The following is a 70,185-nucleotide window of genomic DNA, read 5'->3' on the forward strand; positions in this document are numbered from 1 at the left end:
GTGAGATCCCCCTGCACCTCTCAGGCACACGCCTGCGCTGCACCCCCACTCCCCACCCTCACTGCGGTGCACGGTTGCGTGTCTGCGTTCTTCCCAACGGAACGCAGGTGGAGGTGAGGCGAGCCATTTCTCACCAGCCGGGCTCCTCAGGTTTCCCACGCGGTCCTTTCCCCTCCCTCTGTCCGAGTCCTCTGTCCACATCCTGTGTGTGCGTGGGAAGGGGTCTGCAGTCGTCCAGGAGGAGAAACCAAAGGACAGAAGCAGACGGGGCCCTGCGTGACCACGGGGCGGCCGCCCAGCCGGGAACACGCTCTGCTCCCTGCGTGTGAAGTAAACGCACCTCAGTCGAGCCCCTGGGGCTCTTCAGTTTACCTGTTTCAGCAACCGGCATTACATACCCCGACACGCTGAGAGCGAGCGCTTGCCCTGTGCTGGGCGCGCACAGGTCTTTACCCCTTCCACGCCCCAAGATCATAAACACGGAGAGCTTACTACGCAGCTTGTTCAAATTCTCGCAGCTGGATTCAGGGGGACCTACCCCCGCCCCCGTGGCATGAAGCAAGAGCCCCAGCGCCTAACCAGGGTACCCCACGGCCTCTCTCGGCATCGGAGCCACTACCGACCGAAGGGCCTGGCACAGAGCACGCTCCTGCGTCAGCAGTTCACGCACAGGCGGAAGGGAGCTCCGCATGGACAGCCAATAACCGAAAACAAAGAAACTTGATTCTCAGATTCCCCTGTCGACGAAAATCCTCACAACCGAAAAGCAAAAAAAAAAAAAACCAAAAAACTAAATAACTTTTTATTGTTGAGGACCACCTGGCAGTCACAAATTATAATGACCATAGAAATAATTGAACATGTTAAATTTATAACGCAAATTGTAGTTTATGTACCTATAGTTAATAACCCAAATGGGCATTTCTGATAAGTGTGTTTGCTATAATATTACAGAAAATATTTGATAAAGGCCCTATTTCTTGCCGGCAGAAGAGCGATGGGATTATACAGCCGTGAAGCATTATGGTTTCAAAGACTTTTTTAACGCAATGAATAAGATGCTGGTGATATATGATGCATTCAGTTACATAAAGATGTTCATCTACTGATTGATTCGATGTATTCACTCAAAAGACAATTGCTGAGCGCGCAGCACATGCCGGGGGCTCGGCTGGGGCCTGGCCCCCCCACCCACGGCCTCTGTCTCCACAGTGTCAGGTGCCCACGGCCCACCGCGGCCCAGCACGTCACAACCCTCAGTGGCCTGCCGTTCTGCTGGGCGTGATGGAACCTCGCGCTGTCGGTCCCACGGTGCCCCCGCCCAGGCCGTCACCGGCTCAGCCCTTCGTCCCCTGTCTCTGCTCTGCAGCCCCTGTCCGCCCGTCAGTCACTCTGCAGCCCCCGGGGCAATTGGGTGAACCGCCAGCCCCAGCGCCACAGTGCTCGCGTTATAAAGTCGCCCTGAGTTTACTTCGTAATGGCCCCCGAGTGCAAGCCCAGCATGACCGGCAAGTCGGACGTGCCAGAGGGAAGCCGGGAAGGGCTTCCTTTAGGAGAAAAAGTGAGTCCAGGACAGTAAGAGATTGACTGAGAGAGACCAACCACACTCACATCACTCTGACTACAGTGTATTGTTATAACTGTTCTACTGTATTATTAGTTTCTGCTGCTAACCATGTGCTGTGCCTGGTTTATAAAGCAAACTGCATCATACGTAGAATGCATAGGGAAACGCAGAGCATGTGTACAGGGTTCAATACGACCCGCGGTTCCAGGCATCTACTGAGGGAGGGGTCCTGAATCGTGTCCCCCGTGGGTAGGGGTGGGGGACTGCCAAGTCCAGCTCTCTGGTGAGGGCTCCCTCAGCACACGGCCAGGGCCCCTCTCTGGGGCTCAGTGCCCTTATCGGCAGAAGCAGGAGGTGGGACTGGGTGATGCCAAAGTCTCTGCGGCAGTTAAGCTCTGCGAGGTGGAAACGGGGCTGGGAGCCAGCCAGGCCGGAGGGCATCCTCCGGTGGGTGTGAGGCTGTAACTCAGCGACAGTCCCGTCAGTGCCATCGACCTCTTCGTGCGCGTGCCGTTTGGAGCCGCAGACCATCCTGCTGGGCCCGGGGGGGCTGCTGGAGACCCCAGGCTCTCAGCACAGAACCCCGGAGCCCCAGGCGCACCGGGTGGGCGGTCGGTCTCCTGACTTCCGTGTCAAATGACCGGACATCTATAAATGCTGAAATAATGTGAAGGACAGAATCCTCAGCCAAACCCTTTTTTGTGCCGGGACGATTCTGAATGCAGCACAGAACCAGAAGAACGGAACGTCTGTGTAAACGTACGTGTAAACTATGGAGCAAACGCACCCACGCGTCACGCACGCTCAGAAGGACACGTGCGGGGTGAGAGCGCCCACAGATCACCTGCAGCGTCACCCTCCCCTAAGAGCTCAGCGCCGGTTGCTTTGAAACCGTACCATGAATTCAAAGTCTGGGAGGAACACTGGCGGCCAGCACCCTCTTAATATTTCCGTTAGAGAGAGACATATGCCTTGCTTTTTTTAAACGTGGTTTTAAACGGCAATATTATAATTTTGTTCTCAAGGTGCAGCTGTTCCTGTAAAGACTGTTCTAACACGAGCGCCCTGAAAAGTTTCTGTTTTCTTTTCTCCCCTTCACTCGCCGCACAGGCGGTGCAAGTAGGCGAATACCAGCTCTGACGTTGCTTTAGACCGCGGCTGAAGAACCTCAAGGGGGTGGTGGCCACCAGGCGCTGGGGGGGACCACGGCGTCCCCGTGTGGCCAGCTCTGGGGCGAGAGTCTCCCTTGTCATCAGGGCACCCCACTTTCCTGGGACCCCTCGGACCCTCCTACCCGCTTCCACTCTCCTCCAAAGCCCCCACCGTCTCCCACGGGGACCAAAACAAACAACGGTGAACGTGAGGTCCTTCCCAGCGAGCACAGTCAGGACCCCGGCACCAGCTGGCTGAGCTCCCTGGGAGTGATCCGGAGAGACTTGAGGATTCTGAAACAGACACCAGGGAGTTTGGGTGAGTTCCGGGACCCTAGACTGACTGTTTCCCCTTCACTCATCCCAGTGACAAAGTGCTTCCGAAAGTGGCAGCTCACAGAATAATCCTGAAACGCCTTTGCAGAGGTACAACATGGCAGTCCCTGAAATCTGGGACCAATGTACCATTTAGGCAGCTCCTTCTGGTTCCAATACGGATTTTCAGACTCCTTGGTAAAGCCCAAGCGTGCGTGCGTGCGTGCATCCACCTGTGACCCATAGCAACCCTTCCAGGGCAGAGCCCCGCCCCTCCCACAAAGCCCCGCCCACCCATGACCACACCCACCTCTGCCGGCGGCCCTCTTTCTAATGACACGCTCCTCTATCCAGAGCCAGATAAACGCAGCGATGGCACAGAAACAGGCAGAGCTTCCGTTCTCACCCTCACCTTGTGGGGGGGAGAGAAATCAGTGTGAAGAGAAGGTAGGCTGGCTTCCCAGTAAAGGGACAGTGGGGGGACCGCCTGTGCCGCCCACGGGCGCTGCCGAGGCCTGTGAGGTATGACGTCACCCGCCCGTTCTGCGAAGTCACCGTCCCCCTGTCTGCCCTTCACGTCTCGCTCCAGCCTCTCCACCTGGCTAATGAGGGCAAGCGCTCGCATCTGTCAAGTGCTTCCTACACGCCAAGCAACACGACGTCTGGCCAGGGTGCGGCCACAGCTCTGTCCTAGCCGACCCCGCGGAGGACACACCACAGTGACTGAGGGCCGGAGCCCGTTAACGCGCCGGGAACCAAAGCGGGGGGAGCTGTGCAGACCGAGCAGTGAGCACGAGCCGGCTAGTGCGTGTCCCAAACACCCCGCCCGCCCGCGGGTGGTGACCGCGTGCATGCAGAGGGGTCCGGGTGCCGGTGAGAGACCCGCGTGGGGGCACACGGTACAGTCCGTGATGGACAGCCACGTGTGCCTGCTGGCGGGGGGGCGGGGTCCCTTCTTCTCTGGTTCTCTGCCTGGGCCTTACCCCCCCACCCCCCACCTTCCCACCTGGTGAGCAAAACAACACGAAACAAAAACTGCACTAAGTACTTTACTTGCTTCCTCTCATTAAGCGGTACAACCCCCCGGAACAGCTACTGCCGTGAACCCTACTTTATCGCCGAGGAAACAGGACCTGAAGTGGTAGGAGGACCTGCCCGGAGAGACACAGCTCACACGCCCCAGCGCTGGGGCGTACAGCAGGGCCGGCCCGGCGTCAGGGCTCAGAGACGCATCCGTTGGGAGGCCAGCTACCCCGACGGGCCAGCGCCGCTGACCCGGCTGCTGCGTCTCCGCTGGGCCTCATCCCGGTTTCCATGAAGTCTCTTCCCAAACCTGGAGACCTCACGGAGCCCGCCTCCTCCAAAGAGTAACTCCCCACCCCCATTACCTGCTCCAGCTGCCCCCCCCGACCCCCACTGCGGAGTGGGCGAGCAGGCGACACCCCGCTCCCCCAGAAAGATGGGCTGGAGAGTGTGAAGGAGACGCCCCGAGAAACCTGCCGTCCATCATTCCCCGATCAGCCGGGCTCTGGGTTTCGGCCCGGGGTCCGTCTACCTTCTCGCCAACAAGCCCAGGTGAACCCAGGTAACCAGCACTGGAGAAGGGGGCGAGGCACAGTTCTGGCCTCGACTTGCTCGGGAAGTCCTTCCATCTCATTTCTGGGCAGCCCCCCGCCCCCTCACTGCAAAGGTCGCGAAGGGCCTTCTGGGAGACAGGTCCTCCGCTCTGCCTCCCTTGCAGCCTGAAGCACGGCACCTTCCTTCCCGGGCAGGGGAGTCCAACCCTCTGGCACCTCTGGGCCACACTGGAAGAAGAGGTGTCTTGGGCCACACGTTATAAATATATTGGGACATGGAATCACACACACACACACACACACCCCAAAAAACTCATCGTGTTGTAAGTAAATTCACGATTTTGAGTTGGGCCACGTTCATAGCCAGTCCGGGCCGCAGTCCTGCCCTAGAGTCTTCCAGGACCCCCGGGGGGTCTCTCCGACAGTTTCAGGAGGATGTCAGCAGACAAACACACGGGAGCATCGAATGTGCATCAGTCACCTACGGAAGACACCAGGAAATGCCACAGGGATCCGAACACACGGTAATTGTTTGGTTGGGTGGAATTCACACTATGTCTTGAAGGAGCTCAGAGAGGACTGTGCAATGACATGTCCCTCCGAATCCCCCAGAAGTTCTACGCTGGGACACCGTGAAGAAGTGTCACCGCATTCTCTTGCCCGACGCTGTCCGGTGCTGAGAGGTCAACGGCGCTCCAGCTGGAAAGACTCTGCAGTGACAAGCCCCAGGCTCCTCTGGGGCCTGCCTCTCCGCCGGCCCCGGCCCCTTGGAAGCGGAGACTCGGGGTCCCGGGCAGTTTCCGCGGCCCGACCGTCCCCATCCCTCGCTCTCCACCCCCTCCCACTCCAAACAGAGCGCAGTCCCCACCCTCCGCTTCCCCCGAACACAACTTTCACACCCAACAAATCGGAAGCCGTAATTACAAAGTTTCAGAAAACGCATCTTAGAGCTTGGCCCTCCACGGAATCCTCCTTCCGGCGGCAAGGGCGCGGACCAGGTCCACGGCCACGCGTGTCGCGCCCAGGCACGTACACACAGCCCAGGGAGTCACCGCGCCTTTTAAAACAGGGCGGAGATGGCACGTTGCGCAGCGGTCTGGCCCCACTGTGCCTCGCGGGCCCCCCCGGCACGGGCCCTTTTTCCGGCTGCTCGCCCTTTGCCGGGAAACGGCGCAGCGCTTTGCCTCCTGGCCCAGCCACAGCCCGTGGTCCCCCAGACAAAAAGCGGCGGCCCGCTGCTCCCTGCGGGGGCGGCGCACGGGCCACGGAGCCCCGCGCAGCGCCTTTGTTGGGCCGGCCCCAGATGGTGCCCAGCACGCGGCGGAGCCGGGCGGGGGCGGGGGCCGCGGGGGCTCGGGGTGGGGGGAGGCGGCGGAGCAGCCAATCGGCGCGCGCCCGTCAGCTGACCGCCTTTGCTTACACCAGGTGCACGCCGGCTGCGCCGGGCACAAAGCGGGGCGCACCGAGGGTGCCGGCGGCGGCGGCGGCGGCGAGCGCGGAGCCAGCGAGGCCGTGCGCCCGCGCCTGGAGAGCGGCCGGCGGCCTCAGCCCGGGCGGCGGCGGCATCCCTCGGCGCCCCGGGCCCTTCCTCCCGATCCCGCTGCACGCCGCCCCGCCCTCTGCACCCCACTTCTCCTACCATCTTTGCCGATCCTGCCTGCCTCTGCCCGGTCCCCGGGCGCTGGATCGAGCCCAGGCCGGCGGCAGCTGTTGCTCGCGTGGCTGCCTCGCCTCCTGTCTTGGGGCTCTGCCGGGGCCCCGCAGGATCCGGGCGCGCTGCGAGCTGGGAGGGAGGCGCCGCTCAGCCCGACCTCCTCCGGCTCCTCCCGCCGCCGCCGCCGCTGGTCCGTGCGCGCCCCACACCCCGCCAGCCGCACCTCGGGTAAGTGCCCTCGCCCGGCCGGGCAGCGGCGGGAGGTGTGGGCTGCAGCGAGGGCAAGTCCGGGCGAACTTGGCCGCCTGGCGAGCCCAAGCGGGTCTGGGGAACCGCGCGGTGAGATCGCGGGCCTACGGGCGGCCAGGGGGCGCGGCTCCCCGAGCTGGGGAGCATGACTAAGTCGGGGAAACCGGAATCTAGTAACCCCTTTCCCACCCCCACACCCCATGGGCGTGGGGGGAGCCCCAGCTCGCGAGGAAGGCCAAGCAGAAATGGGCCAGCGGCAGCGAAAGGGGGAGAGCTGGACGCGGGGGAGGTGCCGCCTGGGGACCGGGGGCGGAGGGCTGCCAGCGGGGAGGAGGACTGGGAAGGCGCCCGGCGGGGCAGAGCGCGGCAAGGGGGCCCCCGGGGCGGTGGGAGAGAGGACCGGGAGGAGGGAAGGGGGCAAGGCCGTGGGGAGAGGAGAGAGGATGTGCTGGCGGAGGCCTTGTGGGTAAAGAAAGGACAAGGGGGGCAATTCACGGAGCACTGAGTGTGTCGGAGCCCCAGCGTCCGCACAGTCTGCCCCGCTGTGGGCGGTCCGAGTGGGGGCCAGCCCGCGCCCCACCGGTCCCCAGCTCGGCCGGCTGCCAGCGATGATGAAATGCCGGGGAAGCCGCGGTCCGCGCCCGGAGCGAGCCGTGCCGGGTTCCCCGCGCGGCCGGCCCGGCGGGGAGGGAGAAAAGTTTGCCAGCCCTCGCCCTTTGTGCTGCGTGGAGAGGGGTGTGGGCAGCAGCCACCGCCTCTGATCCCGGAGTCCCTGCCTGATGGACAGGGAAGATCCAGGGGCGTGGAAGGGGCGCCCTGCACCTGGGACAGGTGCGAAACCAGGTCCCAGGAACGTGGTGAGGGAGCTGGCCGGGGTGTGAGCCAGGAAGGGGCACGCGGCCCCCACCGGCCCCAGAGAGGACACCTTGCCTGCCGGTCGGCCGGGCGCACCGCTGCAGCCGGGCCCCAGCCAAGCACAGGACCTGGCCCTGGGCGCCCGAGTGAAGGGATGAGCCGGTGGGGGGCGGGGGAGGGGGGCGGTGGTTTGAGTAGTTGTGTTGAGGGGCTGGAACTGCTCAGGCAAAGGGCAGAAACCAGGGGAAGGGACCCGTCCCTAAACCTCAGCCACGCGAGCGTCTCCGTCCCCAGACCTGGACGGTGAAGGGAAAGTGGGATTCCGGCAGGAGTGAGCGGGTCTTGCTGACCTGGGTCTTTGCCTGCAGGGTCTTCCGAAAGACGGTGGGTTTTGTTCCTCGAGGTGCTTGGGTGGGACGCGGCCGTCCGAACCGCGAATCTGACTGGGATGTGCTGGTGACCTCCTTCTCCGGAGCGGGGACTCGGGGAGCGGGAAGTTCAGGAAGGTGCCGGGGTCAGGCTCAGTCTGGGGTGACGGTGGGGTGCTGGCTCTGGGGCCCTGTGGGTGTCCCCTGGCCTCTGATTTGCATGCAGATGTGAGCGGCTCCCGGCAGATGTGGGGCCCCTCCCTCCTCCGCGGGAGGGGCTGTGAGAGGGCGAGGAGGCGGCGCCCACAATAGACCTCCAGAAAAGGGGATAAAGACGCAGTGTGAGCGGCTCTGTCTGGGGGCACCGGGTTCCGGACACCTTCACTGGGGAGCCCGGGTCCCCGAGAGCTGCGGGCCTGAACCTCCCCGAGGCTGCGCCTGCGCCTGGCCGGGCGTCTCTGGCAACACGCGGGCGGGCCACTCAGAGCCGGTGAGGAAAGCAAGGTGGACGGTGACTTCCACCCCCTTCTGACAGTTGGAGGTGGCTTCTGAACCGACCCCTGGACTCTGAGAGTTGTTTTTCCCTTTTCCTAATGTCCCGTCCTGCTCCCATGCCCTGCCCACCCTCCGAGGCCCGCGGTGCGGGGAAGAGAGCTGTGGCTGAGCGACACGGATCGCACTGCCCAGCCGTCGGTCCGAGCGGTCTGCGCGGTTAAGGCCGCAGGGCTGTGGGCCCGCAGGGGAGCAGCCCACGGGCTCCCTAGGTGCCGGAGAGGTTCACCGGTCACGGGACAGAACAGCCAGCGATCGGGCGGGCTGCTGCAGCATGGACCCCAAGCAGGGAGACTTCTGCCCCGTCTGACCTTAGCGAGCAGACCGCGGTGTGGCTCGGCTCACCCCCTGGCGTCGTGGAGTTTCCAGACAGACAGGTGGCGGGGTGCGGGGCCCATGGGAGCCCCGGGATCACAGCCCCTGGCGAGCCCACCCAGGGGCCTCCCCTCCTGCCCGTCTCCAGCGGAAAGAACGTATTCACGGAACAGCGTTCGCCCCTGGATTCTGTATGTTCACTGAAAGGGACATTACAACACAACAACAACAACAAAAAGAGAGAATGCGTTGTTCGGAAGGCTCAGTGTCTGGGGGAGGGGTGGGCCACGGAGGGTCCTCGGCTCCCTTCCGCCCCAAGTTTCCCTGAGATCTTTCTGCCACTTCGGTGACTTTTACATGTAAAACAGCGTTTTCCCAGCAGAGGAAACACAAATCGAGTCACACTGAAGTAAGAGAGTGTCAAGGCCAAGGTTACCTCTCTGTCGGCACTGTTGAGAGATCAGAAAGTAACACACGATTACAATGAACTCCCGTGCGATGCAAGCCTAGGTTCTGGCGTCATGGAGACTTGAAGAATAACCATAAAACACGGTCGGTATCTCAAAACTAGGCTCAACGCCATTTTATTGTCAAGTTAGCACCTGGAGATTTTTTTTTAATTTAATAGGCTAATTTTTTAAGAGTTTTTATTTATTTATTTTTAGAGAGGAAGGGAGGGAGAAAGAGAGAGAGAGAGAAACATCAATGTGCAGTTGCTGGGGGCCGTGGCCTGCAACCCAGGCATGTGCCCTGACTGGGAATCGAACCTGCGATGCTTTGGTTCACAGCCCGAGCTCCATCCACTGAGCTACGCCAGCCAGGGCTTGCACCTAGAGATTTTTTTTAAACACACCTTATGACTTTTAAAATAACCCGTTTGTGAGAACAACTCTCTGGCCGAGACCCAGCCAGCGTGAAACCTTCCTTCTTTGGGGCTCGTGGGAGGGATGGGGGTGCTCAGTGCTCCGCGAACACCAGCGGTCGAGGGCGTGGTGGCCAAGGCTCACCCGGCTGACGGGAGTCTGACACCCGCTCCCGCCGCAGACTCTGGTTCCGAACAGTGACATGGGTCGTTCTGGGCCGTGTCTGGGGTCCCCCCAGAGCGAGGGGACAGCCCCCGTGGGTCCCTCGCTGGCGGGGCCTCGCGGAGGTTCTTGACCTGAACTACTGGGGAAACCGCCGTGTGCTCCACGGCTGTGACATCGGTGGGGACAGCCCGGTCGGGACTGGAGAAAACCTGCAGAATTAATGCTGCTGCTGCCCACGCCCGCTGGGTGGGGCTCCAGACCAACAGAACCCTGGGCTTGTTATCAAACCGCAAGTAAGCCGTCAGCCGTAAATAAAATGTGATGCCCTGTGGGACCTGGGTGCTGCTTTCGACCAGATTTTCATAATGTGTTTGTCATTTATTTTGAAGCGACAAAATGGTAATCCTCTGGATGACTCGCTGGAGCACCAATCTAAGGTTGCTCAAATATTGTATTTAATTTTTGAAATTGTGAATTGTTATGCCGAACATCTATTTTGGGTTAAGCCAATCTGGAGATAAAGCCTATTCCATTTTAGGAAGATATTTTGGTTTCTGGGAACAATGGAAATATCTTCAACTCATGAACAGAGCTTTGATTAATATTTTATTCAAGATGAAATTGTAATTATGTAGATGAATTCAGGAAAACATGTATTGTCTTTTTCTTTTTCTTTTTCTTTTTTTTTTTTTTTTGGCTCAAAGCGCAGAACAGAGAGGAAAGATAACCCTTTCTGTAAAACTCAGCGCTTTGGTGGCCAAGGGAGCCGTTCTCTCCACGAGTCTTCTTAACTGCAGTCGCTTTGTGAACGCTCTTGCTTTTACATGTATCCCTCACCCGCCCGGTGTGACGCGGGACAGGGCGTGGCCCCCGAGCCTCAACACACAGGCAAACGCACAACAGACGGTTCGCCATCGTAGCACAGAATACAGTCCCAGACTTCACGGCTGCCCGGTGGAGCCGCGCACTCTGTTTGCAGTGGACCTACAGTGTTTTTTGAAAGGACCAGGACACAGGCTTCCGCGTCCTACTTTCCACTTTCTGAGTATTTTTGCGTGGTCTACCAAAGGTGGGCGGTTATCAGCGCGTTCATCCGTCCCTGGGGGGGTGGGTACGCCGGCTGTCCCCGAGTCACAGCAAGGCGACCTTGGGTCACTCTCCTAACCCCGCCGGCGTCCTCACTCCTACCTCGACAGGGCTGGCGGCGTGGGCGGGGAGAACTCGCCACCGGAGTCGGGGAGGTTCCCTGGAGTGCGTGGCAGCTGCGCCCCCCAGACCACGGCCCACCCACACGGTGAACTTGAACGGAGCCCTCGCCCTTCAAACCCCAACAGTCACCCCCGAGAGGCAGAGAGACGGGGCCCCGACTAGCAGTGATGAGCACCAGAGGCCCGGGGCCTCCATCCAGGGCGAGTCCTGCGCGGACTGAGGACACTCGGTGCTGGTCCCCGAGGGCTAAACGCCGCTCCCCGGTCAGTCCTTGGCCCGCAGGGGTCGGGGCGTCACTGGAGAGCTCTGGGGGAGTTGGATGAGAGGTAGTCTTCCGGCCCGGGCCATCCCCACTGCTGTCCATTCTAACCCGGACAGACAGGCGGACTCCACAGCTGTCCCCTCGCTTGTGAACGAAACACACACATCGGGGACATTTGCGGGTTACCATGGTGACGTGAACACTGTACACGCGACTCCCCATCTTTCTGTGTGAAAGGTTTCGGTGGCAGATACCTTGTAGACCCAGCAGTAGAGGACAGGACAACTAGTTAAGGGGGAAACTGAAGTTCGTTAAGGACGACTAGTTACAGTTCGAAGGAAACATGAATTAATCAGCTGTTTTCTGGGTCCCCGCCCCCCGCGGCCCCTCACAGTCATGGGAGGAGGGGCGTCCCCCCAGTGGCGCCCGGGAAGGGGCGTCCCCGGCCTCTGGCGAACACGGGTTCCCGAGGGGGGCTGCCCCTGAACGTGCACTTCAGACTCGGTGCCCCTCCCCCTCTGCACGGCCGCCTGGGAGGGGCGACGGCACCGTCCCTCGGGGTGCGTGCGGGAAGGACGGGCGTGGCTCCGCGACCCGGGAGGTCAGCCGTGGGTTTGCCGGTGAGGCAGTGAGCACCCGGAGGGCGACTCTTCGTTCGGGGACACCTAGGAGCTCGACGAGGAGAGGGAGGGGGTTTCGTCGATTTCCTGCCCGTGATCTCCCCCCGCCCCCCAGAACTGTGAGTGTGGCTGCGAAGACGGCCGTGAGCCCGCACGGTCAGCGACCCAGCCACCGTGTCTTCATTGGCATGCGCCATCGTCCCTGTCACCAGGGGCCGTGCCCGGTGGGAGGCCGGGGGCGTGGGCTCGTCTCCCAGCCCTGCGCCGGCGGCCCGTGGGTGAGCTCCCCGAGGCCCCGCGGCCCCGCTGGGGCCGGGCCTGCCCGCCCGGGTGTGTGAGGGACCCAGGCACGCTGGCGGATGTTTCCGGCATCCCCACGGCAAAGAACTGGGCCTCGGCCCCCGAGGACCCCGCGGTGAGACGGACAACCCAAGGTCCGGGGCGCACGGCCACCGCGTCCTGCTCGGCGAGGTGCTTCCTCCGGCTCCCCGTCCCGCGGCCGAGAGACTCTCTTACTCGCTTCCTTCTCTAAAATCCCCCCCATAATCCGCACAGCACTGTCTCACCACCTCACCTGGACCCTCTGGAAGGAGAGAATCGGGGGAACCCGTGGCCACCCCCCGACACACGCACACGCCGAGCACCGAGTCCCGGGCGGGACCGGGACCCCGGGCAGGCAGCTCCGGGTTCCCGCAGCTTGTCCGTCCACGTCCCAGGCACACTCGCTTCCCGCCGGCCACGTGGTCCCCACAAACACTCCCTGAGCCCCCCCCCCATGCAGAAGCCACGCCCCTAACTCCAAGGACACGGAGGTGCACGGCCCCAGGGGGCTGACTTTGCACCCCCTGGGGGAACTCGGCAACATCTGGAGGCGTTTTTGTCAGCGATTGCCACAGCAGAGGGTGGGGTGGGGCGCGGCATGGGGGGTGGTGGGGAGGGTGGAAGCAGGGGTGCAGCTGAGCCCGCTGACGGGCACTGGAGAACTGCCGGCCCCCGCGGCGGCCGTGCCAGTGGAGGGGCCCTGGGCCGGCGGTCGCCAGCTCTGTCCTCAGTGAGGTCAAGGCCAGCAGGGTGACGGGAAGGAGCCGGGCGGGCGCAGCGAGGGAGCTGTGTGGCGGGAGTCCAGGGCAGCCTGCTGCAGAGCCCGGCTGCCCCCGGAGGCTGCAAGGAGCGTCCCGGTTGACTCAGAGACCGGCTGTCGCCTGGGGCATGGGTGCTCGGCAGGAGGTGACCCTGGAGGTCACCTCGCTCAGCACGGTGGGCTGGTCAGGGAGGGCAGGGTGGGCCTGCATGTGTCGGGACCTCTGCTGGGGGGCCTGGGTTGCCGACTCCTGGGGGGACGGGGTCAGAGCGCGGAGGCCAGAGAGGGGGCCGGGGAGGAACCCAAAGACACGGGGCGGCCGGGCCGCGTGAGGGGGAGATGGGGCTGGGCTGCCAAAGAGAAAGACGCCCCCGCCACGAGCTACAACCTCAGAGTGTGCGGGCTCTTTAAATATGCATCTCCTTGACCCGTAACTTTCTGAGACCCCAAGCTCCCTCGTTCCTGCTCCAGTTTGTCCATGACAAGCGGTCGGAGCCACGAGAGGTTCCGCGTGACCCTACACACGTCACCCAGCCCATTTCGAGGTCTGGTGGTGAAGGGAGCGGTCACAAGTTCCCTCTCCCCAGCGCGAGCAGCGCTGGTGCCGGTGCGGTCACACGCCCGGGGAGAGGCTGGAGCGGCCGCACACCCCCAGCCGCCTGCTGCCCTCGGACCCGCGCCAGCCCCACGCGCCCCAGGCTGCGGCCAGCACAGGGCGGTCAGACGGGCAGCGACAGGACAGAGGCTCCGCCCCGGGTGACCAGAGGGGACGCGGACCCGGGACGCAGCGAGTGAAATGGACCCCGAGGGGAGACTCAGACCCAGCTTCCAGGCTCCCCGGGCCTAACCAGACTTCCCTCCAGCATCTCCTCGTAAGCCGACCTTGGAAGGGACAAGCGTTCCTGGAACAGGCTCCTCGGACGGGGGGCGGTGACGCTAGACTAAGACAGTGGGACGCCCCGGAGCAGGTGGAAGCCACCGCGGGTGTCCTGCCCGGAAGAGACCGGGTGGCTCTCCAGTCGTGTTGGACGTCTCTCCCTTCTCGGACGCTCCGCCCGGAGGACAATGACCGGTGTCCCCGTGTGCACGCCCAGGGGCGTGTGACACGGGAGACACTGAGTCCCACAGGGGAGGCCTAGCCTCTCGGGTTTGACAGGGAGACCTGCACGTCACGACGGGTCTTGGTCGCTCGAGGTCTGGAAGACGCAGTGCCCGTCGCTCTCCGGACGGTGTCCCATCTCCCTCTCCGGAGGGGCTGTGTGCTGGCTCGAGGTTCCCCTCGTCTCCGTGATTCTGCGGTTTCCAAGGGAGTCCCCCGGCGCGTCAGCCCCGTCCCGAGAGAGTCCAGGACACTGATGGACACGCACTGGCCATCGGACCGCGGCAGACGCTGGCCAGCCCCTGCCTGGGTCCCCCCTCCTCCCCCTGGCGCCTCCAGCGGGTCGTGCTTGTGTGCCGGCGGGCGACGTGGAAGGTCCGGCCCCGGAGGACCGTGAGTCAGCCCTGCTGTGTGTGCCCCGCGGGACAGCCCTGCTCTGGGATCCCGGCCAGCCTGCTCCCGAATTCTCTGAGTCCTGTCCCACCTGGGAGGCCAGGTGGGCCACGTGGGTCTCCTCAGAGCCACCTGGAGGAAAAACACCAAGGGCGTGGGCCGGGCCGGTGGCACGTGCCTCCTCGGGCAGGAAGGGGAGCCCCATGGGGAAGTTTCCGGGTGGCGTCACCCTCCGGGGGAGCAGTGGGTGAGAGACTCGCTCCGTGCCAGTGAGCCGCTTTGGCGGCAGGAGAACCTCACCTGGGGCTCCCAGGCCGCGCCCCCGGGGCCCACCCTGTCCCCTGATACAGGGCGCGGCGGTGGCGGCGGCGGCGGGGGAAGGGTAACGATGCCAGGCAGCGTCACGGTGCCTTTCCAGCATGCTGGGGACTGACCCACCCCCCTCACGAACTCGCGGAATCTCTGCAGCGACTCTGACACCACCTCCCCCACCGAGGAAACTAGGACACAAAGCAACGAAGCCACTTGTCCAGGGCCACACAGCCAGGGCGTCCCCATCAGTCCTTGGCGAATGAATGAACGAATGAATGAATGAATGGAAAAACAGCCCGTCCAGGGGAGAGTCCTCAGCGCGCAGGGCACCGCTCAGCCCTGGCCCTGTGGCCGCGGATGACAGATGCGACTCAGAGCCACCGGGTGGCAGGGCGCGGCTACGCACCTGGGCCTTTCCGACTGGGCACCTGGGCCTTTCCGACTGGGCACCTGAACGGTCAGGGCCCCGGGCTCCGTTCCCGCCCTCTCCACTGTGGCCGAACAACCGAAGGGCCGCACCAGCCTGGCTCCCAAGGCCCACCCAGCTCCCCACAGTCTGTGATTCCGTCATACAGTGTGGCTGCGTCGAACAAAACGGGATGGATGTCTTTTCGTTATTTTAAATTTTGAAACATAGTGTTTTACTTTAACCAGTCATCACTGGGTTATCCCTCCAAGTTATTCTGGAATTATTAACAGGACGTCTTTAAAACTGTATTGAAGGTACGTGATTTTAAATAGAGGAACGTGCCTGCTTCCAGGTTTCGTTTGTATCATCATCGTCGAAGCTTAGATGGCTTCTAAACGTTTAAAAAAACATCTTTTGACGACACAGAGAGAAGGCCGAAGCAAAAAGAGTGATCATGAAAAGTGGCTGTCTTAGATATTTGCAGAGATCAGAAGATGGCTGAATCTTCTGCGAAGTCCTGAACGGTTCCGTGAGAGCTCAGAACGGCCAGCGATAATGAAAGCGCTGGAGACGGCTTCCAGCGACGGGGTGACGTGGCCCTCCGGACGTGAGGCCGCGGGCTGGCAGGGCGCGCAGCCAGGGGGGCAGGGCGGGGACTGGGTCCCTCGGCAGGGGGAGAGAATCAGGGAGGGCCCCCACCGCCTGGGCTCTGGAGGGCTGGGCTCTGGAGAGGTGGCCGCGAGCCTCAGTAGCCTCCTCTGTCCAGGGGGGGCAGGTGGGGGGAACAGAACCTGCCTTCTAGAACCCCCGGGCCGGTTCAGCGGGATCCTGCACATGAACCCCCGGCACGGTTGCCGGACCGCGGGCAGTGCTGGGTGAACAGCAGCCATGAGGAGAAGGAGCGTTTGTTCTCACGTTGACACCGGGCGTCTCTGCCTGCCCTGGGCCCCCCGTCACAGGATGCTCATCCCCAGGCGGGCAGAGATTTTGAGAGACGAGATTCAGACCAGATGCGTGTGCAGGCCGGTCATTTACTCAGAGGTTGTCGCCCTTTGAGGGAGACCTCAAAGAGAGCGTTCAACCTGCCCAGGCGTGCGGGGACGCTGGAGTCGGCTGACGCCCGCGGAAAGGACTGGCAAACGCCCAGCCTTTCTGAGTCTAGGGTCCGTCCTGTGCCCACCCCCTTCTCTCTCTCTCTGAAAACGTTCTGATACCCCCACGCTGGGGTTTGCAGACCCACGTTTTCTAGCCAGAGAGAACCGGTTCGGTGCAGATCCACCACTCCCTGAAGAGCGGCTGAGTTCGGGATGCCGGCGGGTGTAACAGCACCCTCACGTCCACCCTCTGGACCCGCTGGTCCGCGATGAGCCTGCCGGGCAGGCGGCGCTCTGCAGGCAACGGCCCGCCTCTCGGGGGCTCCACACGTCCCACACGTCCTGCCGCTGCCCTGGCCGCTGCTGATTCTGAGCAGCAGCATCTGCGTAGCACCGTCGCCTCGCTGCTTCCCCGAACGGCAAGGCCTCTGGTGGGACCGAGTGGAGCGTCGGGTGGTGAACGCAGGAAGGAGCTGGGCCAGACAGGAAGCAAGAGCTGGGGGACCTGTGCAGAGACCCCCAGTCTGCTGGACTGCCCCAGGGGCAGGTGCATGGGCCTTAGCCTCTGTACCAGTGGTCCCCAACGTTTTTGGCACCAGGGACCTGTTTCGTGGGAGACAGTTTTGCCAGGGACCGAGGCGCGCGGGGAGGGGGTGGCGCTCAGGCGGCAGTAAGAATGAAGCCAGTCCCCTGGCCTGCCGCTCACCTCCCGCCGTGCGGCCCCGGCTCCTAACAGGCCACAGACGGGAACCGGTCCCCAGCCTGGGGTGGGGGGCCCTGCCCTGCACCTTCCCCCCGTTTCAGCCAGCAGGTTCCCCTTTACACGGGAAAAGGAGAGTGGAGCATGCCGTTGGGTAACTGCCTCCTTGTCTGTGAATTCTTTGGGAGCTGAAACAGTTATTTACAGGGAACTTCATATTCATGTTCTTGTTTAATCCTCCTAATCAGAGCACCCTGATTGGTGGGCGGCGGCATCTGCAGGAAATTGGAGACCAATACTCTGGGGACAGCCAGCTAGTCACCTCTGCCCACCCTTGGAGGCCAACAAGTAACATTTGCTAAGCTCACTCGGGGGGCGGAGAGCAGCTCTGGCAGGCAAACATCACCCCCAGTTTGAATGAAGGAGGGGGACGCAGAGATAAGGAACCCTCGCCCTGTCTCCGGCTGCTCCCCGTGTGAGGCCGGGTCCTCGGCCGCTTCTCCTCTGGGCCGACGCAGTCTCTCCGCCCGATTCCCCCGCCTCCCCCGCCACCTCGCCCTCAGGTCCGGGCAGAGCATGTGTTTTCCTAGTTTGGGGTCATTTACTCACAGCTCAGCCATGCCACCAGCACCGCGCAGCTTCCAGAGGGACCGAGCGTGGTCACCCAGCCTGGGCCCCCTGGCTCCCGGAAGACCCCCCGGCACTCGGAAAAGACGCTCAGCAAACACTCAGTGACGCGGGGCCGAGAGGGCCCTCCGTGTCGAGTGTCCACTCCATTCGCCCTGTTGCTGCTTCCGAATCACCGTTGCAGAGTTATTCCCGGTCCAAGGCGGCAGAATGAGGAGGTCATAAACCTGAATTACTCGCAGATGCGCCAGCGCCTTATTTCGGAGAGGTTATTACAGGGCGGTGGGTGCTTTTCTGGTGTGAATGCCAAGGAAGCGTCGTTAGTCGGGAAGTATTCATTAAATGCATGCAGACTACCGCCTGCTGTTGGAGGGGCAGTGTGGGGGTGACGGAGAGGCTCCCTCTGTCCCAGATGAGCTGCCAGCCACCCTGGGGGGAGAGAACCAAGAGAGGCAAGAGAGGCAATGATCGAGTGGTTGTCCGTGGAAATTCCCAACAAAACAAAGTACGGGGGCTCAGGTGGTGCAGGGCTGGGTTTGAACTCTGCAGCCCTGTCCCACACGAGCTGCGGCATGATCTCCGTCGAGACGCAGGCGACTTGACCCCGAGCTCTCCCGTCCGTGGAGTGCAGGGGCGGCGGCAGCCCATGGGGCTGCCGTGAGGATGCGTGGGGAAGCCCCGGACGCAAGGCTCAGCTCACACACCGCGGTCACGGGCTTCGGTCCCCGGGCGGAGGCGGACCGCACCACGTCCGTGCAGGTCGGTCCCGGGGAGCTGGGGTGCAGTGGGGAGCAAGACAGACAGCGAGCCCACAAGGAAGTGTGAGGACACGGCTGCATCATGTCCAGGGCAAGGCGAGACGGTGCTGCGAGGAGACGCACCAGCCCTCGTGGGCCGGGCCGGTGCGAGCTCCCCGGGTGCCGGAGGAGGGCTCCCAGGGACCAAGAGAAGACCCGTGGGGCCGAGACTAGGATGGGGGCTCACTGATTGTGGGCCTCCCTCTGCCCTTCCCCCAACGTCCACGCGGGGTTCCGAGAAGGCAGCTCCGGAATGAGGTCCGCACAGGGAGAGTCTGCGTGACGGGCGGACAAGGCGGGTGCGTGGGCTCTGCTCCCAGAGGCCGGGAGACGGCAGGGGGCATGAACCCCTGGAGCGTGAGCAAGGGCTCGGGGGCCGAGTGGCAGGCCAGGGCCTGGGCGATCCGCTCAAGGGCACACGGGGTCCTTTCCACGGGATCTTGGGTGTATTGCTGCGCTCCTCGGACCCTCGGTGGAGGACACAGCTTAGGGGGAGTTGACGCCCACTAGTGCCGGGTTTAGTTCACCCTTTTTTATTCTCCACTTTCTAGCGTCTCCCCCCACCCCGCAGTACACCTTCCTTTCACTGTAGGTGAACCCCTGAATGAGACACAGGCGAGCTGGTAGCTCGCCACCCGTGTGGCCCGCAGATGTGAATTGGGGGTGCCCTAAAAATCACTCTTGTTTGGGGTGCAAGTGCTTCGGGGGCAGAAGGTGGTTCTGGCCCACCATCTCCGTTTGTAATCCCCGCATAGGCCACATCTGGCCGGTGTCACACGAGGGAGGTGACTGACGCCCAGTGCGCCAGGTCCGCGGAGAGATTTAGGTGGCGAGTAATTTGGTTAGGGCGCTAATGGCCACAGGACCTCATTGTCACCGACGGGTCAGCCCCGGAGAGCGCCGCCTGGCCGCCGGCTGTCTCAGAGGAGGGCTCGTCACGCAGACACGATTTCAGCGTGTGCCCCTCGCCGATCTGTCTGGGCTGCATCTTTGTATTGACGTGGAGCTGAGTTCACACACTGTCACCAGGTATCAGAGCAGACGGGGGAGATGGGCCCTACTTTCCTCAGCGAGACGCGGAGTGCTCCTTGCCCCCCCCACTGCAGTGCTCCATCGCTGGGCAGCTCGGGGTCCCCCAGCCCTCGAGTACCCCCCTGCCTCCTCTCGGGGCCTCTCAGGACCTGAGGCTTCTGTGCCAGACCTTCGTGAGAAAAACACCCGAGTTTCCCTCCAGCCGCAACCTCACTCCCCAACTCCGGTCTTCCATCTCCAAATGCCCGCTGGGTGTTTGCACCCTAAAAACCACGGCACGGAAGGGTCAAGAGGAGCTGTGGTCTCTGGGGTCCATGCCGAGCTCTGGCTGTGCGAGAGGGCCTGCAGCCCCCGCACACTGGGACCAGAGGGACAAGCTCTCCGACCTGTAAGCACACGGGCGGAAACCCATCGCCCTTCAGAAAGGGTTCCCGTTTCACTCGTGGGAGCGGTCACTGTCCCCAAAGCCGTGCGGGTTCACACCCTCGTGTCATTCCACACTCGTCCCCCTGCCCTGTCCCCGCATGGAACCGCGTCGGCGGCAGTGCCCATCCGGTCCCTCCCTCCTTGTCGTCCTCCGTCGCCTCCTGAGCACGGCCCTCGCTCCCCACTCCCGTCAGCACGAGCCCAGCTCCGCCTCTCTCACCCCCGATTTGGCTCATGGCACGGACTTCTCAGTGGGGCCCCCGTACCCACTGCCCCCTCCCCCAGCCTGCCTCAGTGTTTCTGCACTAAAGAAACGGTCCCACTTCCTTCTGTGAAGACGCTCAGTGTCCCCGCTGGCTACGGGATTGTGCTGGGCGTCCCGCACACCCCTCCCAGCCCCGTCCTGCCCGCCCTGCTTCGCTCCGTGTTCCGGAATCTGGCGGGTACGGTCTGTGTCGCTGGGTCCTTTGCCCCCAGGTTTCCGGTCGGCTTCTGCGTCCTGCAGTGGCCGGCGCAGGTGTCTGTCCAGCCCGTGTGAGTTTGCCTCAGCCTTGCCCGGGCCTTGGGAACGGTTCCTTTTTAAAACGTCCTTTATTCGCTCCCTTTAGAATGTAGCACCTGATTTCTGCTCGGCGTCGGCCGACCGTCATAAAGGAGAGGAAGCTCCCTGGCAAAGCACTCAGGGCCCCGCCCCCCCAGCTAGGCACCGTCCTACCTCCCGTCTTCCCGTTCCTGCGGTCATCGGCAGACTGTCATCTCACTCAGGATCCTGCGTGCCCCGTCCCCTCGGCTGCCCCGGGGCCTTTGCACGGACGCTGTGCGGGTGGGAACCGGCTCTCCGAAAGGATGAGCCCTGCCGTGTGGTGTTTGCCGATCCCCATGGTGTAAATACACCTGCCAGGACCAATTCACTAAAATGTCTCTGAACTTGGGTTTGGGAAGCAGTGTGCACAGTGGACTCAGGACATCACTGCTGTGCAAGCAGCTTCCCCTGCACCCCGCCCCGCCACCCCACCTTCCCCGGGCCCCCCCCCCCCGGGCACAGAATCGCCGATCTGCTCAGCACACCATCCCGTCCACTCCTGTCCTTCGGTGGGCTTTCGGGCGGCACGGAGTCAGCAGCCCCGTGTCGCTGGTGGCCCTTCCGAACCCCGACTTTTCTCTCGAGGGCTAGCGAGGTCAGATTTCTGAGACCAAAGACCCCTGGCGGGAAAATAAGCGACCCGTCCATGTCTATGCCGAGTTGCCAAAGCTCGTGGCTCCGAGTGGTTTAATTTTTCCAGAAAATAATTCTCATTTGCTGGTCTGGTTTTCAAAGTATGCCCTCGTTACCCTCACTGAAACGTAACTTTGAAGCAGTAATAAACCGCCGCTAAAACGCGCCTCCCTGCACCCCGCCCCCCCGTTCCAAGCAGGAGAGCATCGCAGGTTCGTCACGTGCGCCCTGCAACGTAGAAACTCGACCGCGAGCTGGGAGGGGCGTGCTGGTTCCAGGGAGCTGAGGCTGCACTGGAATTTCTTCTCAAACGTATCTTATCTTACTGAGGAATACCCTTTTTCCTTAGTCTTTCTAAGAGACGACTTTAATTCTGCTTCATTAAAAAGATGATTCCTATATGTAAAGTTCAGACAGGAGCTGCAGTTTCTGTTAGAAACTAGAAGGTGAAGCAATAAAGGTGATTGGATAATAGCGCGGGTTATTTCCCGCTGTAATGGTTATGAAGGACAATATGGGTATTCCATTAAAGTTATCCTCTTCGCTTTTAATTTAAGACGCCTGCGAACGCAGGAGAGGCCATAGCTCTGTGATGTGTGGTGCGTGCTGGCCCTTGAACGTTCTCGGCTGTTCCTCAGCACCGAGGCTGGAACCGGAATTAAGGTCCAGCCCACCCCGGGGCTCTGGTGCAGGTGAGGGGTGCGGGCCGCCGCCACCGGCGCCCTCCGCCGGCGGGACCGTGAGGCCGCAAGGCGAGCTAACTAACAGAGGGGAACACACGGGCCCCTGGGGGGATCTGTGACAAGGAACAATTTCAAATTCACCTGATTTTAATTTACCAAAACGGTTTAAAAACCTGATTACCAGCAATCCTAATTAACAAGGCATCCTCTCCTCTCTGGAGTCCACTTTTAGGAGAAAGGGGAAAATTGGAAGAAAATAAGTTAATAGCTAAGACTTTAGGTTTGGTGGGGGGAAGATTTCTAATATGAGTCCCTTATCAGGGCCTGGAAGAAATAGGTCTTCAAAAATAATAATAACAACAACAATAACAACAACCACTATCAAAGGCAAGATGCAGGCGTGAGAAGTTAGACTGAAAGTGAAACTTTCTCTTTTTTATTTTATTTGTATTGTTCAAGTACATTTGTCCCCATTTTCCCACCTCCTCTTTCCCCCGCCCCACCCACCCCCACCTCCCACCCTCCATCCTGCCGCCCTCCGGCTTTGCCTGTGGGTCCCGTATACGTGTTCCTGGACTCCACCCCCCCTTCCTTCCCCATCATCCTCCTCACCTTCCCCTCTGGTCACTGTCAGTTTGTTCTCAATGTCAATGTCTCTGGTTGTGTTTTGCTTGTTTGTTTTGTTGACTAGGTTCCACTTACAGGTGAGATCATGTGGTATTTGTCTTCCACAGCCTGGCTCACTTCACTCAGCACAATGCTCTCCAGGTCCACCCAGGCTGTTGTGAAGGGCAGGAGCTGCTTCTCTCGGCTGCGTAGTGCTCCACAGTGTACATGCACCACAGGGTTTTATCCACTCACTCACCGGTGGGCACCTAGGCTGCTTCCAGCACCTGGCTGTTGTGAACTGGTCTCCTGTGAACATCAGGGTGCACGGGTTCTTTTGAACTGGCACTAAACTGAAACATCCTAGGAGACCATCAGCGGTCCAGAGAGTTGAGTCAGCAGATCCCTGAGCCCCTTCTCCTGGGTCACCCGGTGCCCCTCCTCCGAGAGCCCACTGACTCGTGTGCCGTGGACGGCTGCCACGCACCCCCTCTTTACCCCGGCCTGGGGAAGCGGACCCAGGCGGGCGGGGTCAGAGGCGGGCCCTGAGCTCCCGATGCCCTGAATTTGGCTTCCATCTTGGCTCTCTCACCCAGGTGCCGTGGGACTTCCGGCCGGTCACGTCACCTCTGGAGCCCTTTGTAGGACGACAGCAGCCCTGTCGGCCTCCGTCAGGCGCTGGGGGAACGCAGGTGAAGCGCCTGTCACGCCGCTGTCCCGTGTGCCCTGCGCCCCGCTCCCCACCCCGTCCCGTGGCCATCGCCACGCTCTTCCTCGGAGAGACGCGGGGCCTTGAGCCTTCCCGGGGGTGGGGGGTGGAGAGTAGCCAGGCTCTTGCCCCCACGTTCATTGTCCAAACGCTGAAGAAACAACACTTAAATCCTCACTAGGACAAGCAGTCGCATAAAAACCATTTAGGAAAAGAACTTGAAGCCGAGTTCATTCGGAGAGCTCGGGCACAGATGGCTTTGTTTTGCTCTGTGAAGGGAGACGGCGGCACTCGGTAGCCGTGCACGGTGCTCCAGGCCCACCGCGTCGAAGGGCAGAGATTGCCGTTCGCCCGAGCACGGTCGCCTCTAACCTTGAGTAGCAGAACTTTCATGCTAAAGACATGTACATGTCCATGCATCGGTCTGCAAATGTCAGAGGGGCGTTTTTACGTGAGAGGGCTACGTTCTTGACCTTTTCCCGGTCTTGGACGCCAGTGCTCAGGCTTCCAACCGGCAAATTCTGGAGAAACACCACGAGGTCGGAGCTCAAGGCGCTGACTCCCTCCTCTAAAGACACTGGTGTTTCATTTCCCAAGTAAAACTTCTGTTGAAATGCCAGAGAGTTCCTACAGATTGCTACTAGATTAAAGAATGCAACAAAAACGGTACAGAACTCTCCTTGAGGAGAGAAAACTGTCATAAATAGTCTGAAGTGGACATGAACGTAAATGTCTGCCATTTTCTCGATGAGACATTATTTTCACCATGACACTGAACTTGAACTTGGTCTGGGAGCCACGACCGGATACGTCTGGTGGGATCGCTGGCTGTGGCGAGCATCCCCAACTCGGAGGTGTGGGTGCCCGCAGCTCCGATGAGCCTCTCTTTTCCATGGTCACGCGGGTCATCGAGGCAGCCACGCAGCGCTGCGCGGCCGGGGGGACCCACGCCTACCGCGGGAGTCCCGAGCCGCGCCCCGTGAAGGTCGTGAACAGGAGTAACGAAACTGAGCCCAGTAGGCTTACTCAGGCTGCCCGACTCAGGATGTCACGTGTATTTAACACTTAGTCGTGGTGGTGATTAGACCGCTATTATTCCATATAGATATATTATGAGAGGAGAATTAAAATCATTTGTGAAAGGACCAAAATGAATTCATCATGGGGTGGTGGCTCCGTCGCTGTGCTCGCTGGGGCCACATAGGAGCGGCACCACCGCTGGGCTGGCGGTTCCCGTCCTGTCCCGTCTGGGTCGGCCTCCCGTCCGCCTGTCCAGTCGGTGACGCTCGGCTGCTGCGTCAGGACCCCAGCTATGCCAATAGCTCGTTTCTTGTAAAGGAAGGAAAAAACAACTTTTCTTGATCCTGTAAGTGATTTAACAAAAAAAAAATTTTTTTCTGGCCCTACTTCCTTTGCCTGCATAGAATCTCGGGCCTAAAAGGGATTTGCTAGACCTTGGGTTTAAGAATTCTTCCCACTGTAGCTGGTGTGTGACTTTGAAGATATCGGGGGAAAAGGTTTGGTTATAGAGCTGAGATAGTTCATGAATAAGTATTAGTCTTGCCTGCTAGGTCCTGGAAGAAGCCGCAAAGATCAAGTGTACGAGTCTCTTTTAAAATTGAGAAACGGGTCTCTCCCTCCCTGTGATGGGATTTGCAGCCAGCGGCAGCTAACGGGCTCCTTGGTAACCCGCCCTTGCCTGTAGGGACGTGCGGGGCGGGGCGGGAGGGCGAGGCACGCCAGCACCTGCGGTATTTTGTGAAACCCGCGCTCACACCGAGACAGCTGGGAAGGCACCCGATGCCCGTGCAGCGCTGGGGTGGCGACGCTGGGCCGCCCTAGCAAGGCGCCGCAGCCCGGGGCTTAGACGGCAGGAGTGGGTGGCTTCTCAGACCTGCAGGCCGCACGTCTGTCTGCAAACAGGGTAGGACGACGCCAGCAGGGCCGCGCCAGAGAGGTCCCTCCCGCCTGCTGCCGTGGGCTGGGGGGTTGCTGCCCCCGACCTGCGGTCCCTTTGTGGGTGGCAGCTCCGTGGACACGTGGCCATCTGCTCTGTGTCTCGTCTGCACGGCGTGCGCACTCTCTCGAGGACACTGGTCACGCTGCATTGGGGCCCCCGCCCCGCCTAATGGCATCTGCGAGCGGGGGCCCATTTCCAGAGAAAGCGGGCACAGTCTGAGGTCCAGGGGACTGGACGTCAGCATGTCTTGGGGACAGGACCCTTCAACCCAGAGGAAGACTCCGTCCCCAATCACAGAGTCGGGGGGAGTGTCCCAGGCGTTTCCCATATGTCAGCTCCCTCCAGCCTTTCAACAGCCGCAGGAAGAAAGGCTGCCCCTCCTACAGTCACACTCCCCCCCAGACCCTAGCCCAGACCCACTCTTCGTCAAAATCTCCGTAAGGCACAAAACGCCTGCTTTCTTAAAAACTCCCCGGGTTCAGGGCCAGCTGAGTTCGGGGACACAGCAGGGCTGTGCTGGCCAACACGGCAGCTGCTGGCCCCATCTGGCTATTTAAGTGCCGTGGAAATAAACAGAAATAAAACGAAAAACGTTAAATACTGTCTCCATCCCACACTTCCCATACTCAGCAGCGCCCCTGGTGGACATTGTCCTGGACACGCAGGGGACCCGGGCCCCCCCTGCCCAGGCCCCATGCATTTGCTCCCCCCCCTCCCCCCCTGCACGGACCTGCTCTGACCGAGTGCCTGTGTGTGCCCGTCTCTCCCCACCGGCGTGTCAGCTCCAAAGGCAGGGCCGTGCCTTTCTGGCTCTGGTACGCAGTCAACCCCCAATGAGTATTTGTTCGATTCCATTACTTGGATCTAATTAAATCAGGCGCCCGTTAATTGGGCCTCTTTTGCATTTAGACTGGATCCAGACCTCCTCGGAGGCTGCAGCTTGGGAGCCGGGGAGCAGGCCCCCCCTCCCTGCCTCACGAGCGGTAGGGTAGCTGGGGAGCAGGGACAGGCTGAACCCCACGCTTTTCTCGCTTTTTAAAAATAACAGTGTGGCTTCGAAAAGCACAAGGTTTGTGTCAGCCCCAAGGCTGGAAAATCTGTAAATTAAGAGGAGTTTAATGTGTACGTTTTACAAATTAAACTTGCGATTTGGCCGTGGTTTTGTGGACTAGATCAGCTCAGTGAATCGTTACGATCGATTCACGGCCAAAATCAATGGACATCGCTCAGTGACCTGACTTACCGTTTGGAACCCGTTGGCCGCCGCGGGACTGACCGCGCTGTCCCCCTGCCCCTGACCACCCCACGAAGGTCAGGGTGCGGGCACGCACGAGCCGCTGTGCTCTCCCCCAGTGGGATGCCGTGCCCCTCCCCTCCCGCAGATGCTGAGTGGTCCGCGGGACGCCACAGGCCAGTGGCCCTCAGACCGTTTCGGACCCGGTCCAGGGGGTCCAGCGTGTGACCCTCTGGCCAGTGGGGCCAGGCGGGGCGCTGGGAGGGTCCCGCATTTGGAGCGTAGGAACAGAGCCAGGGAGCCCCCCTCCAGAGCGAGAGGTGGCACTGATGGGCCCGCGGCACCCCAGGGCCTGACCCAGCCTCCACAGGGCGTGCGGCTCGCGCAGGTCACAGGGAGGGTGCCCGCTCGCCTCCAACCAGCCAACGCCCAGTCGGAGCGAGGAGGAGACGGCACCCCCCAGGACTCCGCACAGCACCCTTCCCCACTGCGCCACCGGCTGGGGCTGGCGGTCACGCCCGCTGACCCTGGGCTTTCGGGGGTCATTTTTCTGTTTCCGTGATGGTTCGGCCCACCCAGCCCCGCCCCACCCTGTTTCCCAGGCCTGGCCTCCCTGCTCCCGGGCCCAGGCCCTCTCACGCGCAGAGCGAAGGGGCCCCAGCTCTGTGTGAGGCTAGGGGACCAGCCGCACCCTTAGGCCCGCCCCCGACATGCTGGCCGGGCCTGCCCCCGCGCGGTGGGGGATGGGCCCTGGCCGGAACAGGGAGGGAGATGGGCCGGGGGGTGTGGTGAGAATCGGAAGATCCTTAGCCTACCCTTCCCCCCAGTACGTGACTGCATTTGTACCACCTGGCACGTCGGAGACGTTTCGAGACTTTGTCCGTTAATGACGATGACAGTTACAAATGCAAGAAGAACATAAAACTGGGGAAAGGATGACCCACGTAGAAACGTAAAGTGCTCACGTTGGGAAATGCTGAATTCAGGATCAGGGCCTTGGGGGTTTATCGTGTTCTTCTGTCAATTAACGGGGCCATCTCGGATCACCTGGGGCAGGGCCCCCACCCCCCGGGCAGGCCTGTACCTGTCGCTGGCCTTTTGGGAAGCCCACCTGAGCTCCGCCTCCTGCCCCCCCACCCCACGCCACCTACCCCTCCATCTACGGAAGAACTGGTCCCCGGAGCTGGAAAGGCTGGGGGCCGCTAACCTAGGGATAACCTCTGAGACTCCACCTTCCTTTAAGAGGGGGCCTCCCATGAGAGGGGAATGTAGACTGAACTTTATGAACGGAATGCTCCTTTAAAAGCCCGGCAGAAGGTTCCGGCGGAGCAAAGACGTGCGCTGAAATGCACCGAGTCGCCAATCACGGGTTTTCGCGTACAGAGCGTTTGCCGCAGTATTTTTAAATTGCTCTCTAATCACCCAGTTATCCAACACCCCCACTAGCTAATGAGCATCACAGGGGGTTCTCCTGGGACTCAGTCGTAGCAAACTGGCCACGAGAAGCTGTGCAGGGCGGACGGGTTTGGTTCGGCCCGCACGGCTGGCCGTCTGTCGGGGGCTTTGGCGGGCTGCACACGCCAGCTCCTCCCATGGCGGCGGCGGACTCAGCAGGCCTCGCCCACCCAGCCCGTGAGGGCACCGGGGTTCGAGGTCCTTGGCATCGCCAAACTCCGTGCCCCCTAACATTTCACAATACCAGAAGGGGGAGGGAAGCGGAATCCCCCCGCCCCCACAGAAGGGCTGAAGTGTGGGTCTCTGGCCTAGGGAGCGGGTTGATGATGACTCCTTGAGGTCCCTCCTGGCCCAGGGGGCTTCCAGTACCTTCCCCCTCAACCTGCTTCCTTCAAGGAAACTGAACTAGGACACAGAGTGTCTAGACTTGCTCAAGGTCAGCGAGGAAGTGTGTGGTGAGCCCTAAACCAAGGATCCCCTGCCTGGCGTCCTCACGCCGCCGCTTGGCCCCTCGGCCAGGGTCCCCGACGGACGACTGGGCTCTCCAACCTGGCTCTCCGGGCGGTTCCTCGCGCCGGCCCCACCCCGTCCTGGCCCTGACCCATCGCGGAGACCGCGGCGCCCTTCCCGGAGACGCGCCCTCCCTCCGTGAGCCTCTCCGAGACTCCCCAGGGCGCGTTCCGCGTGGGGTGGCGTGGGAACAGGGAACACCACTTTGGAAAGCGCCTGGAGAACAAAAGGTAAGACCCAGAAAGGGTCGGGGTCAGACAAAAGTCTGAGAAGCCGATGTCTTCAAACGCAGTCCGTGCAGAGCGAGCGCTCAGGATGCCTTCGCGAGACCTGCTTCCCTTCCGGAAGGAGGCGCGGGCGAGCCCTCCCGGAGAACGTGCCGCGGCCTCTCGGGTCCCCCCTGCGCCGGCCACCTGCATGGTCAGAAGGCCTCCGGCCAGGCCTTCCCAAGCCTGCGGCTGCTGGCACCACGAGAGACCCGTGACCCGCGCCCACCGCCCACGCCTCTCAGTCACCCTGACACCCGCGAAGAGGCCCAGGTCCCGTGGGAGGTGCCCAACCTGGGAACAGCTGCCGCCGCCACCCCCCTCGCCTGGGCCCGGCGCCAGGCCCTCTGCCAGGGCTGCGCACATAACGTCTCATTCCGGGCCTCGCCGCCCCGGCGGAGCAGGTGTTCTGATCTCTGTTTCTGAAACAGGGGAACCGGGCCTCAGAGAGGACGCTCTGACGACTCACTCAAGGTCACGGGCCCGAGTCTGAAGCCGGGGCTGTCTCTCCAAAACCACGCTCCTCGACTCTGCGCCGAACTCCAGTGCCGAACCGCTCGCCGACCTTGAATCTCACCATCAGCCGCTCGCCCCGGCAGCAGAAGCCGGCTTGGCCTTCGGGCACTCGGTGCCAAGGCGGGCTCTGCTCCACCTTGCTGTGCCCCCCTCCCCTGTCCCCACCCCTCCGCCCGTGTGTGTGTGTGTGTGTGTGTGTGTGTGTGTGTGTGTGTGTCTAGAGGGAACATTTGTGTTCAGACCAGGCATTTTTTAACTAGAAGAAAAGCTGGCTGGACCAAAAACCCCATGTCCCCATTATTTAAGCCATTTTCAAAAGAACATAAGCAAGTTAGAATGCTGCATTAGCCCTGGGTCTATTTGGGGTCCCATTAAGCTAAAACAAAAATGATTTTTCTAAACATTATGTACATGGTGTGAACTTGACCACCAAAGAAAGCACGGAAAAGCACAGGTCCCCAAAAGGCATTTTTCAAGATGTTTGGAGTATCAAATTTTAGTTCAGTGACGTGATCACAATTTGCTAATGATGATTTCCAGGTTGCGAGTTTGTTTTTCACAATGCGATGGTCGGCGGTGTTTTAATTTGTCCGCGGCGCCAAGTAGTCTCTGAATTTTTAACACCGTTCATTCCGATAATACTGGTGGAAAACATCATGGAGATGGTAAACCGTAAAAACGATGGCTTTTTCCAAACACCTGTCATGCCCAAGCGACCTGCTTATTCATCACCCGCCAGCAGCCCCGCCAGGTGAGGACGAGATTTGATGGCGAACTTGACGGGCTTCCAGAGACTGCAGCACGCCTTGGAGTGCTCGCCGGGCGCTGGACTCGCTCCCGGCCGGGCCCCGGGCTGGCACCTGGCGCAGGGTCCCTTCGTCACATCATCTCCGTTCTCCTCCAGGAAGTCGGCGGGGTTAGCCTTCATTTCAGCCGTGCCGACCGAGACACGGAATTCACACCGTTTGTACGAGGTGACACATCTCACGAGTGAGAAAGTCAGGATCTGAACTCAGATCCCCGACCCCGCCAGACAGAATTCCTTCCCCAAGCAGAGCGGTGTCTGGGCTTTGCCGTGCCTGGAATGATGTGATTGCTTCTCTCTTGCTCCCAGCTCCGTAAGAGCTTAGGGCGCAAAGATCCCCGCTGGCAGTCCTACCAAAGGACGTGATTGGTGTTCAAGTAACATCCCATCTGACCTGATTGCCCGGGGAAACTGGGCGTCTGTGCCAAGTTCACCGACGGGGACGGCCGTGCAGCCTATTTCGGGTAGAATTTATGTTCAGAGCAGAGCGTCCCAAAAGTGTCTTCTTGGGGAGAAAAAAGCCTCAGATCTCACTGTATAATAGTTTGCCAGCCTCTTTGCAGTGTGTCCCTTGCCAGCCTTCAAAGCCGCGGCTTGTCATTTAAGGGGTCGTCTCTTTCAGCTGCCGGACTTGCCAGTGGAACACCATTCCGGCAGCTCACAGGGCATGTCCTCCTCCCACGCGGCCGGCTGCGCCCGGTCTGCCCTAGGAAAGAGCAATGCTACTTAAAAAAAAAAATCTACACCCGCCCTTTTTTATTTGTTGCAGAATGTAAGCTCGTGTGTGTGTGTGTGCGTGATCAAGGCTGGGCCGAAGTACGGTTTACTTTTACTAAAGAACATTAAATCCACCACCTTCCGTTTTCCCGTGGACAGCTCCGTGGCGTTCAGGACGTCCACGTGGGGCGCCACAGATCTCTGGCTTCCCGCAAAGCTGACTCTGCACCCGTTAGACACTAGTGCCCCCTCTGCCTCCCCCGGCCCTTGGCCACTGCCATTCTCCCTCCTGTTTCTGCGATTTTTAACCACTTTCCATATTTCCCGTGAGCGGGGTCATATGGTATTTGCCCTCTTGTATGGGCCCCGACTGGCTTATCTCACTGTATAATGTTCTCAGGGTTCATCCGTATCGTAGCCCCGACAGGATTTCCTTCCTTTTTCGGGCTGCGTAATATTCCACTTTGTGTGTGTGTATCTGCCATATTCCTTTGGCCGTTTATCCGTGAAAGGACCTGTGGGTGGCTTCCTTCCAGCTCTGCTGTTGTGACCGATGCTGCAGATGCACACTGGCGTGCAAACATCTCCTTGGGACCCTGCTTGAGCCTTGGGGATGCACGCCCAGAAGTGCCTCGCTGGTTTCACTTCTTCGAGGAACAGCCGTGCCGGGCCACATAAGGAATGCACTGTGCTGCACTCACACCATAGTGCTCGGGGGCTCCAGTTTCCCCACGCCTCCACTGACACCGGCGGTTTTCCGTTGTTCTGATGGGGGCCGTTTCCGTGCATGTGAGGTGGTGTCTCGCCGTGGCCCCGATTCGTGTTTCTCTTACGACTTGTGATGCAAACATCCTTTTCTGGACTTACTGACCATGTGTGTCTTCTCCAGAGAATCATCTATTCACACCCCTCCCCCATTTTTTTAAGATTTTATTTATTTATTTATAGAGAAGGAACAGGAAGGAGAAAGAGAGGGAGAGAAACATCACCGTGTGGTTGCCTCTTGTGCACCCCCTACTGGGGACCTGGACTGCAACCCAGGCATGTGCCCCGACTGGGAATCGAACCTGCAACCCTTTGATTTGTGGGTCCACGCTCAATCCACTGAGCCACACCAGCCAGGGCCCCTCGCCCATTTTTAACTGGATTATTCGGGTTTTTGTCGAGCTGTTTTAGAGTGTGGGGGTTTCCTATATGTTATCAGATACATGATTTTCGAGCATTCTCTCCCCTCCTGCAGGCTGTCTTTTCGTCCGGTTGGTGGTTTCCTGTGATACACAGACTTTTTCCGTTTCATTTCGTCCCTTTTGTGCAGAGTTGCTTTTGTGGCCTGGGCTTTGGGCCTCACGCCCAAGAAGCCAGGACAAAGCCAGCGTTCTGAAGCTTCCCGTGTTTTCTTCTAGGAGTCTTCCGGTTTCGGGTCTTACATTCGGGGCTTTCCCCCATTTGGAGTTGATGTTTATGGACGGTGGCAGGCCAGGGTTTCACGGCCTTCGTCTGCACGAGGCACCCGGCGCTGCGTGCTGGAGACGGCGTCCGTTCCTCTTTGGGCACGTCGGGCCCTTGGCTCTGAGGCCGCTGGAGCTTGTGCAGAAGAGCCCACCGCCACCGGGCCCTCCGCCACCGGGCGGCACGTCTGTCTCCATGCACCACCGTCATCGCTGACGCCGGTGTGTGTCCTGACGTGGGGGTCTCGGGCATCGCGATTTCTCCAGGCTGCTTGGGGCATTTGGGGTCCCTTGAGATTCCACAGGAATGTAAGATTTTTCTCTCCGTTTCTGCAAACTTTGCCGTTGAGGTTTGGAGAGGGAGCACACTGAGTCTCTGGATCCCTTTGGTGCTGCAGACACTTGAACAACACTGAGTTTTCGGATCCGTGAACGTGGGTGTCTTTCCATTGATTTGTACATTTTATTTCTTCTAGCGAGGTTTGGAGTTTGCGGTGTACAAGTCTTTTGCCTCCTTAGTTAATGAGTTTATTCCTAAATATTTTATTCTTCTCGATGCTGTTATAAATTGGACTGTCTTCTTAACCGCCTTTTTGGATTGGGCGTTGTTAGAATACAGAAAAACAATGGATTTTTATGTGTTTGTTTTATGTCCTGTGACTGTGCTGAGATTGTTTATTTAACAGTTCGAGGAGGGGGTTGAGGGGCATCTTTAGGGTTTTCTACAAATGAGATCATATCATCTACAAACAGACAGTTTAACTTTTTCCTTTCCAATCGGATGTCAGTTATTTACCTTTCTCATCTAGTTGCCCTGGCGAGGACCCCCAGTACTAAGCTGGACGGAAGGGGCGAGGGCGGGCATCCTCCCATCGCTCCTGGTCCCAACAGGAAGGAGAGCTTCCGCTCCTCCACCAACAAACGAGTTTCGCAGTGGGCTTTCCCGGCGTGGTTTTTATGGCGCTGAGGCAGTTTCCTTTTATCCCTAGCCCGTCGAGTGTTTTTATCCCAAAAGGGTGTCACACCTTACCAAATGCTTCTTCTGCATCAAGGCCGTCGGTCTGTGGTTTTCTCTTCTTTGGGTGACACTGGGCTTCCTTGTGAACGCTGTGGGTGAGTGGCTCCCGGCACACGCCGTATGTTCCCGGTGCTCAGAATGGCGTAAGAGTTCTCCGAGGCTCTGTTGTCTGTGTGACGTCGCACTCCGACACTGGGCTGGGGACACACGCGAAGTGGGGTTCAGAGTGGGACGCAGCGGGAACATCTTCTGCACCCCCGTTGCATAGAGGGAATGTCCCTCTGTGCCCCCCAAGGAGCCGGGGCGGGAAGAGGACGATGCCGCCCCTCTGTGTCTGACTCGGTGCCTGAGACCCCGCACGCGTGGGCTGGGTGCTGCGTTGGCCGGCCTGCCTACTCGCTTAAAGAGGGGTGTGTGTGCGCGCGTATGTGTGCGTGTGCGTGTGCATGTGTGTGTACGTGTGTGTGTGTGTGTGTGCGTGTGTCGGAGAGAAATCTGGGCGTCGCAGTACAATGGCCTCAAATCGCATCGTTTAAACTGAAATGGAGGCGCTGCTGCTGCCAGCATTCAACGTGTAGCCCCTTAAAAAAAAACATTTCTTCAACAGCAACAGATTCTTGGGGGAGTTGGACTAGTACGTCTTTCGCTCCTTGCTGTATGTCCTTAAATTTTAAAAAATCACACCACGAGATTTCGTTGCAATGCCATGCCCGAGCCGCGAAAAGGAGCTTGCGTCCCCCGGGTTTCTGTTCTGAACGAAGACGGAGGGGCGCCGCGCGGCGGCGGTGTCCTGGCCGCACACTGGCCGCGGCCCCTGTGCCTGTCCCGGGGCCACTGTAGCCGGAAACAGAGGGACAGACGGGTGTGTGCGCAGGGGCGACAGCGACGTGCGGAGTGTTTACGCTCCGAGTGGGTGTTCCCCTCACGGGACGTCCTGCTGAAAGTCGGGACCGGGCAGCTCTGGAACCCTCAGTCGGCCCGGGTCGGAGCCGTGGCGGCGCAGCCAGGGGCGGGCAGGAGGGAGCCGGCGTCCCCTCCCCCCGAGGAGAGCAAAGCGGCCTCCGCGCCGCCCGGCCCGCACCGCGGCTGGCAGAGATGCTGCCACATTAGAGCAGGCGTTTGATTCGCACATTTTGTGAAACAAAAAAACATGTAGGACTTTTCTTCCCCCTACTAACGTACGGCCACCACGGGCCTGTGAGGACGGGCTCCTTGCCCGCGTCCCTCCGCTCCCGGGTCCCTCGCGGGGGAGCCGTGTCCTGCAGAGGAGGACGGCGGCCACGGCGGCGGCAGCTAAGACGGGTGGGGAGCCCGCCGTGCGTCCAGCCCCGGGCCCTGAGCGCGCCACACGCTCGGTCTCACTGAACCCTCGCAGGGAGCTCGGTGAGAGGGCGAAGAGGACGCCAGCCACCGAGGTCCCCGTGCGCGACACCCCACGCCGAGGTTCACTGCGGAGAAACAAATGTCGGGTGACGCAAAGCCCTGCTTTCGCTCCCTGACCCGGTGACCGGCCACGTCTTCGGACAGCAGTGCCCGCCTGGGTCTGCAGGGGCCCTGTCCACCGGCCGGGACCCCAGAGAACTAGAGCTGTGACCCACCAAGGTCGTCCCGCCAGCAGCTGAGCGGCAGCTCTCCGGCCTCAGGAGGCCGTCGGGAGCCCCACTCCGGAGGACTCGGCGAAGCCCACAGCTCCGGCCCCCTCCCCGCGCGAGTGTCCTCCCACAGCCGCCGTGGAGCTGCGCCTGTGAGACAGCGGAGGTCATGCACTCGCGGCCGGCCGGGCGCCGTGCTGAGAGCGCCCGCCACCCAGCTGCCCCCAGGCCCCCGGGCAGCGTGTGAGCCACCCTGCTCCGCTCGGGAGCCGGAGAGGCTCAGCCTCCGGCCGGTCAGACAGGGCACATTCGCGGCATCCGAGGTCTGCAGCCACGGAGCGGGCAGTGCCGTGGCCGTGGGGTGGGGGGAGCTGTCCACGTGATGTTTACATACATGCATGCCTGTTTGCTCTGGGTGTTCTTAAGAGTTTATTTATGTATTTTTTAAGAGAGGAGAAGGGTGGGAGAGAGAGAGAAACATCACCCAGTTGCCTCTCCCACGACCCAAGTAGGGGACCTGACCCTCCACCCAGGCACGTGTCCCGACCGGGAATCAAACCGTGACCTTTCCGTTTTGGGGACGACACTCAGTGCACTGAGCCACAGCGGCCAGGACTCTGTACGCTGGCGTTTCCAGTGAAGAGAGGCAGCACGGTGCAACGGAGTTCCTTCACTGTTTCATCCCGTCCTGTCCCGACGTGGCTGTGAGGGAATGTAAGGAAAGTCGGTGGCGTCCCTTTCTGGTTGCGTGAAACTAACTTGCTGCGTAAGAACAGTCACGCTAGGAAAGCACCGGCTTTTCAAGCCAGTGCGTCTGCAGGGCGTTCCATCCGGAAAGGAAAGAGTGCTGGGGGCTGGACGACCCTGTCGTTAAACTGTGGACAATGGGAAACAGACTGCGGGTCTCGAACACACTGCCCGTCGTGGTTGGCTTGGACCTTCTGGTTTTGGTTTTTGGTGTTTTTTTTTCCTGGTGCCATAATGTATGTAGTTTCTAAAGTCACTTCTGTTTTTTAAAAATGACATCTGTGGGTTTTTCTAAGTGTCCCTATTAAGCTTGTGTGTGTGTACCCAGTCACACAAGCAGCCCCAATTTAACCGTGAAAGTGGAAACCAGTTTAACAGTGTGAGTGGGATCTGGTGAAACCCTTCAAGTGCTTTTGAACCTTCTGCTGTTTGATTCGGGAGGGATCGTGCCTTTCCGGGGGACCGAAGGAAGGCTGTGATGTCGGAGGTCTCGGGAATAGAAGTAACATCTGTCCCCGTCTCACTTCCAGGCACCCCGCAGCAGACTCAGACCCGGTGCCGCTGAGCCGCGGGCGCGCCGGGGACCGGGGAACGTGGCTGAAGGACGCTCGAGCACCCCCTGCCCCCTGCCAACTCCAGAAAACCATCGCTTCGGACTCCGGGATTGTCCTCGCTGCCACTGAGGCTCCGCGTGGATGTCCACCCTCCCTGCTGGCTCCCCCAGGCGTCGCCCTCCAGCGTCCACCTCCCGGTAAAGCGTGCGCGGGCCGGGGCTGAGCTGGCTCGGCGGGGCCGGCATGGCCAGGATGAGCCCGGTCGGCGCGGCCTCCCGCTTGGTGCTGGGCTTGCTGGTGACTTCCTTGTCCGGGTCCTCCCTGCAAAGCAGCGAGTGCCCGCAGCTGTGCGTGTGCGAGATCAGGCCGTGGTTCACGCCGCAGTCCACGTACCGGGAGGCCACGACCGTGGACTGCAACGACCTCCGACTGACACGGATCCCCGGCAACCTGTCCAGCGACACGCAGGTGCTCCTGCTGCAGAGCAACAACATCGCCAGGACGGCGGACGAGCTGCAGCAGCTGTGCAACCTGACGGAGCTGGACTTCTCCCAGAACAACTTCACCAGCATCCGCGAGGTGGGGCTGGCCAACCTGAGCCAGCTCACCACCCTGCACCTGGAGGAGAACCAGATCGCGGAGATGACGGACTACTGCCTGCAGGACCTGGCCAGCCTGCAGGAGCTGTACATCAACCACAACCAGATCAGCGCCATCTCCGCCAGGGCGTTCGCCGGCCTGAGGAACCTCTTGAGGCTGCACCTGAACTCCAACAAGCTGAAGGTGATCGACAGCCGCTGGTTCGACTCGACGCCCAACCTGGAGATCCTCATGATCGGGGAGAACCCCGTGATTGGGATTCTGGACATGAACTTCAAACCCCTGTCCAACCTGAGGAGCCTGGTTTTGGCGGGAATGTATCTCACCGAGGTTCCCGGCAACGCCCTGGTGGGCTTGGACAGTCTCGAGAGCCTGTCTTTTTATGACAACAGACTGGCCAAGGTGCCCCAGCTCGCGCTGCAGAAGGTCCCCAACCTGAAGTTCCTGGACCTGAACAAAAACCCCATCCACAGAATCCAGGAAGGGGACTTCAAGGACATGCTGCGGCTGAAGGAGCTGGGGCTCAACAACATGGGCGAGCTGGTGTCCGTGGACCGGTACGCGCTGGACAACCTGCCCGAGCTCACCAAGCTGGAGGCCACCAACAACCCCAAGCTCTCCTACATCCACCGCCTGGCCTTCCGCGGCGTGCCCGCCCTGGAGAGCCTGATGCTCAACAACAACGCCCTGAACGCCGTCTACCGGAAGACGGTGGAGTCCCTGCCCAACCTGCGGGAGATCAGCATCCACAGCAACCCGCTGCGCTGCGACTGCGTCCTCCGCTGGGTCAGCTCCAACGGGACGGCCATCCGCTTCATGGAGCCCCTGTCCATGTTCTGCGCCACGCCGCCCGAGGTCAGGGGCCGGCAGGTGAAGGAGGCCCTCGCGCGGGACTCCGGGGAGCAGTGCCCGCCCGTGATCGCTCCCGGCGCGCTGCCCGGCTACGTGAACGCGGAGGTGGGCACCGCGGTCCTGCTGGACTGCCGGGCCGTGGCCGAGCCGGAGCCCGACGTTTACTGGGTCGGCCCCCTGGGAAGCAAGATAACCGCGGAGACGCCCTCGGACAGATACACGCTGAGCAGCGAAGGCACCTTGGAGATAGCGAACGTGCGAACGGAAGATTCAGGAAGATACACCTGTGTCGCCCAGAACGTCGAAGGCGCAGACACCCGCGTGGTGACCGTCAAGGTCAACGGCACCCTCCCGGATGGCACCCAGGTGCTGAAAATATACGTCAAGCAGACGGAGTCTCACTCCATTTTAGTGTCCTGGAAGGTCAACTCCAACGTCATGACGTCCAACCTGAAATGGTCGTCGGCCACCATGAAGATCGACAACCCGCACATCACCTACACGGCCCGGGTCCCCGTGGACGTCCACGAGTACAACCTGACGCACCTGCAGCCTTCCACGGACTATGAGGTGTGCCTCACCGTGTCCAACGTCCACCAGCAGACCCAGAAGTCGTGCGTGAACGTCACCACCAAGGACGCCGCCTTCGCCCTGGCCATTTCCGAGCAGGACGCCAGCACCGCCCTGGCGGCCGTGATGGGGTGCCTGTTCGCCGTGGTCAGCCTGGCGTCCGTGGCCGCGTACGTCGCCAAGAGGCTGAAGAGGAAAAACTACCACCACTCCCTGAAGAAGTACATGCAGAAGACCTCCTCCATCCCGCTGAACGAGCTGTACCCGCCACTCATCAACCTCTGGGACGGAGACAGCGAGAAGGACAAGGAGGGGTCCGCAGAGACCAAGCCCACCCAGGTGGACACATCCAGGAGCTACTACATGTGGTGACTCAGTGGACGCTTCGCTTCTGGTCGTAAGGAGCACAAAGACGTTTTTGCTTTATTCTGCAAAAGTAACGCGGGGGAGACTTTTGTATTCGTGACTGGGCTAGCCGGCGGCAGGGTGGAGAGGACTACGGGTGGCTATTTCCTTTTTTTGTTGTTTTTTTTTTTTCAGTAGAGCGTATCGCAAGAGTTTGGCACGGCTGGCAGCACCCCGAGGCTTCCAGGGTGTGTGGGGGTTTTCTTCCTATCGTTTTTATCATTATTATTATATTATTCTTTTGTCTTAGTTTGTGTGCGACACCCAGCGATGCTGTTCTAACTGCAGCGCTCAGTAGAAGGATGGAGGGCGGGGTGGGTTGCCTGTGCCCTCGCCGGCAGCGGCACCCCTCCTCGGGCAGCGGCACCCCTCCTCCTGCAGCCGCCAGCGGAGAGCGCCCCGTCCGCCCGCGGCTGACCTGCAGGCGGGGCGCAGCACGAACCCTTCGCAGCCACCGGCCTCCAGACTGATCCTTCACCCCCAGGAGCTGAGGCCCGACTCGCCGCCTCCTTTGAACGACGTTAGTTGGCTGCACCGTAACGTTGACTCCACTGGATTGGATGTTTGCCTTTGAACGACGACTTCTCTCTCTCTCTCTTTTTTTTTTTTGTAATAGTTAAAGAGGTTTAGAACAAGCTAACAAGCAATAGAAACATGTATATCAAATTTTTTAACGTAACAGACTACATGTTAATTGTTACCGTCTTCTTTTTATCTTTAGTAGACACTTTTAAAAGGAAAGACAGTGCTTTTGTTGTGTTTAACTCACCCACACGCGGCGTAGGATGAAGGCAGCACTACAATAAATTAGTTTTGTTCTGGTTTTCTAGAACCTTCGCGACGACACGTGCTTTCTTTCTGTCACCGGGGGCGGGGGCCAAAAACGTGGTGGATTCGTTCTGTAGACATGAATTTATTTCTACGTTTCTTTTTTTATTTTTTTTTAAAGATTTTATTTATTTATTTATTTTTAGAGAGGGAAGAGAGGGAGATAGAGAGAGAGAGAGAAACATCAATGTGCGGTTGCTGGGGGCCGTGGCCTGCAGCCCAGGCATGTGCCCTGACTGGGAATCGAACCTGCGATGCTTTGGTTCTCAGCCCACGCTCAATCCACTGAGCTACGCCAGCCAGGGCTTTATTTCTTCATTTCTTTTAAGAAGAAATATTTCTCTTATGGAAGATACTTTCATGAACAGGACTGCTGTATTTTAAATATTACTGACCACACCTAACACGGGCAAAGGTTCCTGTGAAGAAAACAGGGACATCGCCAGGTCCCCTGCACAACTACACGCAGTGAGGAAAGAGAGAGATGGAGAGAGAGGGCGGGAGAGGGGTCGCATGCCCGTTCCGCACGGGTCCTGATAACATCTGACTTCTCAGGAGCCGTGGCCACACGCTCCGTCAAAGTTGAAAACACGGAGTCGGGACGTGTCCCTCATGGGCTACCTGCCACTTCCCTTTTAATGGCCATCTGCCTCTCGGGCCCACGGTGGCCCCCGCGGGTCTGAACAGGCCCACTGGACGCGAGAGTGACCGGCAGGACACGGGGGTTCCCGCACTGCTGGCATGTTTCATCGGAAGGACGGACGGGGGCGGCCTGGCCGAAGCAAGCGGTCCCTGGGAAGGTGTGGGTGCAAGTCAGAGGAGGCAGGTGTAGTCGGGAGCCCCGTTCTGGGGGGCGGGGAGGGCAGGGGTGGGTCTAGAAGTGCCGTCACGGGGGAGAGGGCCCATCTCCGCCGAGACAGAGAAGCAGAGCCGTGAGGATTGGTGCAGCGGCCCGCCCTGCCGCCCGGGGATGCTGCCGCAGCTGGGACCACAGCTCGGGAAGGAGGGGAGCCAGCAGCAGGGGCCGGCCCAGCCCCGGGGATGGGGCGGGGGGCGGGGGCGAGGCCGGCCGAGGGGTTCTTCCTTTACTAACTTCCTCGTCTCGGGAGTCACTCAGATCGGCCACCAAAACGCCCCTTTCCCTCCCGTTTCTACGCAAACCCCAGCCGCTCGATGTGATGCCCAGGGTTTTGTTCTGGACGCCGGAAACTCCACTCAGCGGTCCGCACGCCCTGGGGATGCGGCGAGGACAGACGCTGCGCCTTCGGAACCCCGAGAGCATCGCTCTCCCCTCGGGCAGGGGAGCCGGGCAGCGACCCCACGACCAGGCCGCCTCATCCTCTGAACCTGACTCTTAAAACAGCCCCGAAGGCAGAGAGAGAGAGAACCACACACGTGTGGGCCGCCAGCACGTGGAAGACCCGGGCGAGAGGCGTCTGGGAACGCGCCACACTGTTGCCGCAGCTCTCACGGACGCCTCCGCCAGGGCGGAGTTCTAAAACTGTTGAGAGGCGGACGGTGTTTGGGTCACGGGGTCACGGCCCTGCTGACCGACAGGCTGCGGCCTTGCCAGCCGGCGGAGGTCGGTCTCGTGGGCACATCTCAGGCTGCTGCATGGACCCATGTGGCAGCGCGGAACCCCCTGCCGCTGGTGACCTTGGTGACCTGGGACACGGCGACCTGCCTCACCAGCGCATCCTTGTCGAGCACTGTCTGTGTGCCCACCCACACGTGGGCCGCCGCGACGGAACACACGTGCCCCGGGACCGAAGGCCTTCCTCTCGTTGGGAGGTGGGCCCGCTGGGGCGGAGACAGACAGTGGGACGGGTGCCGAGGCGGAGGGAACCCCTCAGGGCGGGTGGGAGGACACACGGACAGCTGGGACGGGTCTGACTCAGGAGAAGGGGCTCCGGGCGAGGGGTCCGGCACCTCACGGGCCGGCGAGGTGGGACCGTGGTCAGAGGAGCGTGCAGGACGGAGCGGGGAGCGGGAGCGCAAAGCTGAGCGAGGCAGCAGGGGCACGGGCTTCAGGACGAAGGAGTCGCCTGTCAGCAGCGATGCCAGGTCACGCATCTACTAAGGTCACGCCAGCCCTGGCTGGCGTAGCTCAGTGGATGGAGCGCAGGCTGCGAACCAAAGCATCGCAGGTTCAATTCCCAGTCAGGGTACATGCCTGGGTTGCGGGCCACGGCCCCCAGCAACTGCACATGGATGTTTCTCTCTCTCTCCGTCCCTTCCCTCTCTAAAAATAAATAAATAAATAATCTAAAAAAATTAAAAAATAAAAAAGGTCACGCTCCTGGGGCGGCAGGGGATGGAGCACCTGTCCACCTGCATTAATAATAGAGGACGCCCACACAGTCCTCGGTGGCTCACAAAGCAGGCCAACACGTTCCTGCTGGACTCCTTTCTGAGCACAGTCTCAGTGCAAGATGCACTTCCACCGCGCCCATGAGAAAACCCACTTCCGGTGAGGTGATGTCACCAAGGGCCTAGTGTGTTTGTTGCACATGCTCCTAGCAGCAGTTCTGAACCCACACCTGGCGGCAGGTGGGGCTGCTACGGAAATGGGGTTCTCTCCCCCGCCCCGCCCTGCGGCACCTGGGAGGCGAGTGCCCTAGGTCACCTCCCAGAGTCCCCAGTTTCCCGCAGTGGCCGCTCACTGGGCTGCAACCCCGTCCCCAGCCCCCCCCCCGTGGTCCCGCGTCCTCACGCCTGGGTGGTGGTTCCCGAGGTCGCCTCCCAGCACAGGGCTTCGCCCAAACTTCTTTCTCACGGTCTGCGCCTAAGGAACCCAGGGAAGACGTTTTTCCTGAAGCGCTGTGTCTCCCAGTGGCTGAGAGGTGCAGTCACCGGGGATTTTTGGCTGTGTGATTTTCGTTTTTCAATTCTTTAAACAACGAGGAGAGGGCGCTGTTATGAAGACAGGTGGTCATTTAATGGCCTGCGGCCTGTTAAATCCACTGCGCGTCAAAGCTTCTGCCGGGAGAGGCCCCGGCACCGAATGGACAGTTGCCCTGGAACCTGTAACAGAATTGGTGAGGACGGATGAGAGAAAGATTTTTGCATTTCTCCGGTTGCTTCCGTCACAGACAGAAACACTCCGGCACTTGCTGGTTCGCCCTGATCACAGCTTCAGGCGATTTCAGAAATCCTCAGGTTGGACGGAAACCCTCACGCACACGGGTAGCAGGCCTCATTCTCAGAGCCTCAGAGCCTGAGAGCGTGAAACCAAGGATGACCGAAAGAAAACACAGGGAAACTGTTCAGTCCGGTGGCAGAGGGTGCAGGGGAGCAGGGGCGGGGCGGGGCGGTCCAGGAGCGGTCCGAACCCGGCCGTGGCTCCCCTGGTCCTACCACATCTCCGGCCCTGTCCCCAGAGGGGACACTGGAACACAGAGCTGTTGAGTCAGGTGGCAGGGCCGGGCCAGTGCCCTAGTAGCCGGCTGGGGAAGAACGCTTCACACCTGGGGGGTCAGGGGGGGAATATTCCCCGGGACCTCAGCTACATGTCCTGCTAACGAATGGAGAAATGCATCCACGCGGGTGCCGTGCAGGCGTGCCTGTTGCGAGTTGATACAGGACTTTTTACGTCATCGGTCCGGAAGAGCCCTATTTTAAGTTGGCGGCGGGAAGCTGCTGCCACCCAGAGTGAGGGGGTCGCAGGGGGTTCCCAGTTTGGAGGCGGAAAGGGTGGGGCACGGGGTGGATGAACGGTGCTCGCTTGGCCCCACGGCTGAGCCGGCGAGAGAGCCGAGACTCAAACCTTCGCTTCTTCAGGAGCCTCGGGGGCAGGCTGGCCCCCGAGGGCGAGGGTGTCGGGGCTCTGTGACCGTGCCCTGGAGCCAGGGTGGTCCCGGGACCCTCGGAGCATCTTTGCTTAGCAGCGGCGTCCAACGTTTGGCGTCTCTGGGCCACATTGGAAGAAGAGTTCTCTTGGGCCACACATTAAATTCACTGCAACACGTAATCACAAAAAATTCTCGTAATGTTTTCAGCGCAGGTACGATTTTGTGTTGAGCTGCATGCACAGGCATCCTGGGCTGCATGCAGCCCGCAGGCCACAGGGTGGACACCCCGGGTAGGGGACTAGCTCAACAACAGTGGCTCTGTGTGGTCTCAGGATGTGCAGATGGGTAAATGACTGTTAAAGACACGGCCGTCCTCCCCCCGCAGGAGAAAACAGAAGAAGGGCCACAAGAAACCTGCCGTGGTCCCCGGGGGGCCTGGGGATTGACAGAGGGCAGAGTCGCGAGGATCTTTTCACCGTGGATACTTTGCTCCGCCCACACCACACCTCTCAGTTCCGAGAAGAACTGGAAACTGAGGGGCTTGGGACCGAGAAACGCGGGCGTCTGAGAAACAGCGAGGGTGTCCTCACGGCCGTCTTCGCAGAGACACGGGGGGGTAAAGCGAATCGCCCTGCACGCGGCGAGGGCAGCAGGGTGCGGCCGGTGCACGTCCCGCCTCCCGGGGGGGCTCCGTCTACGGTGCCGCCATGGGCAGGGCTGAGGCCGGGGTCCGGGTGTTGCTGAAAGCGGACTCCCTGGGACCTCCGCGCATGCCTCCCCCTCAGTCACCCTGGAGCGGAACCGGTTAAATGACGGTGACCGAAGCTTTTCCTCACCCCAGGCAGTACCCTCCCTTGTCCTCCCCTGCGTGTTACATAGAACGTGGAGCCTGGAATCAACTTAAACAAAATGGTCTAAAGACATGCAGAGAAAAAGCTGCCCGCATTCAGAGAGCATCCCGACGGGGCTGGAAGGTTTCACTCGAAACCACGACGGTCTCCCAGCCGGGTCCTTCACTAAACTTGCGTTTGTCCCGCGAGGTAGGCCAGCTAGCGCCTGTGATTGGGTTTTACGACTCGGTTACAGAGACTGATGACGAGGCGGCGGCGGCGCACGGTGCCAGAAAGACTCTGGCTCGTTCTTCAGGGTCAATGGCCCCTGGCTGCACGGAAAATGCCATTCACTGCAGTGACAAAACGCCCTCTTTGTCTGGCTCTGATTATATTTCAGCCAGAGAAGTAACGGAACGGCCCAGAGGCTTGGCATCGACACCCCTGTGCTCCCGGAGCCCGGGAGGCTGACACTTACCTGTCTGTGTGGAGCGCGGGCCTGTGATTGTCCTGGAAATTGCCAGAACGGTTCCTCCGTCCCGGCCCTGCTCCCTGGGCGCCCTTTTCTCCAGCGAGAGGGCGCCGCGCCGACTAATCATAAACATGGAAAATGCCCTCCAAGGTCATCTCTGAAGTCTTGTCTTAAAAAGAAATCTCTTTCATCGCTGAGTCAGGATTTTGCTATTTTTCCCCAGAGAAGAGTTTCCCAGGCATCGGTCTGATTGGCAAGGAGTGGCTGATGTGAACTGAAAGATTTTGGGGGGGGGGGCTGAGCCGGGAGAGGAGACAGGGGCCCCCGGCCTCACCTCTGCCACCAGGAGGCTGCGAGCTCCTGGGGGGCATTTAACTGCCCCGGGGGCAACTCTCCTCCTTCGCCCACAAGGGAACCGGAAGGGACGATCTTGGGTTCTCACTCTGTTATCATTCCGCGACAAGCATGTTACTTTTTAAAAATTAAAATATGAGCCCTGGCTGGCATAACTCAGTGGATTGAGCGTGGGCTGCGAACCAAAGCATCGCAGGTTCAATTCCCAGTCAGGGCACATGCCTGGGTTGCAGGCCACGGCCCCCAGCAACCACACATTGATGTTTCTCTCTCTCTCCCTCCCTCTCTCTCTCTCTCTCTCTATCTCCCTCCCTTCCCTCTCTATAAATAAATAAATAAAATCTTTAAAAAAATAAAAATAAATTAAAACATTTGACAATGGACTCTCACGAAGTGTGGGTATTCTATAATCTAGGGACACTACAGGCTGTTTCAGGCCAGGAGGCCTTTTGCGGGTGTCTGTAAAGACCGCGCGGAGGCCGGGGGAGGGGGGTAGCAGGAGAAGCCGGAACCGGGCAGAAGGAAGACTCCGTCTCCTCGTCCCGGTCACCGACCCCTCACCAGCAGTCAGGTGCGTCATTCACGGTTGAGATCCCGGACTAACAGGCAGTCATCTGGGCTGAAACACAGTTCACCCGGGACACAGAACATGGCCCCATGGGGAGGGACACCCAGTGTTCCCAAGGCTCCCAGCCCATCGCGAAAGCAATGCCCCACTTGCACCCCGGGGGTCAGCAGGAGGCACGCCCAGAGCTGCCGGATCCAGGGCAGACGCCTCTGCAGGCGGACGAGACGGGACAGACTGGCGCAGAAGCGGCCACGCGGCCGAGGGAAAATGAAGCGAAATGAGGACCGCTGTCGGGGACCTCATGCTTCCGCCGGAGCACGGGGGTGGGGTGGGGGCTCTTCGGCCCCCCGGGGGCCTTCTGTCTCTGGGATCCCACGGTTCTGCGCCTGATGGTCTCTCTAGGCCAGTTCACACAGGACAGGAGCACAGGTATGTAAAAGGGTGCCAGTCTGACTGGATTCTCCTTTCGTTCACGGCCCCTCTGCTGGGGTTGCTCTGCTGCCCATGCATCACCAGAACGACAAAACAGTACACCTCACCTGAGCACATCACTACCCTGAATTTTCGGGTCAGCCCTATAAACTCGAAGCTATCCGGAAGCGCTATCGGCCCAAGGGGATGGATCATATTTACCAACTCCAGTGGCCCACTTTATAAACTATTACTGTGCGCCGTCTCACAACTCCGTTTGGTCTGGATGGAATGCTCCTTCCTCAGTTAGCAACGCAGCTTCAGGTCTCCGAAGAAAGGCCCACGCGTTGCAATGGCTCGCTTTTCCGCAGTCAGGTGGACGGCGGCCCCGTGGACAGACACCATGGGCACCCCCTCCGCCCAGCTCCAGTTCCTGGCCCGGAGGTGGGGCAGCGCTCCCCGCCCCCGAGCTCCCCTGCGTGTCCCTTCGGTTTGCTGAGGCCTTTTTCAGGCGAGCTTTTAAGGAGGTACTTGAGCAGTGTTTAAGTCTTTACACACACGACATATAGAAGAAAGCATGTGCATTCGCCAGGTTGTTAGGCTGGGATTAAATCGGCTGTTTGGAGAAGCCTGTTGCCCACCGGGAAGTGCCGCACCGGCGTTGACTGCGGTGGCAGCAGACATTGGGGGTGTCCCGGGGCAGCGGGGAACAGCGCTGATCGGTGGGGCGCTGTAAGGGCTCAGTGAGAGACGGGACACCCCCGTTGGCCCTGCCTCGGGGGAGCCGTCGTTCCGAGCGAACTGGGGGTGCCTTGAGAAAGGGGGAACCTCTGCCAGTTCATTGTCAGACTCCATGACCCTGAGACCCGTCCCAGCTGCGGAAGAAGGAAAGTCTGGGGGGGGTGGGGGGAATCCACCTCAGAAGCAATAGAATACAATAGTTTTCAATCAATAGTACATTGATACAAGATAAGGGAGGGGAAGCAAAGGGAAAACAGAAATTTCTCATGAAACAAGTCTATCTGTGAACTCAGCTCTACCTATAAAGTCTTCATTCGCTTCCAGACTCCAGATTCTAATTCTTGTTAGCGAGCGAGAAAACGGAGGACCTTGCCAGAGGACGCCGACGACCATGAAACACCGTGGCGGCGAATGACGACCAGTGTCCCACAAGGTTCTCACGGTCCCTGCAGGAAACGAGAGCGCCTCAGCCGTGAGCTGCCCCTCCTGCCCGCCCCCAGCACCGGTCCCTCCGGCAGCACGTCTGACGGGCACAGGCGACAGTCACGCTGCATACCACTCCGGAATGGCGGTGGAAATGCGGACTCCTGGGCACAGGCCAACCCCGGGGCAGGTGGGGCGGAGGGGCAGCCCACTGGGGCCCGCCAGTCGTCGGTGTCAACCTTGACAGGAAGGGGGCGATGCCAGCTCTAAGTGACAATGGGGGGGGGCGGGGGGAGGTGGCACGGGAAGGACGATTCAGTCAAGACCTGGAAGGTGAGTGACACGGAGGAGGCGGAGGGGCCAGCACCCATTTCAGCAAACCCGGGCAGCCAGAGTCGGTGGGGGAGGAGGGGAGGAAGGGGGGACGCATCGGCCGCGAGGACGCATCGGCCGCGAGGACGCATCGGCCGCGAGGACGCAGGGATCTGTCCTCTGAGCCAAGGCTCGGGCAGAAAACCACGGAGTTGCAGCTCTTTGGGGGAAACTCAGCAGCTCCCGGGGGACACACACTTTGCACCCCCACATCAGAGTGCCAACCTCGGGCAGGTCATCACGGCCGGCCGGCCGGCCCTGTCAGGACCCGAACTAGGTTCCGAATAAAAGGATCATTAGAAACCCTGTCACAACAGCCGTTCCCAGTCCCAGCTCTGCCTTGGAATCATCCAGAAAGCTTCGCAAACACACGGATCCGCCAGCCTTACCCCCAGGGGCTCTGATTTAATTGGCCTTGGACGGGGTCCAGGCAACCCGTGCTGCTGGAAAGCTTCCCCAGGTGGCTGTAACATACACGGGGCTGAGAACTGCTGACCTGACTCAACTCCTTCACTTTGCAAATAAAAAATAATAATAAGTCCCAGGGCAGAGCAGTGCCCTGCGCAGGACTACACAGCCAACAGCTCAGAGCTAGGACTCCATCGGGGGGGTCCAGCCATTGACCTCGGGTCTCCTCCGTCTCTCGGGGGCTGTACTCCGCACCCGCACCCTTGCTGTGGCCTCACGGGGCTGGGGGCGGGGAGGGGAGGGGTGGCTCTGCCCTCTGATGCTGCACTTGGCCATGTGACTCATTTTGGCCAATGGGGTGCCAGCAGACAGGAGCAGAGCAAAGGACTTAAATGTGCTGGCGTGGCTGGGTGAGTTCTCCCTCACGCCTGCCTCTCACCATGCGAAGCTGGAATCCTGAGTGGGCAGCGGCTGGTCTGGAAAATGGAGAGCTCACGGAGCAGACCCGCGCCCAGCCAAGCCCGGCCAAGCCCGTCACACCTGAGCCGAAAGTAAATGTCTGCTGTTCTGAGCCAGGGACTCGGGGTGCTGGGCACGGACTTTCCAACCAGCAGAGCAAGAAGGAAGCGAGGGGATCGGACTGAGCAGATAGCACAGCGTGTGTTCGACTGAAAGGGGAGGAAATGGTCACCCTAGACTTTCAGAACACGGCTCTCTTCTTGAATTCCCTCCGAAATTTAGGCAAAGACCAATAACAAACCATTCTGAAAGCAGCTAAATGAAACAGCCCAGATAGTTAAGTGAAAGTTAAATACATTTTCACATTAACAGCTTTCATATCATCTTCCTTGTTATTGTCAGAGGTAAAAATGTATTTACCAAATACATATAATCATGATCATGCTAAAATATGAATTATTGTAAAATTTTAATGTATTGTTAAAATTGTAATTCTGAATTATATAAGAAAAGTAATTACGATATTGTTTTTATGTCACCCATGATGAAAACTGTATATTTATACACACATACACACACATAAAAGGAATTAAAATTTTTAATAGCTTTTTTCTTTTTTTGATGCCTCTAATTAGTCATTTCTGCTGGCTTTTCCCCACTGAACACCCTGAAATCTTTCTGTATATTCTTTCACATGGTCAGGAAAGTACTCTGCAACATTACAAAACCCCAAGCAGCCCTGGCTGGTGTGGTTCAGTAGACTGAGCGTAGGCCTGAGAACCAAACGATCGCTGGTTCGATTCCCAGTCAGGGCACATGCCTGGATTGCAGGCCAGATCCCCAGTAGGGGGCGCACAAGAGGCAACCACACATGGATGTTTCCCTCTTTCTCCCTCCGTTCCCCTCTCTCCCTAGAAATAAATAAATAAAATCTGAAAAGAAAAGAAACCCCAACCAGAGACTTGCTTTCATCAAGCCCCGTCTCGGCGAGAGGTCACTGACTCCCAAAACCATCTCTCCTTCTTCAAGGAGAAAACCACAGGGAAGCAAATGCTCTTCATTCAGGGGTCCCCCAGCTGGGGTGTGGGGCGCTCAGAGACGGTGAAATCGAACCTCGAGGTCTGTTCTTCCCCTGGCTCCCTCTTCTGGAGGTCACAGGCCGTGTGGGTGGCTGGTGAGACCTGACCCTCTTTACTAAAAAATATCTTTGAAGATTCAAAAGCGCAAACAAGCAACATGATTCCCAGAGAACAACTTCTCCTTCGCTCTGGGACTAAGGAGTCAGTGCCGCCCTCCCGTGACGACGCTGCTCCCACACACTCAGTGGTGGAGGCGGGCAGGGGTTCAGGCACCGCCCCCCCTGCTGGCGGCACACAGGTGACCGGCAGGGGACAGTGGCAGAAGGTGTTCTACGGACGGGTGGCTACTGACCGAAGTCCACGCAGGAAAAGGGGCGGGGCGTGACCTACCGCTTGACACAGGGGGTGAAAAAAAGGAGCAAGGGTGACGAGGCCCAGCCCGTGACTCCAAATTGTTCTTCTGAGTGACGAGCGACCCCGTGTGCTCACCGACAGGCCGGAGGAGGCGGATCTGACCGCCTGCTCCAGGTGGAGGGTGGGGACTCAGAGCAGAGGGGGCGGTGGCTTCCGCCTGCTTCATTCAGCACGTTTTCTAAATAAAGGTGCCCACTGAAATTGGAGATAAATGATGAATGTTTTCCAGTGCAAGTATAACCCAAGTATTGTATAAAATATAGTTGTGCTGAAAAATGCATTTGAGTGTCGCAGGTTCAATTCACAGTCAGGCCACATGCCTGGGTTGCAGGCCACGGCCCCCAGCAACTGCACATGGATGTTTCTCTCTCTCTCTCTCTCTTTCTCCCTCCCTTCCCTCTCTAAAAATACATAAATAAAATATTTTAAAAAATGTATTTGCTTTTTATCTGAAACTCGAACTGAGCGGGGTATTGGGCACGGTAGCAGGCAGCCCACTGGCATGCGACCTCAGAGACGAGGCCACACCAGGCATCGTTACCTCCTCCTTCCCCTTCCCTGGACCCTTCTCTCGTACAACCCAGTACACGAGTAAAGGGCGAGTGATTCTTATCCCTCTCCCACGTCGGCCATTCTGGCTGTGTTTCCAAAGCCCTCAAACCCAGGAGGTCCCTGTTAGGTCACCTCTGAGCGCCCCGGAGGGGTTAGGCGTCGGCCACCTGTGCGACTGTGAAGACATCACAGACGTTTATGCTGAAAAAGACCTGAGCTCTCCTTCCACCTGGTCGTGTCCGGAGGACGGAATTCTCAGAAGCAAGGCCTTGCTCCTTTATTATTATTATTCCGTTTTGGGGGTGATATCACAGCACCACGCACATAGCAAACTCCACGCATGGTTGCAGAAGGCGGGGAGAGGACCGCCGCCTGGTCCCGAACCCCGGTCTCCGCTCCAAGGGAATTCTGTGCGGCAGCTACCGAACAGTGCCCGACCCCTTGAACCGGGTGAACCCAGTTCGAGGTGAGCGCTGGCGAACCAGCCGTCAGCGGCCGCTCCACTCACGGCGAGTCTGGGAGAACAACTCTTCTCCTTCCCCTTGGACACTCCCGGCACCACCAGCCAGCCTCCTGTCACAGGGCGGGAAACGGAGGCTGCGAGAGTGGCAGTGACCCACGGAGGGCCACCCAAGGGGTAAGTGGCGAGGCTGGGACTCGGACACAGGTGATCCTGGGTGCTCAACACTCACTGTTATGTTCTTAATATCTTTCAGTGCTTCCAACTATAAATGAATCCCTGCTTCTCCCATCACCCGATGCTCCGGCGAGCGCCGACAGTTCTTGGATTGAGCCAGAACTCCCACCCCGACCCGAGGACGCGCCAGGAGGGCGCCGTCTCCCCTGCACTGTCTCCCAGGTTTTCAAGGCCACGGCCAGAGCCGGTCACTTGGGACGCACAAGCCAGCGCACACCGAGTGTGAGTCACCGCGCGCGGGCGTCACGGGGACAGAGGGACAGCCCAACGCCACCGCCCCACCTGCCCACTGTCCCCCGCGGCAGGGCACCACCCGCTGAGCGGCGAGTGCGTGTTGCAGACGAAGAGCCAAGGCGTGTGCTTGCCGACACTTGGGAAGACGGAAGTTCAAAGCCAGGACCAGACGTTCAATATCATCACGTGAGGCACTGCTGTCGGGTCCTGTCCAGGCTTAACGGCCAAATTAGCAACGAACCCTGACAACCCTATCGCTCAGCCCCGCTCTGCCAATCGGGGGGCAGCGGCGGCTGCATGCGGCTCCTCAGGCCCCGCCCCGCGCACTTGCCGAAGGAAGAAACAAACGTCCTTGATTGCATTTGGGTTTGAATAATTGGTGCATTGGAATTCTTGGGCTGGAAAAAAGTGGCCCTTTGAACTTACAGAACTCATGACATGAAGTGTCACCGAGGCTGCCCCGAGAACCCTGGAACGGGGTAAATTCCACTCGGCACGCCAAAGGACGCCGTCAAGAGACATCTAATGACAGCCCCGCCTGTGGCCGCTCCACAGAGCGGGCGTGGGGCCAGTCACGGCCACACCCTCCTCCCCCCGCGCTGCCCGGGGTCGCTGGGTGGCTGGCAGCACCTGGGGGCCCAGGCTGGACGACCCAGGCCTCCGGCACCCAGCCAGCCAGCCCAGGGCCCGACGTGGGGCGATGAGGGAGAAGGGTGCATTCCCAACAGGAAAAGGGGGAGGGCTAAAAAATCCTCACGCTTCCTTGGGTGGATTCTCTCTCAGGAGCATGCTGCCTGCTGCAAACGCCACAGCCCCCCTCATCCCCAGAGGGTCTGTGCCAAGGTCCCCACCGGATGCCAAAAAACTGCCCATTGATACAGAGCTACAACAACGTTCAGTTAGACGCAGTGAGGGAGTAACAATGACGACTGACGATCGAAGGGAGCAACTGCAACAGCAATGTATGGTCGTAAACATTACGCGGCCGGGTTTCGGACGGCGCACCCACATGGGGGGGCCGTAGGGGGCTCTCACGGCCGTGGCCACCACCCATCTAACAAGCACCAAGCACAGGGAAGGCCATCAGCCGTGCACACTGGCCGCCCCCCCGCACCAGCGACCTGCGTACCCAGGGCCTCCCCCTTCCCTCGGGCATGTGCCTCTCTCCTTCCTTGCCTGGGGGCCGGCACGAAATGCCACCAAGGAGTGCGGACAGGCCACCCTTGTTATTAAAATGCAGCACGTAGAGAGCCCCCCTGCAAAGAAAAGGAAAAGAAAAATACCTCCCCGCGGAGGCCGGGACTAGGTGCCGGGAACGTGGCCTGGGTGTGGGGGACGCCGGCAGGGGCAGGGGCCCAGGGCCAGGCGCTGGGCCAGAGCCCAGAGGGGACGCAGACAGGTGGCGGTGGGCGCGGGGAGGCTGGGAAATGGGCCGGAAAGCACAGACGTGCCACCGGGCCATCCGTCCCCTTGGGGCTTGAAGGGGAGGGGGAGGACTCGGGAGAAAGGGGCCCGGGCGAAGCCCCCTCGGGAGCTGATGAGCGCAGGGAGGCGAGGGCAGGGAAGGGAGGGAGGAAGGGAAGACGCCAGGTCGGCAGGGAGAGCAGAGCCGGTCACTGGCATCCGCTCGGAGAGGGAGAGGGCCCAGGGCACTGGAGCTGGGGAGGCCAGCGCAAGGGCGGGGACACGGTGTCGGCGGTCTTCACACGTGGCAGGTCACACTCCCCAGCGTGTCCGAGCCGTCTGTCCTCGTCACGGCCTTCTCCCTCCACTTCTCGCCGGCCCCTGGCTACCCGCGCTGGGTGCTGTGTCTCTCCACGGCATTGGGACCTTGTCTCTGACCTACTGCCCCTCGTCACATGCAGGCACTCTGTCCCCGACCAGACCAGGCCTCGGAGGGGCTGGGAGAGCGGAGCTGGCTGCGCACAACCCTGCCGCACGAAGTAGGACGGCGTCCCTTTACCCCCACCCTGCGCACAGTGGGCAGTGACGCCAGAGGCCCGAGGAGAGAGAACTCCACGACCGTCCCCGGGAGATGCGCCCACCGTCGGGGCGGCCGGGCGAGCCCTCCTCCTCCTCAGCGACACAGAAACCGCACCCGGAGAGCAGACCTGCGCTGGGAAAAAACATCCCCCTCGGGGGGATGTCACAGATGCAAAGTCACCGTCAGCAGAGGCCCTCGGGACAAAGACACCCGCATCACGAGGAGAGCCCGGCCGCTGGGGAGCAGAGAGCTACGACTCCGAGCGTCTAGTTGTTCACTGATATCCCGCAATTTCCCTCTGAGACCGCGGAGTCTCGGCCAAGGCCATCCATCCCCAGAACCCCCGGTCTCGGCTGGCCCTGCCGTCGGCGGCCACGTGGAGGTCACCAGCGCAGGTCACACTCCCCGCTTACAGGAACCAGCGACCTGCCAGCCTCCGTCACTGTGGCAATGACAAGTGGCTATTCTCAAATGCTTTTCATTTTTTGAGAATTGTCATAAAAGGCCACACCAGCCACCGAAGTGCTTACTTCCTCTTTCCCACTTGGTTCCGTTTCCATGGGCCTCTGCACGGCGCTCCTCCGCTGGGGCCGGGGGGTCCAATCCGAACCTGGGGCAGGAGGGCGTTCTGGCCGCACTGTTTCTCCCCCGCTTCCCCCCCCAGCGACCCAGAGACCGGAGATCGGGAACACCCACCCTCAGGGCGATGTCAGCAGTTACTGATTCGCGTCAGAAGGCTGAGAGGTGTCTAATCAACAAATGGCGGTGTTTCCCAGAAATCGTGTTTGCTTTCGAATGAACAGCCCCCAGCCTCCGTCAGGCGAGGCTCCAAGCCTGTGGTGTGCTCTTAACTCACAGCTTCCCCGACTGCACTCCCTCCGGCCCGAGCCCCAGGCCGTTACAAACGCCCCCCACCCTTCATTCATTTCCTTCCACTGGCCGGGGCCCCTGAGGGACAGCTCAGGCTCCACGTCCTCCTGCAGGGCGCTCGTGAACATCACTCTTCGGTCAGCATTAAAATATGCCTGCAATTGCCCCGGCTGGCGTAGCTCAGTGGATGGAGCGCGGGCTGCGAACCAAAGCATCGCAGGTTCGATTCCCAGTCAGGGCACATGCCTGGGTTGCAGGCCACGGCCCCCAGCAACCGCACACTGATGTTTCTCTCTCTCTCTCTTTCTCCCTCCCTTCCCTCTCTAAAAATAAATAAATAAAATCTTTAAAAAATAAAATAAAATAAAATATGCACGCGATTAATAAAGATAATATTAGTGTATTTCTTCAAAGTCTGTTCTCAGCAACACCAGCCATTCACAAAATCAGAATCTTTAAAATAGTCCAATTAGCCCCTTCATATGAATGACGGCAATGGACGTGGCATTTCCTCCGGAGCGGAAGTTTGGTGAAATCCCTGGTACTTTATCGCCCTGCCCTCGTGGACTCTGGGAGAGGGACTGGCATGTAGACGAGCACCAGTGACACTGACACACGTCCGGTGCGTGTCGTATCCCCGAGTCACAGGTGTGGGAACCCAGGCTCCGAGCTGCCCCCGCTGCCCTCTGCCACCGCCGGGAGCGGCGAAGCGAAGAGCCGAACCCAGGTCTGGCCCTCAGCGAAGACACCGGTTTCAGAGGCCCCCGCGCCTCCTGCTGTGGTTCGTGTCGTTTTCACGCAGTGTTGAGGGTGGGGCGGCGATAAAATGGGGGGGGCGGTGAGATGGTGAAGAGGCACGGAGATCCCTCCTCTGCCCCCGGCCGCCTGCAGAGCCCTCATACCCGCCCCCGCCGTTCACCTCCTCCCCCCCTCGCATCCGCTTGGAAAGGCGATACCCCCCGTTTACGGGGGAGCGAGGACTGCCATCCGTGCGCCACCTTGCAGAGCTCCGAGAGGCGACCACGTAAGCTCACGCATTTGGGCGCCGCAGGGCCTGGGGACACAGGTTGTAACAGAACCGTTTACGTACGTAGCCCAGCAGCCCCAGGGTTTATCAGTGACGGAGCAGAGAGGTGGGTGGAGGGGTGTTCGTGCCACACACGGCCACACAGCAACGAGCGTGAACAAGCCACCAGCACACGTGGCACTACGGACGTGCTGCACGAACACAGATGATCTGAGCCTTCCCCTGAGCGTGCCGGGCGTGAGTCCATTCCCACGAAGGTCAAGAGCAGGAGACACCAGGCGCTGGCTCTGGGTGCGAGCACATGCTGGGGGAGCGTTCCCGGACCCTGCGGGTAGCCTGTGTTCTCCCCGGTCTGGGGGGCGGTGACGTGAGCAGGTTCGCCTCTGAATATTAACTTCAACCTTTTCAATATTCGCGTTACTTTTCTATACGTGTGGTTTTGCTCACGACAGTTAGATCCCGCCCAGAGTGCACGTATGCGCAGATACGATCATACAGGTCGAAGGGATTATAAACATTGCAGTGAATTGGCAAACTAAAAAGTAAAATACATATTAAATCAGAAGGATCCACCATATAAACAAACCAATGAACAGCCCTATCCAAGATCCCTTTCAACCATCCTTCTTCTGTCCGTGTGTTATGACTCACCCTTTTTAGAATCCACCCCCTAGCTCCTCATTATTTCGTGTGGAATAAAATCATTAAAATAGCTGGCGGCTCTCACAGACTGAAGAAAAACGGCCAACTTTCTCAGAGAGAGGGAAGGAAAGTGAAAAGACCCAAAGGCTGTTTCCTTTCTGAACACATGAGCCTCGGGTGTTCAAAGGCAAAGCAGCGCTTGGCCCCGATTGGGTCTGTGCTTGGTCACACACTGATCTTTTGCAGCTTTGAACTAAACGCCATTGTTTTCCATGTGCCGCCAAAACATTAAACAAGGGAGATTGAATGTTTCATTTAAAAGGCCTAGGTTTAACACATCACACCCTATAAACCTAAAGTTTAAACCATTTAAACTTTAAATCATTAAAGCAGGCGAGGCCCCCAAAGCACCCACTTGGAAAGGTAAATAAACGGTCCTCGGAAGGTCCATGAGCCTGTCTCGCCTCCACCACCGTACCGCCGTAGCCTCGGCCTCTACCCTGCAGGCAGTGTGTCCCCCGGGAAATTCGGGGAACGGAGAAGGCCCCACGGAGCTTTCACCTTCCGTGGGTAAAGCCAGTGTGGACGCGGCGAAGCCCCCCCGCCCCCGCAGAGAGTGGGCTGCCCTAGCTACGAGTGACTCTTACACGGAGCCCACAGGAGAATCCTGTTGCAGGGAGAACCCTGACGCAGGTATCGCCCATGCCCTCAGGGTCATAAGGACTACTCATTTATAACGCCAATTCAGTGACGCCGATTTTGAAAGTATCTCTTCTTTCCCTCCAGGCGTCACGTTATCGATGAGTGGCGATTAGCGAGGGGTCGTTTTCCAGCTAGGACATGTAACCGTGGGAGACCTCTGGAACTCTAGCCCTGTCCGAAAGGCCCTCCGGGGTTGGAGAACCTTCTGTCCGCTGTATTTCAGAGAGAGACACGACACGGACCAGATTTCCAGAGGAACGCTGGGTTTCTCGCGTGTCCCCGACGGTGTTGGGAAGAAATCCTAGGGACACGTGGAGAGGCCCAGAAGGGCAGGCAGAAGAAAAAAGTCACTGGTGCTTCCAGAAGACGGAAGGCTTCCAGACACGCTGTCACTCACGAACAGGTGGCCGGCACGCACAGGGTTTGGTCAGGGACCGCTCTGTCCCTGTAACAAGGGGGCAACGTTCCAGGAACCCGCTCCTGTTCGGACGTGGAGTCCTCGCGGGGAGAGACTTCAGGGTGGGACTGGCCGGGAGAACCACCTGGACCTCGAGGAAACCGAACGTCTCGGAGCGGCGCTCGGGCCGCTGGCTCGTGCCTGTTCAAACACGCGGGCCAGCGTCTCCGTCACGCCGGTCTCTCTCTCGTGAGAAGGAAGGTGAGGTGTGGGGAGGGGCCGTGGGCTCCCCAGGGCGTGGAGAGAGAGACGCATTAGCTAATGAAGCAAGAGCGCAAGAAAGTCACATGACGCGACTTCTCATGCTTCTCAGCCCAAAATATTTCTGGTGTTAATATTAGGATGACCTGAAAAACTCTCAGAGAATAAAAAAGTTCAGCACGAAAATGTCTGCGTGGCAAACACCCAGATCAGCACCCTGGGCCACCCCCGGCACGTCGCCAGGTGATTTTTTAAAAGCCAGAAATAGAACTTGTTCCCGATACCAGGCGCGGCCCGGCAGTTCTGACCTCCAGTGTCAGCAGGTACTGGATCAATGGCATGCCTGGTTTTCAAGCCCGTGAGAGGCTCTCTTCATATAATGGCGTGCGGGCAGGTAGGGTCACACCGCGACCCCTGATCAGGGGGGTCACACGTAAAGAGGTATGTGTGTGTATAGCCGTATACAATACATGTATGTATATATGTTGGTATAAATAAAAGTGTATAAGGTCTGTCCAGAAGGTGTCCAGCCATGGACTGTGAAAAATAGAGACATTTATTAAAGAAGAGACAGGATACAAGAAACATTGTGCAGAGGACAATGACACCTCAGTCCCCTACGAAGAGGGCACCTCGGGCCCTCACACAGTTCTCCCAGTCACCATCAGCTGCCCTGTCGTATTTTCCTGAATCTCATTAACGGTCTGAAACCTCTTCCTTTTCAAAGGTGATTTTAGTTTTGCAAAAAGCCAGAAGTTGCAGGGCACCAAATCTGGGCTCTAGGGGGTGCTGAGTCACCTGGGTGATCTGATGTTTCACCACAAAATGCAACGCATGGGTGGGCGCACTGTCGTGATGAAGCTGTGGACCACCAGCTGCCCACAGCTGCGGCCTTCTGAACCATCCGAATACTTTCCACAGAGGAATGGTCAAGCTTAACACAACAATTTGATGCAGATTCGTTGTTCTACCCGTTCAATCATGATCCCCCTTCAGAGCCCCTGGGTCCAGCCATTCCTGCAGCCAGTGTGCCCCTGGATCACCGGGCTCCGTGAGCCCCCACTTCACCTTGTTGTGTTTAAGCTGGTTTGAATTATGGTTGTGCCATTAACTGAAGTTCTGGGAGGTTTAGATTGGACCTCTGGGTTCTAGAAGGAGATTTAACCATAGGATATAGTTTTATTAAGCTGAAGCCTACATTTTTTTAGAGGGGATCAGTGAGGCAGTTATCCTGATAATGCAAGGGAAAATAGCCTTAATTACTCATTGATCAGCCAGCAAATTTTTTGCATTTGAACAATTTAAATTGCAGAACGATCGAACTCTGACTAATAGTAATCTTCAGTGAACGAAAGGGAAAAGGCACCGAGATGGGGCAGAAAGAGCACACTCCGCAACCAGCAGGGAGCTGCGCTCCGCCGGTGGGTCGGAATGCGACAACCACACAGTACACACACTCACTCAACGGCGTCTACCGCCCCCACTGACCAGCACGGTGAGTTGATGATGGTGAAGTCATCATTGTTCACGCATGTGCATTCCAGTCCACTCTCCTTGGCTGCCAGGTGACCTGAATGTCACACAAACTGTTCTCATGATATTAACAATGGCTGGACTTCTTCCCGGTGGGCCTCATGTGCGAGTGGAAAGATGTTACTATTTGCACTGTGTCTGTGTGTCCATGCGTGTGTGTGGAGAGAGGTATCAGAACATATATGTAGATGTGTGGTATATGTAGAGGTGTGTGGGGAGATGTCTCCGTGTGTACTGTGTCAGTGTGTCCGCGTGTGTATGCATAACCCCATCACACACGGACACGTCCTTCCCCATCCACCCCCGGTTCTCTGCGCTCCCGCCAACCGCAGCCGTAGCAAACCCGCCCCGCGGAAAGCAGAGCGGGGCCAAGCCCAAGACCAAGACAGGCAGGAGAGGTCAGCCTTGGCTCTCTCTCTCTCTCACACACATGCACCCACGGGCCTGGTCTCAGAGAAGATGGTGTCGCTACAGCACAGCACTGTCAGGGGCGGAAGGGTCCCCAGCCGAATCCAGGCAGTTCCTGCTCCTCTGCGTCAATCACAGACGTCCCCGAGCCCCCCTGGCATGGCTTCCTCAACGCTGAAAAGCCACACAGCCCCCACCCGAGTCAGACGAATCCTGCGCAGCAAGAGAGGGGCGAGGAAGGGTCCCGGGTCTGACCGCATCATTAAATCTCATCACGAAAGGAGACGGCAGAACGCGCTGACACAGAAAGGTCTGCAGGAAATCACGTGGAGGGTTGTAACACACGGTGGCCACCGAGACGTAACAGCCTGGGGAGGAGACCGAGGGGAGTCACGGGCACCCGGAGAACTGGGCACCCTCAGGGCGGGCAGCTGCTTCTGCGCCCGCCGCCCCTAGACCGCCCCCCTTCCGACCCGCCGGCGGAGCGCAGCTCCCTGCTGGTTGCCGAGTGTGCTCTTTCTGCCCCATCTCAGTGCCTTTTCCCTTTCGTTCACTGAAGATTACTATTAGTCAGAGTTCGATCGTTCTGCTATTTAAATTGTTCAAATGCAAAAAAGTTGCTGGCTGATCAATGAGTAATTAAGGCTATTTTCCCTTGCATTATCAGGATAACTGCCTCACTGATCCCCTCTAAAAAAATGTAGGCTTCAGCTTAATAAAACTATATCCTATGGTTAAATCTCCTTCTAGAACCCAGCAGTCCAAATCTGAACCTTCCAGAACTTCAGTCAATGGCACAACCACAATTCAAACCAGCTTAAACACAACAAGGTGAAGTGGGGGCTCACGGAGCCTGGTAATCCAAGGGTACAGTGGCTGCAGGAACGGCTGGATCCAGGGGCTCTGAAGGGGGATCAGGACACCCTCATTCCCACGTTAGGGCTCTGCTCTCCCAGCGTTCTCAGTGGGGCTCTCCCACAGCGTGGTGTCCTGTTTCCACGCTCTCTGCTCGGCCGCCTGGTGGAAAAAAGGCACCTCCTTCCAGAAGCTCCAGTGACATGTACCAGAACGGACCCCCCTCATGGTGCCCTGGTTAGGGCCCTGCACCCAGCCCTGCCAGAGCACAGGAGCCCTATCAGTGGCCCAGCCTGGGCGTCCTTGTCCCCTGGAGTCCCAGGAGGACTCGGCACCACCCCCACTATGTCGACACGAAAACCAGAGGGGAGAATGGGTGCCGGTCGGGGGGCAGGAGACAGAAATGCCCACGTGTAGCAGAGGGAGGGCCTCAAAGAGGGCGTTTTCAGGAGGCGTCGATATTCTCGGTGTGATGATTACTACGAACTTTAGTGCCAGACAGGTGACATCATCTTCTGAAAGACTATACACTTTCTGTGCCAGCTGGAAAAGTATGAGATGCCCTTGTCTTTCTAACAGGTGGCCAAGGGACTAAAGAATCACACACACACACACAAAAATGAATTTTGCTTCGTAAGAACCATTTACCTTCTTAATTAAAAAATTCTTCCCACTCAATCATTTATACCTTCAGCCACTTTTTAAAAACAAACTGGCTAATATGGTCTCAGTGTCGCATTGAAACAGCATCTGTAGTTCTTTATGGCTATTTACAGAGATCTTGCACTTCTTGTAAAATCTGCTCCCATAGTAATCTCAGCAAATAATTAGCTCCTCGGGGGAAACCCAACTCTTCGAGACTTCTTGTTGAAACAGAAAATAGCCTTTAGCTGTTCTTCCTAAACTGTGATCCATCTGCTGCTCAGACCTTCCTTCTGCCCACGCTGCATCTGCAAGGACTAGTTTGTTTTTTTTTCTTAGAAATGCTTCTGGATGTTATGTGCGCCTCTTTGGAATATTTAAGGGTGGAAAAATTCCATTTTAAGTAGACTGTTAGCTTGTTTAGAAAAATTCATATACCACAGAATTCAGAGTCTTGCAACTTATTTTTTAAATGGAAAGGAGACTCAGTTCTTCGCCTCCCTCCCTCCCCCACCCCAGCCCCGTCTCACAGCCCCCTGGGGCCCGGAGCTGGCAGCCACCACTGTGCAGGGAACGCCCTTTCCGCTTCCGCAGGGCGGGCGGCTGTCCCCGAGCCGAGAGCATTGCAGGTACCTCTGCACAGCTCCTGGTCCTGGGAAGCGTGAACACTGAGTTCTAATGCACAAAGTGGTGTTGTTTATGTGTATTGTGTCTTACTTTAAGGGGGTTTTAAAGAAGCCTAAAAGAGGCCAAAATTAGAGCAAAACAAAGAGGAAACCGGAGGGAAGCCGGAAGGAAGGTCGTGCCCAGCGCGAGCCGTGGAGCTCGCTCACCAAGTGCGGGCGTGCGCCCAGGTCTTCAGCTCCTCAAGGGACAGCTGTGGGCTACGCCGCCACCAGGTGACACCGTGATCGGCCCCAGAGTATTCGAAGCTGTTGATGAAGTGCAGGTCTAGACCACAGAACCGGGCAAACTGAGTACATATCACAGTTTATATATACTATACTTTACACGTATATATCGGGAAATATACAGAGACAGAGAAATATGCAGAGGCAAAGAGTAGAAAATGCATGTGATGATGTTCCCCTCTTCGCCTGATTGACCTTCTGTAGATGAAATAATTACAAGGCTCTCCTACACATCCTTTTCCTGAGCCTCAGTGGCTACGGCTAGAAAGGGAACGAGGTACATGATGTTGGAAATAGCCCAAAGGATCGAAGTCCGGAGATCTGCATAATGGCTATATTGCTGTCATCAAAAGCATCCGAAGCCGTGGGGGACAGTCTTGTAGACACTGTACAAGGGACACCTTTTCACGTGGGAAACACAGAGTCAGCAGACCCTCCCACAGCTCCACCGGGTCTTACTGCAGCACGGCGAACAGCACACTCAGACCAGAGGGGCTCAACGTTTGAAAATCAACCGATGTAGTCTATCACATTGACAGACTGAAAAAACACAGGATCTAGTGATAGATGCATAAGAAGAATTTGTCAAAACCCAATACTCATTCATGATTTAGAAGCAAAAAAAACAAAAACAAAACCCTCTCAGGAAACCAGGAACAGAGGGACTCCTCTTCGGCTAGCTGAGGGGATCCACAGAAAACCTACCGCGACCTCCCGACAAGGGGCCTGGAGGTGGGGGCTCACGGCTCTCCCACGCAGACCAGGGGCGAGGCGAGGTGCCCCCTCTGGCCAGCCCACACCACCCAGCAGGTCCTGGCTGACGCAGTGAGGCGAGTCAGGAGGAGACGAGAGAAGGACTAGAAATCGGGCGGGAAGAGCTAGGACCGTCTTTGCTCACAGGTAGCATGAGTATGTACGCAGGACATCCAAAAGAGTCCACGGGGTACTCCTGGAAATAAAAGGCCGTGATAACGCCCCCTCTCACATGCCACCTCTCGCCGTGCTGTCCCCCGGCCTCGGGGCCACAGGTAGCTCTCCTCCCTGTGTGCAAACACGCCTCCCGTGTCAACCCGTAAGAAAGGTCCCAGCGTAGACGGCTGTCTCAGTGCCACTCAGACCATGGTCAGCGCCAGCAGAAACAGAACTAGGTGAGAACCAAGACACCTGTCTGCCTGCCCTTCAGAGCCACCGACGCGAAGCTCCTCACCTGCGTTTCAAGGTCCCCACTTCACCGACTCCCGTCAACGGAGGCCAGAGGGATCTCTCAGTGGCTCCGCCACAAACCCCCTCCCCAGCACGTGCTGGCCTGATCGTTTTGGGGGCCGCACGGGTTTGGAGCCTGGATGCACCCGGAGCCCACTGGCCGGCGGAGGGAGGATCCGGACCCCACGGCACAGGCGCACGCAGCGGTGCTAACAGAGGGCTAAGAACCAAGAAATAACACGAAGGGAAGGGAAAGATCATGAAATACGGGGATGAAAAAATGTCCACCTGTCTTTCAAGGGGGCTGCTTTTTTTAGCAGGCCCGTGGAGCGTGCCTGCCAGCCTCCCTCTCGAAACCCCGCCCCCCGCTCCCCGAGTGCATACAGGTTCAAAACTAACCTGCTCATCCTTCTGTGAAGAGCCTGAAATACAGGGTCTGGCACAAATAATAGCCCTTTCTATTACAAAAGCCTTGACTGCAAAATCATAAGCATGTAATCCTGTAACAGAACTGTATCGCACTCAAGCACCGCCTATGACATGTTGGGTGACCTGTTCACATTAGAACTATACATGATCACGCCCACGTTATCACCCTACCAGCCGCACTCCGGCAGACCTGATACTCCTGCCGGCCCTCCACGCCTTACGAGAGTCCCAGTTGGCAACAGTCGGAACGGCAGGAGGTTGGAATCAAGCACAGGTTGGAACCCTGGGCGTGTGGTGTCAGCCAGACGCGTGATGAGGTCGTTTCTCAGGGAGTGGGGGCGGGGCAGGGCTTGGGGAAGAGGCACTGGCGGCTCCGAATTAAGGGTTTGGGGGGTCCCTGTGATCTTCCTCAATCCACGGACTCTCCAGCCCCCTCTCCCAAATTGGATCTCTACCTCTCACCGCCGCTGGAGGCCGCCACAGCTTGGGGTCCGGTAGACCGAGGCTGGACCCCCAACTCGCCCATTGCCCAGGCAAGGGGCCTCGCCCTTCTCAGACCCAGGACTGACCACAGCAGAATGGGGACTCTGAGAGCTGTCCCTCCAGGCTGCTGTGGGCATGAAACAAGATGGTGTCACCAAGCCCCCGGCCACCTGCCTGGCCGTCACACAGCCGTGACCACCTCAGGCAGCGAGAGCAGGCCGGAGAGCTGGGGCTGCAGGACGGCGGGTCTCCGGGGGCGGAGGGACCATTCCGGAGGCCGAAAGCCCGGTCCTCACCAGTCCAGCTCTTTTCCACGGTGGGAGCCTGAACCATCTGCGTCCCAACCTCAGCAGCTGAAAATGAGGCCCGGCAACAGGAGGTCAGTCACAGGTACGGAACCGCCCCCTGCTGTGAGACGCTGGGGCCACGCCAGGGCCCCAGAGGAGGAACTAGTGTCCCACACTGGGGACGTCCCAACTGATTTCCCTTTGAGTGTCACGGTCTTACACCGAACCCCTTCCCGTGCCCTCTGCCCTCCACCCCGATCTTCCTAAAGACCAGGCACGGGAGACGGTGCTAACCCAGAAGAAGGGGGCTTGTTTAGTGCTGTGGGACGATCAAAGGCTTTTAGGGCCAGGGGGACCTGCATGAAAGCCCACCCCTGCCCCGGTGCGCACGGAGCCTGGACCGAGCGCCTTCGGCTGCGCGAGGACTCACTCTCCAGTCTGAGGATGGAGGCCAATCAGGAACCCGCCCTGACGGGCTGGCGCGGGGGGGGGGGGGGCGGGCAGCGTGAGTCACCGCTCTGGCGTCCGAGGGCCCTCAGGGGGGCGGCGACTGCAGTTCCGCGACGTCACTGGGATGCCCGTAAACAGTCGAGACAACTCAGCCTCAATCCTCCTACATACGCCCGATACATCTGTGACCTGAAACCAGGACAGTGTTTCAAGTGCATTGTACCACCCCCACCCCGCCCCCGATGCAGTGCGATTTAAAATAGAAAAGTAAGCCAACGTTGAGTTATACAAATGAGTTAAAAAAGTTGCAAGATAAAACAACTGAACGTGCAAAGCATCACCCCAGCCTGAACCGTCGAGGAGCACAACCGCACCAGGCCATGCACGTTGAACCGCTCCGAGGGGCACAGGGTAACGACGAGACAGAGCCGGTTCCCTTCGGGAAGACGCCCCCCCCCACGCACACACACACGCACACGCACCGAATACGCAAGGACTGCATCCAACCTGTTCCCACGCAGGACGTCGACACGCGCGGGGAGACCACCTGGGAATGACGCAGCAGCGCCTAGCAGCCAGGCAGGAAACGGCAGGGACGGCCCCCCCCTCTCCGCTCTCCCGTCACTGTGAGTGCAACGGGCTTGTCCACAAATCTCTCTGACCCCGACCCGGGCTCGCCGAGCGCAAATGTTGACGGGGGAGAGCCCTGCAGAGCTTTCCCTTTGGTCTTAAGTGCCCTCCACACACGCGACACCAATAAAACACGACGTCCCCGGGCCTGGAGATGATTGACAGCCTTTACATTGTTCCCGCACGCCGCCGCAGCCGGCGGCAGAGCAACCTCCGGAGTAGGTGGGGCCGGTCGGCGGACACAGGGGTGGGCACGAGGCCCAGTCCCAGGAACGCCAGGCCACGTCCGTGCATTCTCAGCACTGAACACTTTTAAAAAATAAATAAATATGTAGCCCCGGCTGGCGTAGCTCAGTGGATTGAGCGCGGGCTGCGAACCAAAGTGTCGCAGGTTCGATTCCCAGTCAGGGCACGGCCCCCAGCAACCACACATTGATGTTTCTCTCTCTCTCTATCTCCCTCCCTTCCCTCTCTAAAAATAAATAAATAAAATCTTTAAAAAAAAATGCCTGTTCCAGCCTCAGGCAGAAGACTAGATATATATAAATAAATAAATAAATAAAAATATGTGAGTGTGACTGACCAGAGAGGCGTGTGTTTCATGAAGGTGCCTGTAAATACTCAGCCAACCTCTCCTGAGACCACCCGCCACGCCCAGGCGCCTGCTACGGGCCGTGGTCGCAGAAGTGCACCAGGCGGGACAGGAGATCCCCGCGCTGGCGATTTTTGAAAGAGAGCCAGCGGAGAGCAAGTGACCGGCGCGACAGCTCGGCAGGGAAAGCGCCGCAAAGCTGAGAGAGAGGGGCCAGGCGGCGACGAGCTGGTGGAGCTTCCGCAGCCGGCCAAGGTCGGGGAAAAGCGTCTCCCGGAGGCTGAGACTTAATGACAAGAACAAGGCTGCCGTGGCGAGAACCGGACGTGGAGACGTTCAGACAGGAGACGCAGCATTTTTCTAAGCCTTTCAGCCACTCTGAGCTTCAGCCGAGCATGTCAGAAGCGCCGACAGAGGGCCACTGTGCCTGGGGCCCACGCGGCGGTGGGGGGGGAGGACAGTGAGATGGCCTCAGAGGGCAGCGAAGCCAGAGAGGAAATTCAGACTCGATGCCAAGAATAACGGGGAGTCGCTGGGAAGGGATTTTGCACTCTCAGGTGGCTGTGCAGAGCAGGGACCCAAAGGGACAGAAGGAGCAGGAGTGTCGTGAGGAGCTATCAGAACCGCGGCAGGAGGTGACGCGGGGTGGCTCGGATAGCGAGAACGACGGGCAGACGAGGTGGAACCGGAATGTGCACCTGAAGGCAGGTCTTCGGCGACTTCTCCAGGGCTGGGTGCCGTCGGCGGAGACGGAGCGGGGCAGTGCTCTGGCTCCAGCCGTTAACACAGACGGACAGGATTGCAGGAGCAGATTAGGGCGAGACACGTTTTGTGTTCCTCGCCGGTTCCCTTCCGCTGCGGACATCAGCTAACGTCCAGCCTGTATCCGCGGCGAGATGAAGGCCTTGGCCGAATAAAGCGGGCGTCCACCGTGTGCTCCAACGCTTGCCTCCAGCCCAGGACCACTTTACAGCCGTACGGGGGACGTGGTTTGTCAGATGACATGTGCGCTTCTGTCCACTTGAGAGTACATAGATCTGTTTGCTCTTTGGCCCCGTTTTCCCCCCACGTGGGAACGCTAGGTAATGGACTGCTGTGATTACAACTGGGCAATCTAGATCAGCCCTTAAAGTCAAAACCCCGAGAGAATCTTGCCTGTCCCCGGGGATCGGAAAGAGCACAGGGACCTACTAGGAGTTCCGATGTCGTGTTTCTGTCATTGTGAAGCCAGTCGTGTGGGCGGCAACCGGCGTCTGATGACGTAACAGAAGGCTGAGGTTCAGCCCGTCGGTGTCAGAAGTGCCCGGGCCAAACGTCACTAGAGCAAGGACCTCCAGGGAGCTGTCATAATGGTTCTCTGTCGTGCAGACAAAACCTAGCTGTCTCTTACTTTTTAACAATGATAGTAACATTTAACACTAATAACAACAGCAATAGAAATAACAGCAGCTCACAACTGCTTGAAGTCATACTACAGACCGGAATCACTGAGCTGGGTGCTTTACACGCGTGACCTGATTCGATCCTCCAAAACACCCAACCCGCAGCTGAGAAAGTGGAGGCTTGATATGTTTAAATGACTTAATCACACGTGACGTAAGTGACGGAGCCGAGGTTGGAATTCGGGCATCATCTATATCTTTTGTTCATTCATTCATCATCTGTTCATCCATTCTTATACGTAGGCACTCCACAGATGGGCATTTCTCCCAAAGGTATCTCACTGTGGCAGAGAGAAGGCTACACAGTCTCTGTCGCTGTTGTCATTGAGAGGCGGAGCCCACTTCCTCTCCCCTTGAACCTGGGCTTCCCTGTGGCTTCCTCTGCCCCGGGGAACGTGGGGGAAGTGATTCAGTCACTTCCAAGACCACGGCTAAGGAGCTCACAGCGTCTGCTCTCACGCTCTTGGGACATTCAAGGAACTGTTCTGCCGTGAGGGGAGCAGCCCAAGCCACGCGAGAGACCCCGTCGTGGGGAGGAGCCAGTCAGCAGCCCCAGCTGCCGTCGCCCAGCGCGGCCCGGGAGGGTGAGCGGTCCTGGCGACCCGGCCGGGTGAACGTCAAGCTCACCGCAGCCCCCGCGAGGCCGCGTGGAGCAGAAGGACCGCCCAGCAGAGCGCCGTCCGTCCGAGGGATGGTAGGAGACAGTGACCGCTGCTGCTGCCTTAAACCAAGAGATCATCGACAGAACCACAACATCCCTCTTGAAAGCGTTAGGTCACAAAAATGTAGGAAAACGCGACTGTGTAAGCATAAAGATGAAGAGACGGCTTTCCCCGCGGGGCGAGGCGTGCTTTCTCGCACGCACAGCCCAGCAATGTGGGGAGATCAGAGCAGACCACGGCACCTCGCTGCATGGGTGCAGTCCCTTACTCACCCGCGTCCTGTCCGCCCACCCACGTGCGTGTTCCCTCAGCCGGTGTTTCCCGTCGTGTGCGAGACTCTGCCGACCCCTGGGGATTGTCCAGGAAACGAGGGTGAGCTTCCGCCTTCGAGAACTCTTAGGTCCGAGGGCGGGCTCATCAAACCCTTTCTGGCTGATGCTCCATCCCTCCCCGGGGAGTAACGTGGAAGGCAGAAACATTCAGTAATTAGGAGGGGGAAAAAGAAGGAGAAGCCTAATGTTAAATTTTTTATTTTAAAATTTCGCTTGGCTAATTCATTGTAAATAATGGGGCATGCAGATGCTTTTACTTTAATATTTCATTCCCACCCATTAAATATCCACCCTCCCCAGCACAGACATGAAAAACAGTTTCTATTAAATCTCCTTTTGCTTCTCTGCTTAGTTCTCCTTAAGAGCACCCATTTCCTAGTGCCACTGCACGTTGGTTTCCTTCCTTGCAAACCTGAGATGATCCCAGCCCGCCTGCCCCAGGGGGCATCGGGACATGCAGGGCGAAAATTCCTGACCCTTGGCGTTGGGGTCAGCGTCACTGACATGACCGTGGAATTCAGGCAGCGGAAGTGTCCCTGACCGCCCCCTTCTCCTCGGACCACACACACGGGCGCAGGGCTCGCCTCCTGCGTCTTTCTCCCGGCCACCAGGCGCTGGCCTGCATGAGGTGCTCTCACCTCCAGGGTGCCAGGAGGTGAGATCGAGGCTGGAGGAAGAGCGGAGAAGGTGGGCACGACAGGTGTTCCGCCGCCTGCCACCCGACGGCCAGCACGTCACGCCTGCAGCAGGTGTGGGGAAGTCCTCCGCGCCGGCAGCTGCACCCTGGACCGCGGAGGAAACACGGCCGGCGGGCCAGCCGCCCTGGACAGGGCAGGGGGGCGGAGGAGCAGCACCGTGCTGGCAGCCGACTCCAAAGAAAACTCAGTTCAGTCATGGAAACTGCCACGATCCATTCTCCAGACATGGGGAGAGACAAAACCAGCTTAAACAATAACGAGCCACCTAACCTCTTAACCTTGGATATGATGCAGAAGCATTACCTAAAAGGTACTCAATCATTACCAGCGAAGCAGGCGCTAGCCCCGCCCCCCCGGACCCTAAGGCCCCTCCAGGTCTCGAGCCGCCCCTCCCCCCGCATCCAGGGCAAACAGGGTCTCCCCGCAAACCGCCTCCCCCTCCAAATGCCGCGTCTGTAAAGCACAGTAATTGGTGTCCGTCGTCAGCTGGACGGCAATATCTGGTCCTCAACTCCAGTCCCAGCACAGAGCAGGGCTTGAGGTCTCCTCACCTTTGCACTGGGGCTGAGACAGGCTCCCAGCGGGCCGAGGAGAGCCCATCTGCCCGCCTCTGCCAGGGAGGGGCGGCCCGAGCCCCACACACACACACACACCATGCAGAGGAGCTGCAGGTGCTGACTTTTATCAGAGCCCAAGAAGACCACGGTTCCCTTCGACACCCAGAAAACCCCCCTCCCCGGAGGGGCTCCCGCCAGACCTGCAAACACTCTAAAGACAGACTCGGGTCGACGTGTTTGTCAGGGCAAAGGAAGAGCCTGGAGCAGGGTTTCCGAGTCCCCTTTCTGGGACGAGGAACATCCTTCCGACCCTCTGCGGCCTTGACCCAAACGAGGAGGGGGAGGGGACGGGGAGGGGAGGGGCGATTCCTGGAGGGCAGGGACGGTGCCGGTGCCGCTGCGCACTCAGTCGGTGCCCTGGCTCGGGCGGCCAGACGCACGGGGCAGCTGGGCAGAGAAAGCGGGTCCCCGTGCTCTTCTCGGCGCTCTCCAGCGTCCAGGTGCGGGTGCTGCCACCCAATGCGTCCAGCATGGCGTCCCTCCCAAGGACGAGGCCCGGTTCTGGGCCCCGCGGTTGTGACAGTGACGAAACAGGAACACGGGGAGAGCCTGCTGGTGCGCAGGGTGTGTGGTGGCGGGCTCTGGGGGGCGAGACTGGGAGTGAGCAAACCAGACAAGCGGCGTTTGCGTCTCTCAGACAATGAGAAGCGCCACCGAGGGAACGCAGCCCAGGAGAGTGCTCCCGGGAAGACAGGGGCCTACAAGGACCACGGGGGGGTGGGGGGGGTGCCAGGACTGCCTGTCTAACTGGTGCTCAGGAAGGGTTCCAGCGAGAAGGGAAGTCGTGGGGCGAAGGACTGGAAAGGGGAGGGAGGGAGCCGGGTGCTGGGGAGGGAGGGAGCTGGAGAACGAGGGAAGGGCAGGTGCGGAGGCCCCACGGAGAGTTTGAGAGACGGAGCCATGCGGAGACGGAGAGAGAGAGAGAGACAGAGAGATGGAGAGATGGAGAGACAGAGAGACGGAGAGATGAAGAGACGGAGAGATGGAGAGACAGAGAGATGGGGAGACAGAGAGATGGAGAGACAGAGAGATGGGGAGTCAGAGACAGAGAGATGGAGAGTCAGAGAGATGGAGAGACGGAGAGATGGAGAGAGACAGAGAGATGGAGAGACACACACACAGAGACAGAGAGACAGAGAGATGGAGAGATGAAGAGACAGAGAGACGGAGAGACGGAGAGATGGAGAGATGGAGAGAGACAGAGAGACGGAGCGACGTGGCCGGGCGGGTTCCAGGGTGAGTGCGGCAGCAGCAGCGCGGCGGGGCGGAGTGGGCGGGCAGGCAGAGCCCCAGACCAGGCCCGAGAAGCAGCGTTGGGCCAGGGGGTAGATGCACAAAAC

At 59.1% G+C, this 70,185-nt stretch overlaps 1 protein-coding gene across 1 annotated transcript; it reads left to right on the forward strand.

The window, feature by feature from the left end:
• The first annotated feature begins 6,061 nt into the window (after positions 1-6,061).
• Positions 6,062-39,025, forward strand: LRRN1 (leucine rich repeat neuronal 1). The gene is made up of 2 exons (XM_045857549.1): positions 6,062-6,492; positions 35,705-39,025. The coding sequence occupies exon 2, from the start codon at positions 35,972-35,974 to the stop codon at positions 38,120-38,122; it is 2,151 nt and encodes a 716-aa protein (XP_045713505.1). The 5' UTR covers positions 6,062-6,492; positions 35,705-35,971; the 3' UTR covers positions 38,123-39,025.
• The last annotated feature ends 31,160 nt before the right edge of the window (positions 39,026-70,185 follow it).

Source organism: Phyllostomus hastatus, unplaced genomic scaffold, assembly GCF_019186645.2.
Source record: "Phyllostomus hastatus isolate PE091 unplaced genomic scaffold, TTU_PhHast_1.1 phas_scaffold_129, whole genome shotgun sequence".
Classification (NCBI taxonomy): domain Eukaryota; kingdom Metazoa; phylum Chordata; class Mammalia; order Chiroptera; family Phyllostomidae; genus Phyllostomus; species Phyllostomus hastatus.

Coding starts and splice junctions, on each gene's coding strand:
- LRRN1 (XM_045857549.1), top strand. CDS start 35,972: ATGGCCAGGATGAGCCCGGTCGGCGCGGCCTCCCGCTTGGTGCTGGGC.